Source organism: Molothrus ater, chromosome 15 (assembly GCF_012460135.2).
Source record: "Molothrus ater isolate BHLD 08-10-18 breed brown headed cowbird chromosome 15, BPBGC_Mater_1.1, whole genome shotgun sequence".
Lineage (NCBI taxonomy): Eukaryota > Metazoa > Chordata > Aves > Passeriformes > Icteridae > Molothrus > Molothrus ater.
In genome coordinates, this window is record NC_050492.2 from 9,506,155 (window position 1) to 9,577,848 (window position 71,694).

General features: G+C 45.4%; 1 protein-coding gene and 1 long non-coding RNA gene across 3 annotated transcripts; both read left to right on the forward strand.

Moving 5' to 3' along the window:
• Positions 1-9,676: 9,676 nt before the first annotated feature.
• On the forward strand, positions 9,677-36,893 carry LOC118691975 (uncharacterized). 2 transcript variants are annotated; one of them, XR_008508634.1, is made up of 3 exons: positions 9,677-9,881; positions 30,569-30,647; positions 31,143-36,893. It is a non-coding gene; the product is annotated as an uncharacterized LOC118691975 (long non-coding RNA). The 2 variants fall into 2 exon arrangements; XR_004981104.2 differs by having other exon boundaries at positions 30,569-30,639.
• An 18,829-nt stretch (positions 36,894-55,722) lies between these two features.
• On the forward strand, positions 55,723-68,449 carry SLC25A48 (solute carrier family 25 member 48). The gene is made up of 8 exons (XM_036391652.2): positions 55,723-55,838; positions 57,877-57,920; positions 61,670-61,741; positions 62,401-62,653; positions 63,841-64,089; positions 65,291-65,424; positions 67,712-67,841; positions 68,411-68,449. Exons 1-7 carry the CDS (start codon positions 55,793-55,795, stop codon positions 67,832-67,834), a joined length of 921 nt encoding a protein of 306 aa, XP_036247545.1. The 5' UTR covers positions 55,723-55,792; the 3' UTR covers positions 67,835-67,841; positions 68,411-68,449.
• The last annotated feature ends 3,245 nt before the right edge of the window (positions 68,450-71,694 follow it).

Genomic DNA, 71,694 nt, shown 5'->3' on the forward strand with positions numbered 1-71,694 from the left:
GGAGAAAATGAGTAACATCTGCTGAGACGTGTGAAAGAGCCATTTGTGCTCACTGCAACCCGAAGCCTTTCTGCAGCAGCCACGGCAGCGTGGGCCAGCTCGCTGTCCCCCACACTGCCTGCCTGGCCCAGGGGTCCTCAGGGATGATTTGTGTGCTCATTACAGCCACAGCTCTGGACACTGCCCTGTGCCTCACTGGTGTGTCCCCCAAAGCAGGGGCATCACCTCACCTCTGTGTGTTCATAGAGAAAAGCCTGTCCTGCAGAGGGGTGAGGTCCTGAGGATGCTGCTGCTGTACAGTTATTGGTTATATTAATGGCTCATAAATAACAGGTTACTGCCAATCTTTCACTCCTGACACCCTGGATCCACAGAGCTGCACATCCTCTGCATCTCCCTGCTCCCTCTCCATGCTGATGTAAGGGTAAATTTCCCCTTGACTCTGATGGGGCAAATAACTCTCCCTGATTCTCTAGCTGGTCCCTCTGCTATTTTAACAGATCAGCTTTTTGCCTCTAATTAGGCTATTTTCTGCAGTGCAGAACATGGCTGGAAGTGCTGGAGCTGGAGGTAGTGAGCAGTCCAGAAGGATTGCACCTGTGGTTGCTAATCAGCGGCCGCTTCAGCGAGCTGAAATTAGGAAAGCACACAAAAGAGAGAGCAATTTTGAAAATGAGGATGAACATCCCGAAATTTTTAAGAACAATTATGTTTTCACAGCTGTGCTGGTTGCCCCAAATGCATAGAAATCAAGTCAAAAACCAAACTCCTTTAACTCAAAGAAAATTAACCTTCATCGTTAAGCTCAATGAGAAGTAAACTTACTTTCCCTTCAAGTGAATAATATAGTCTTGAAAAAATCTAGCAGCAAGTTATGCTGTAATTATGTTCTTTGAATTAAAGTTTGTCAGTCCAAGCAAAATAAATAGAAATACAGGCAGGGCAACAGATATATTACACTTGGAGTAAAATTTGGCCCTGGTATGTTGTTTTTATACTAAAGCTATGCCAAAGTTAATCTACTGTAATTGTGTCTATTACCAGATTCTAGTATAAATAAAGGAGACAACCTGAAAGCTGTTGATATAATTCTTTCATTAACATCTTGGTGCCACCATGGAAGGACTTGGCCAGACCTCATTTGTCAGGAATCAGGCCAAGATTTACTGAATTACCCAGCAATTACCCAACAACCCAGTACGTTTTGCTTTGAAGGCACACACTGAATGTTTCCCTGTGGCTCCCACTCCACCACTGCTACTGAAGGTCTGTGGGGAGGGGAACACCAGAGCCCTTCCCTTTTTATCTGTGAGGAGCATTTGAGGTGGTCACTGGGTGCTGGTGGGCCACAGCCGGTGGGATGGGGATAAAGCTTGCACTGAGGGAATTACAGGGGCTGGGGTGGTCCCCAGGAGCTGGGCTGGGCAGTGGTATCCAGAGGATGCAGTCCCTCTGCACCAAGGTTTGGCTTAGGCTGGGAGCAGAGTTTAATTTGAGCTCTTCCCTTACTCTTTGGCTAGCAATATTGAGGATTAGGATGTATTTCTCATAAAAAAATCCACCCTACAATGCAAGGAGAGCAATGCAAGGAGGGAGAAGGAGCTGTCTCTTACACAGGTGGGAATTAATCCTATGGGTTTAACCTTCAAGTATGCTTTTAAGGGACCCCCTTTCCTTGCAGTCCTGCCCTGTCTGCCTCTGACAGAAAGGAGGCAGTCTGTGGCTTGCTCCCACCCTGTTCAGTGCCTCCTTGGGGCCTTTCTCTGGGATTCCCTCTGAAGACAGGCTTTTTGTTTGTCTTTAACAAGTGTCAGCTTCTTTTTCTCTTTTGATACCTTTCTGTGGGTTCCTGCTGTTCCTTTCCTTCCTGCATGCTGCTTTTGGATGCTCAAAGGTTTTCTCTGAAAAAGTCTGCCAAATCCCACACTGGCAGCAGGGATAGCAAAGGCAACTGTCTGGTGATGCCTCTGATTTGAGGTATTATTCTGAGGGTCTCAAGAGCTTTTCAAAGCATGACCTGACTCTGTGCCAGTCAGTACACAGCAGTATTTTGGGGGTGTCTCAAAATAAAGCTTGCTTTAAGTTCATGCAGTTGAAAAAGATGCTGGGCAACGGGGCAAATGGAGCTCTCTGCAATCTACGTGTGTCACTAATGTAACAGAAGTAGAAATAGTTTTACCCACATTCCTAAAGTTATTAAGCAGCAGAAGTGAAAAAAATCCTCTCCTATGTTTGATACAGTTTTCCCTAAGTGACTATTACTTCTTTCTTTGCATCCAAAAAAGGAAATGATCAAGATTATGAAATCCAAAGGAAATAGAGAAAGTAAGTAGGTAGGACAGGGTACTGAGGAAAGGTTAAATCCTTTAGCAAACCTTGTCTCCTTACATATAATATGAAATATTCCAGATTTGATCATCTGCAGCTTACTTTGTGTTCTTTACAGTTCATTGTTTTCTCCATTGGAAAAAAGTTTAATTTTTTTAGCCAGTCCCTATGTGAGATCAGATGTTCATCAGTGCTCTCCCCTCTCTTTCCAAGGACTGAGTTCACTGAGCTGTTTCCTGGGAACTGTGTTCAGGGGAGGCCCATTCATTAAAGGACACTGCGTGGTCATGAATGAAGGGTTAAAAAATATTCCCCTCTCCATTAATTTTGCATGAATGAAAGTTTAATTTCTTGATTGAGCTCATTCTCCAGGGCATTGTCCAGGTCCCCCAGCTGTGACAGGAGGCGCATCCCTGTCCCCCAAGGACAGGCTGCTTCATCCCCTTACTTTAGCATGCAGCCATGCCCTTTGCTTGGGGAGGTAGAGCTGGGATCTGCCAAAGCATCTTGCTGCACAAAAGATGAAAAATGTTGATGGTTCAAGGAACAATTGTCCATCTGTGGCTTGATCACTAATCCTCAGTCTCCTTCAGCTGGTTGATGGATGGCAGCCGATTATATCTGCTGCCCAGTCTCTTCTCCTTGGGGATCCTGGAAAAAAATCCCAACACAAATTTACAAAGCTCATCAACAGGCTGAGAATAAGGGAGAGAAACCAGCAGAGGCCACAGACACCAGGAAGGATTTGTTCTTGACTCTGTTGTTGGGGTGGTGCCCATTCCCTGCCATCCCCCTGGCTGATCTCCAGCTCTGTTACCAATCTGCAATCAGGAGCTGGCTCCTCAGGCTTTTTCCTCCTGCCCTGCAGCAAGGGAAGGGAGGCAGCTTCAGTCCAAAAGCCTTGGTCTGAGGGAGAACTCGTGGCACAAACCAGAGGGAACAGGATCCTGAGGAGCTGTGTTTACCCCAGGAGTTGGCTCCAGCAGCCAGGCCGTGCAATGCTCATGGAAAATATGCAAGCTGGGAAGTGTCTGCTGGCTCGGGCTCCTTTTATGCTCTGGACCATCATTTTCTGCATAAGCACCTCATGAAAATATCAGAAAGAGTAGAGTGCTGCCAATGAAGATCTTTTGGTCTGCTCTGAAGGACTGTGAACTGTGATGTGAATGTGGTGTAAACCAAAGAATGGGACTGGGTGAAGCTGGAGCTGTGCAGTCACTGTTGACTCAATGTATGTACTGGGAGCCTTTAGTGCTTTTACTTGGCCATCCCTGGGAATGGACCATGGGAACTTGATTTTGCTGCTAGCACTGATGTGGAGTCCTTGGGTTCACTTCAGGAGAATCAAACTGTCTGACTAAACCCAGGATCTGTCACTTCAGGAACAGATTTTCAGCTAACAAATGTTACGTATGCACTTTAAAATTCCTTAATTTTGAGTGCTTTGCTGTACGGTAAACAAAGTTTTTGTGCCTGTTTTCCTATATAAATATTTATTACAAAGTTGGTGGCTACTGGTTGAATGTGAATATTTGTTGTTCCCAGCATTTTTGGACATGACCTACCAAAGATATACATGTGGTTTTAATACACAGTAACTTTCTAATGCTGGAAGACCTTGGATTAAGATCAGATCCAGGAATTGCTTCTACAAGAGAGTTAGATGGACCTTTGTGTCAGAATGTTGTTAATCAGAGGCTGTTTCAATAAAGATGCTCATGAATAGGGTTATAGAATGGTTTGGGTTGGAAAGGACCATAAAGATCATCTTGTTCCAACCCCCTGACAGGTTGCACACGGGGACATGATTGTAATGATTTCAGACTGACTTCTGACTGTTCCCTTAGTGGGTGTAGCAGGGATTTATAATAATAGACCAAATTTTCTGTAGATTTTGAAAAGGTTTGTGTCTCCTAGTGCCCCTCTGTTCCCTGCCTGCCAAAGCTTTGCACATCAGTGTTTTTCCTTTATGCAAACTGGATGAGGAGAAGTTACATGTGAAATGAATCAGCAGTAGCCAGCAATGTGTGTGGGCTACATGGCAAAATGCTGGATGCCAGATGAGGTGAAATAGAGACTCCCTGTTCTCCTCAAGCAACAAGGAGAAGGGAAGATGCCATCATCCTTCACGAGTATGAGCAACCTCTCTCCATAAAACCACTCTACTTGAAATGCAAACAATCATAATTTAACAAACCATGTTCTGCCAGGAAACGAAATAAAGAACTTTCCTGGATTTGCTAGTGAGAAAATGAGTAGAATATATTTTAATCTTTACCAGATTTCCCAAATTCTGGAGGAAGAGAGTGGAGCCTGCTGTGCAGAGGCTGGTGAGGGGCCTGGGGAGATGATGGCACGTTGGCATCTCGCTGCCAGACTGCTGACACTGTGTATGGGTTGTGGTGCCACCAGTCCAGCCTGGCCCATCCCTCTGCCACTGTGTGCAGGGGAGGAGATAAGGTGGAGAGCATCTTAAGCCAGGCTTGAGTACTGGCAGCAAACATAATGTTCAACTCTTTTTTTTTCCTCCATTTAGTGGGAAAGTTACAGTCCCAACTTTCTCACAGCATTAACCCTCCCCGGGCATTTTGTGGGATGACAAAGTTTGGCAACGTTGGAGAATTTGTGTTCTAAGACTGTGTGGCCTCACTTGAGGCATTTGAAGTCCTGGGAGCCTGGCAAAGCTGTCTGGTTATGCCCTTAGCATTCGACTTCTGAGAAAGCCTGGAGAGGGGCAGAAGCCTGCAATGTATGGAAGTGCAGCATTTATATCACTATCCAAAAAGAGGGTGAAAAGGGACCATAACTCAAGGTAAAACATGGCCTTAATCTCACTGCTGTCACAGACAAAAATCCTTGTGATGTTCAAAGAAAACCAATTAATCTCTAGTGCATTTGTTCCTCCTTCCCCACACCTACACTCAGTTGCTTTTTACAGCTGCAGCTTTAGGACACTCTGTAAAACAGACATAATCCTGCCACCAGCCGAATGCAACAGGTAATAAATTACACTGTGTACAGAAGCAGATACTGCAGTTTCCATAACTTGTTTATGCTTGTTCTGATTGTCCACAGCCTCTCCACTGCATTGGCATGCATGGAAAATACCTGTTGTGTTTTAAAAGGAGTGTCTGGAGACAAGAAATGAGCAGTGTGGAGATGGAAATTAATACATCAGGTGTAAACAGGTCTCTTTTCTTTCTTTGTTTTGCTATGTGTTAATGGACCAAAAAAGTACCCTTGACAACAGATGGAAAATGAGTCCCAGTATTACCAGGGGCCTCCAGTGAAGATCATGGCCCATTGCACAGGAAGGATGCATCACTTCCAGAAGATCTTACAGTCTAATTTAAGTCAGAAAACAGAAGGAAGGTAGATGGGGAGGAGGAGTGTGGGGTGAGAAGAGATAATGCCTCCAGGAAAGTCATTAAGGAACACATGCCTTCCTGACTTTATGTCTTTTAAAAGTATATTTTCTCTCTCCTGTTGGGCTTTGAACCTTTCTGAGTTTATTTAGGCTATTGCAAACTTGCTGACTTAGGGAGCAAATAAGCCTTAGGGATAAAGCAGCTGGTATTGTCGGAGGTATTGAGGGTGAAATAACACATTAGCAGAAGGAGAGCTGAGAATAAAAAGAGAAAGAAAATCCAGCTGATTATTTTGTTCTCTTTTGCTTTTAGCCTCCATCCTAGCTTGATCCTTTTCATTTGAACTGCTATTAATTTTCTTTGTGTTTATTCCAACAGCATAAATATTTAACGGTCCTAGATTACAGAGCTGAAACATGACATTGGTTCCAACCTTAAAGATTTGTGCAGGGTCTCTTCCTCACAGATGACTTCCACATTCCAACATCTCCCATTTCTGCAGGAGGAGCATCTCAAGCTCTATTTTGAGCTAATTTTCTTTTTTTGGTGTTGTTTGAGGCTCAGAAGCCATAAGCACCTCGCCCACTCCCAGTCACTCCCTTGCTATTTTATGGTGACATGCTGTGACAGAGCAATAGCTCTGGGTTATCAGGGGGACTGGGGCATGCAGGTTCATGAGCCTGGATGCTCTTTGCTACCTGCAGCAAGCAGGCTCTGGGCCTGGGAGCTGTGCAGAGCATTAGGCATGGAAAAACCCATGCAAATGTGCTAAATGTGGGTTCTGTGTGCAAAATGAGAGGATCAGTGAAGTTGCTTGCACTAGTTTTTGTTATGCAAAAGTAGACAGATATTTCCCTTCTCAATTGCTTTCACTCTTAGAGAGAAATACAGAGTAAGGAGCTTTGGCCACTGATTTTCAGGGTGCTGAAATGAAAAGTAATGGAGATGGCAGTACTTGGATCTCTGAAAACCAGGTCATGCTTTTAAAAGCCCATAGATCAATTTAGGTGCCTAATTTCAAGCCCACAAGGCAGGGAAAAAAAATGAAGGAACTTAATTATGATGATGTCAAATGGTGTAACAGCTGGTAAAACTGGAGATTGAAGCCAAAGCCTGTGAGATATCAGATACAGTCTCTCCTCTGGGGACAATGCAGGTTTACCAAGGCAATCAGCAGTGCTGAAGGCCATCTCCAAGGTCTGCACAAGGCTCTCCTACCTCTCAGTGGATCAGAGGAATGATGAAAAACAGTCAAAACTCAGACACCCCAACAGCCTTGTCCACTGCTCATGGACAGAGCAACACAGCACAGCCACATCTCACAACAACACAGCTCCATCTGACATGAAGCTGACAGCACTTCAGTGGATTAATTAATTAAATACAGCTAAATGTAGAACAATGAAAAGCACTCCAGACAAAATGCAAAGTGTGAGATGGTCTAAAGGAGAGACTTGCATTAACTCCTAAGGCCAACCCACAGAAACAGCAGGTTTTGCAGGACTTTAGAACTCATGTAATTAGATGGTTTTGCTGAGCACAACAGCTCAAGTGATGTCAGAGCCCATCAGGATCCTCTGCTTCTCTTTTAAATCCATTTCTGCCCTGGGAATGAGAGCTGTAAAAGGAGCTTAAAATATTCATTACCAAAACTCATAATTCTAGCCCCAAATTGCTCATGGTGATTTTCTCTATTGGTTTCACTGGGGTTTGGGAAGTTGCCAGCTGTATTATGTGATAAGCCACAGCCAGTCACCACTGACAGAGGAGTCACAAATGAAAGTGCAAAGGCCTGTCCATTTCCCTTATCCTTCAGCCAAAAAAAGGCCTTCAAAACTTATGTGCTCTGCTCTAAAATCCTTTCAACCAAATAACATTTAAATCTGTGTTTCACAAGTGTGATTTCACAGCATTAATATGACACTGCCATTAGCATGTGGAAGTGTATGTGACATTCCAGTGCTGGTATTTATAGCAAAAATGGGACAGATTCACAGCCTGTGGAAACCACTGAGTGCCTTTTTATGGGTCTCCTCTCATTTATTCAACCTGAGATCTTGAGGCAAGCTCAGTAGCCTGTTCTTCAGCCACTTTTAAAAATTATGATATCAAAGCAATTTCTTTGGAGAGTCAGAGTGAAGATATAGCAACTTTTCCTTTTAGCTGAAAGATCTAAAACATTGCTGAAATAATCGTTTCCAGGCATTTCCAATTATTAGGCTTTTTTTTTTCCCTTTGCTGCTCTTCTCCACAACATATCTGCATAATGTAATGCCTGAGATTTCTAGAAAGGCTGATACAGTTTTCTGTAAGCCTCTGATAGTAGCCACATCAAAAAAAAAGAGAAATTTTTTGAAAGTTTTTTTTTGGTTTCCTCTTCTCTTGCACCCCTTAAGTGAAAACGAGCAGATAAAATCAAACAGATGATGTTTGCACAGCCTTGCTGAAGCTGGGAGTGGGTCTGGGCAGTGCAGATTATCTCCAGATCCCAAGTGCTCTCATGGCTTGCAGGGGTGTTGGCCATGGAAGCTGCTCCTGTGGCTGGACTGAGAGCGGCTGGCTTCAAAGCAGGGCTGGGAATTGTTTCCTGCTCCAGATCAATGAATTTCTCCCTCCACAGAGGGGCTCTGTGCATGTACAGAAGGGTTCATGACATGGTGAGGGTTCACTGAAATGGATGAAAGGAGGCTATGAACAAATTTCTGGATTCTAGTGGGGCATGTCTTCATGATTCCTCACCTCCTACTATTTTAAAAGGTTCCCAAACATTTACTCATCTATAGAGTGTTAATCTCCTGTTGCCAGCTTTTCAACTGTGTGTAACTGCAATGTGCTTGTAAACTGCCTCTCTTAAGCAATGATAGCCTTGACCAAAAAGTGATTTAAAAACAATTTTTTCATTAAAAATATTGTGTCAGACAGATGATAAAAAGGTGGTAAGTAGAGTTTACTAAGTCTTTGGTAAACTGAAGTCTGATTTACCAGTAGCAAATCAAATAGTTCCAGCAATCCAATGAAATCCTGTGACAATATTTGGGTTGACTAGGGCACGAAGATAAGGGTTAAGGTATTGGTTTATTTTTTAAAGAGTAAATGGGATTGTGCTTTCAGTTCCATGAGACAGTGGGATTTAAAAGGGTTAATTATTTCATTTAAATGAAAGGAGACAAGAAGTCCTGGCTGTTACATCAGGCTTCCCATATCTGCTTCTCCTTCTCTTGGTTGCTTTTGCTCCCCACAGCTCTCATTGTGAGGCTGAGACAAATTTGGGCAACATTATGCAGTTAAATATGGCACCACTGACACAAGCATTGTAGTCACAGGGGGCAAACCCATCCAGGTCCAAGACATTAATTCCACATATTATAACTTGTGTGTAGAGCAGCTGGAAGTTTCTGTCCCTGTAACCACGCCGGGTCCCCAGTGAGAGCACAGCCAGCTCCCTCTCCACAGCAGCTCCTCTGTGTGTCCTCCCTCCTGACTGAGCCCTGCTGGGTGGTGCTGGGCCCCTCTGTGTGCCCCCATGGTTACAGATGAGCCTCTTTGTTCACTCTTGGGTAATTTTCCACTTTCCAGACCCTCCTCCATGCAATAAATTAAGTCAGTGTGGTTTCCAAGCTCAGCCCCTTGTTGGAGCAGGGGCTGTGCTGCTGCATCCTGCTCCCAGCCCCTGCCCAGGGCTGAAAGTCTTCCCCAGGGTGGGGGAGCTGCATGCCCACAGCAGGAACGTGCCACTTTCCTTCTGCTAAAACACAGCCAGAAATCATGAGTTGTATGTCACCCCAGACCACTGATTTTCACACCAGTTTGTCTCTTCTTTTTAAGCAAGGAACATCAGACATCCCAAAAGTGGCAGCTCCAAACTGCCGAGAAATCGTAAAATCACTCTCTGTTATGTGCAGTGCCTTATAGCAAAGAAGTTGCTAATGATATCAACCATTTATCCCTTACTCCTTTGTTTTTCATGTTATTTTAGATCTAATCTCCAGTCTAAAATCCCTGCCTAAGTTGCCAACTCCAACCTGGCTGGAAATTTTAGGAACTGCAGAAACCACCAAGTTGTCTCATGCAATACAGGGCATGTTCCTGGAAGAGCAAAACATGGAAACACTGTGGACACATAAAGGAAGAGAAATCCTGGGAAAAATTGCATCAGTGAGCAAATCTTCTGGTATCCATTAAAAGGTAATAATCCTAACCAAAGGAAGGGGGATTTTCCTGATGTGAAATGAAATAAACATCCAGAAATGATTTGTGCGTGTGTTCAAATTTAAATTTAGAATTTTATTGAGTATGTTGTTCAAAGGCCCTTTTATTCTCAGGGTAGTTTGGCTACAATCTTCTCTTGAGAAAGAAAATCCCTGCACAGAACACGGCCTCACTTTGCTCAGCCCTCACCAAGCAAAAACCACCACTCTGGCATTGTAGGACAAAGACCTTTCCCTTTTGTAATTACTGCTGTGCTCCTGGTAGAGGCACAGCATCTCAGAGCTGAATTTGAGGATTTCTGTGCTAGGTTTGTCCTGAAAATAAATATGGGTACTCATGGGACAGGTAGGAGCTGAGGGAGATCCCTGCCATGCAGCTGGGGGATTTCCAGGTCGGAGGGTGCTCAGTATCCAACTTTCAGACCAGTTTTCCATTGGAAATGAAGCTTCAGCTCTCCTGACTGTCATTTTGAGGCTGGTGTAAGCCATCAGAACGTGTGTAATTCCCAGACTGCATCACACCAGCCTGCCCTGCCCTGGCTCTGGGTGCTCAGGCTGTTGCTGTTCTTTGATGAGGTTTTCCCTGTCTAAACCATATTGCTGCGAATTCAGTGCCCAAGGGCTTTTTATTTAAGTTGAAATCGAAAAACTCCTGTGACCTATTCCTCTTAGGAGGTCAGGTTTCGGACAAAGCTATATCTATGGCAGCACTTAGGTTGGATACAGGTTTTTGAAATTGCTGCAGCATTTTTTGTGCAATTATTTTCAAGAAACTATTACAAAGCAGTTATTTATGAAAGGCAAGCTGGCTCATTGTTGAGGCTTTTTATTTCACTCACTTGATTAAAAAAGGGACTTTTGTGCATCTTGAAATACTTTCCTGAGTAGAGAGGAGCTTATAGTGAAACATGTGTGCTCCAAAGTAGTAAGGCTGAGGTCCATGCAATTAAAAAAAAGACTGTTTTTTAAAATGTTTGTGTTTGCTGAGCACAATAAAGACTTTGTGCTCTTATTAAAGTCACAAAAATTACCATTAATTTTATCCTGGCCCCACTCCAAGAGTGAAAATCAACTCAGGTCTGTGTCATTAACTCAGTGTGGCTTCTGAGTAGCTGCTGGGATCTCAGGTGCCTTTTCCTATCCCACATGGGTTTGAATATTCACATACATTCAACTGCCCAATGTTCTTGTCTGCAGTCCCATACACTGAACCCATGGTATTTTAACCGTGCCTGAGCCTTCCTCTTACCATTTATCTCCATTAAAAATGCAGTTTCTGTCCTTAGTTCTTCCATTGATTCCCTGTGGTGGTCAGGAAGAGTCTAAATTGCCTTGGCCTACAAACCCCTTTGGCATGTGGGCATCAGGTTCACTCGTGTGGAATTCCCATGGAGATTCCAGCTGGGAGGACTGGCAGCATGACCCTGGTCCCAGGCCTCTGCAGGCAACCATCAGTGTTGTCTGAAATGCAACATAACCACAGAAATAAAAATCTGGCCCCACTGATCAGGATCCAGATGGATAAACTCAAGCTGAGAACCCAGTTTGGACCCATGTCTGGTTTAAATGTGAAGTATTGTAAATCATTTTAGTGAGTAAATGTGAAGGATTGTAAATCATTTCAACTGTCCCTGGGTGCATTTAGGCTCACCCATGCGAGCAGTGTCATTGGAGTTAATTACCAACAGTGCCATTTCTTTATTCACTGCTCATTTCTGATACAGAGTGTAAATGACTCTTTCATTACCTTTGACACCAAAATCCCTTAGCCACTACAGGGACATTTCACTAAGTGATAAATGCTGCTTGATTGGGGTGGCTTTTAATTTTATAATCCCATTAGGAATGATAGATATGTCAAATATTTGTGCCTGCTGGACAGAACATATTATTCTGCTCTAAGGCTTCCAGTTTAATTTTTTTTGATCAATTGGGCAGAACCACTGCTGTAAGACAAACAGATGCTCTTCAGCTGTACTTTTCCATAAACGATTTTGTTCTGTGGTTTTTTTTGTTCCCCTACCAGGCATATCAAGTTCAAAAGAAAATGTTGCCTCTCACTAATGAGAAGATTAATCTCATTCACAAATGCAGCAGACTTTGTCAACTCTGTTGAAAGTTTGATGACCTTTAAGAGACAAAGTTTTAGTGTGCCCAAAATAAATAATTCATCCTTCACAGATTTGCCCTGTGCATCCATCTGCTTAAATCTGAAGCATGCTGATTAAAGCTTCTGAGTGCAATTATCTTCCTATTTCATTCAGATAAAAATCTCTATTTTCTCACTGCACTTCAAAGCACAAGTGTTCATTTGAGGATATCACCAATCCAATGTACATGGGGTCCATTTTTGATCTGACTTATGCTCTCCCCAGCCTTGTTCAAAATCTCACAAAAAGGACTGGAGTTCTCTTTCCCATAGAATTTCCTTTACCAGTGCTGAAAGCTGAAATGTGTAATTAATCCTCCTGTAAAATCTTTGAAATCATCATCTTCAAACAAAACTGGAAAATTCATTTCTGTTCTCATGTACGGGGAGAAGAATGTCATGTGGGCAAGTGGCAAGACGTTATTTACTTTGATTACTGCAATTACTGTCACTGCTGGGCTCCTTCCACCTCTGAAGGCTGCAGGCAGCAAATTGCCAGGAGAACCCATTGCTCCTGTCTCTGCCCTGTGCAATGCCCACATGGCTGATTTCTTGCCCTTTTGGCTTTCAGCCACAATTTTGCACATAATGCTGTGTGTAAGTAACATCAGCTGGGAGCGCAGCCAAAGGGGGTGCTCACAGGACACACTCAGGAATCACAGAATCACAGAAACAGAATTGAGAGGGACCCATGAGCACCATCAAAGTCCAGCTCCTGACCCTGCACAGAACCCACCAGGTGCCTGCTCCCTGCCCCACAAACATGCATCCATTGTGGCTTCCCTCCAGCCATCGGCGTCAGGGGGCAGGTTTGGAGCCTCCTGCAGTGCCCACATGCAGATAAATAAGCTGATTATAAAATAGACAAGCAGATGGTCCCTTTTGTTGCTACCTGTGAGAATAAGCACAGTCCTCCCATTTCTCTGGGAGGAAGGAAGCAGCTCTGTGGACATCACGCAGCTCTCGGTTTCTTTGGGACACTCTCTGAAAGAAATGCTGAATGAATATTGCAGCCATTTAAATGAATCCTTCCTGGCCCCACCTGAAATTAGACAAAACTGGCACCATGTCACCTTGTTACTAGAGAGAACAAATATTTCCTCTGGCAAAAATCCTCCCTCAGCCTTGAAAAAATGTTAAATGTTGGGATTTTTTTCATGCAGAAATTGAAATTGGTCATAAATGCTCTCTGGATTGAATGTTGCTTGTCATGAATGAAACAGTGAAAATGAAAGGGGAAATAACAAGGGATTGCTGTGGTTTTAAAGGTGATTTACAGAAGAAAGGAAATCCTAGAGATTAGGAAGTTGTTTAAATACTACTGACAGTCAAATATGGAAACATTCCAAAGTCAGAGATTAGGGGAAAAAAAAAAAAGCAAAGATAGGAATTGCAAAGAAAAAAGTCACAAGGAGAGGAAAGTGTATCCAAAAAGAAAAGAGTATCCATGGAAAGAAAAACAAAAAGCCTCATAAAACCAGAAACAAGGCACCTGCTTTTCTGGCAGCTACCAGCAACAAGGAAGACTCCACCTGCCAACCCAAATTCTTAACATCAGTAAATCACCACGCGGGTAAAATAACAGGATGTTGGAAATGAAACAATCAACACTAATTAGCGGATCAGATACCGCTCCCACACACTCCCTGCTCTCGGCGCTCAGCAGGAGCTCAGGGTTTGCTCCCACTCAGTGGGATAACCCTCATGACATCCATGTGTGAGCATTCCTTTGCCTGGAGGTTGCAAGGTGAAGTTGGTGGATGCAGTTGCCCATGAGGCAGAGCGATCCTCTGGGACCCTCACCTCAGGTGCCAGCTAAGGAACCAGTGAAACAGGGAAATTTGGGTGAGACAAAGCATCTTGAGATGCTGAAGCCAATCTCTTCTTGGCAATGAAAAGGAAGTTTTAAATACTGGAGAAGGAGTAATCAAATCTGTTGAAAAAAGGAAGAGCAGCTTGGTTGTATGAAGATCACCCCCATTAGCATGTCACATATGTTCATACTCCAAAATATTCAACAGCTCAACCTAGAGTGTGTATGTAACAGAAAAACAGCAGCACATGAATGGAAATATGGGATAGGGAATATAAACCATAAAACACATCACTTTTAAAGTTGAATTTTAAACCTCTAGACCAACATAAAGCCTGTGATATATGTGGAAAATCAGTCTCATGTCTTTTGTTCAATTTAATGGGAGTGTTATAGCTGGAATCCCTCACATTGCACTGCATGTGTCAAGGTTGCCCTTGGTAGAAACTATTGATGGCCAGTGATTTTGATTTTATCTTATGCTATTGTGACTCCATACTCTCATGAGCACTTCTGATCCATGGTGTTTGCTTGGCAAAGCATGGACCAAGCTGTGGGTAATATTAACGTAGAGGAACTTCCCAGAGGCTGTGGCCATGTTAGGATTTCAGAAGGACGGCAGGAGACCACTTGGTTTTGCAATATTTGAGTATCTGAATTGTTCGACAGCATTGAGTTCATTTGTGAAAATCAAGGAATGATTTTCATTGAATCCAATTGGAATAAATTAGATTCAATTGATCCATGAATTAAAACTATTACCTAATGAGAATGAAACCATTACCTAATCACAGTTACATGCTAATGTTGATGCAAATTTGGTGGAGGTGCTAGTGAGAATCATAATTGAAAACCTCTGGTTAAATTGTCCTTCAAATAAATGTTTAAAAAATGAAGTAGATCTCAAAGGTAAGTTTAAGGGAATGGTATTTTTGTATATTTTCTCTGCCAGTCCATATTGGGTTGAACCAGGCAGACAGCCAAGATTTTTTACTTTTAGTGATCAGAAATGGTCCTGCTCTAGTGAACTTGTGGCTTGATGTTTTAATTGACTGGTCAGAAAGAAGCCTGGGAATGGTATCAAGGGCCCTCCATCTCTTTGATCAGCGATCAGAATACCCTCCATGTATCTCATTCATCCCTATCATCAAAGAGACCATATGAAAATTACAGCCCTGTTAATACATATTAAACAGTGTTTCTTTAACAGATGGGAAACCATAAACAGTTTCCTAAGATGCATAAACAAATTAAAGAGAACTTCCAGCTTTGACATCTTAATAAGCTGTGATGAATAATTTGGCATCACTACAACATCTCTGCCAAGATAAGGAGCCTTGGGATGAAATTGCTCTTTGAAAGCTCTATTCAGTAGCTTTCCTATCTGAGCACAGATTATCTGGTTTATGGAGGACAGGGGAAGGTCTTGCTAGGGAAGTTTATCTGACTTGGCTCTCGGGGCTTTATCCTGTCACCAAGATCTTCACCATGATACCTTTCATGTGAATCAGCTCTGCTACTCTATTTTTCATAAAAAAACAATGTCTGACTCATATCCTACAAAGAAGATTGCTACAACAGGGGAAGGGCTTAGTTGATGTTGAAAGAAAAACTATTAGCCTCTTATTATGGTTAGGTTATTTTCTGTAATAACAATTTACCAAAGTAAATGTTACTACCTGGGGAAAAAAAAAAGACAGTTGTAGTTGCCTACTGTTCACCAATAATTTATTAAAAACAGAGGTAAGAATAAATCCTTGAAAGTAAAGCTTCACATATGTACATGCTTCAGTTGTAGACTGCAGCTGAAATAAACAGTGATTCATGGCAAATGAAGTTGGAATTAATTAGAGAATCCCTGGTCTGGGACAGCCACCCTGTTTTCTCTGGACATGGAGTGGTTTTGGGAAGATGGTTTTTGGTTGTTGGCACACACAGAGGTGCAATAGACCCAAAACCAGGTTTTTCCACTTTCTCCAGGGATGAGCATTGTGTTGCAACAGTGCAGGGCATTGTAACATGGAGAAGCCCCAGGAATGTGGACGGGATGTTTTTCATAACGCAGTTTCCATCCTGCCACCTCGGTTATTAATTGCAATTTCCAGTGCAAACAGAGATATTTCTAGACCAAGGCTTGGCACAGCTTGGCTGCTCACATCTTGTATCTCAGCAAACTGAAAATGCTCCAGGCCCAGCCCGGGGGGCTGCAGCTGAGGGGGCTGCAGGGGAATCCCTCCAGAGGCCATGAGGGTGTCTGAGTGTGGAGGTGGTGCGTGGGGACTTGGCAGTGCTGGGGGAACAGTTGGACTTGATGATCTTTGATGATCTTTGAGGCCTTTTCCAGCCACAGTAAAGCACAGAAAGGTCACTGGTGAGCAGAGCTCTACCCACACCCTGCTCCTCCAGGTTACATTAAGCAAAGTCCCTTCTGGGAAAGGGGAAGCAGCAAACCTGAAATAGCTGTGCAGCTCAGCTTTCAGGTGCCATTTCCCTGTGCACCACTAATAATCCCTGAAGCTGCTGTCTTGGTAATAATCTAGCAATTAAAGGAAAATATTGGTATTTAATTAAACTTGTCAATCAACCAGGAATGAGTTTTCCTTATCAAGAGGAGCTGGATGTGATTTTGCCACTTAGAAGTGAATGTTAAAGACTCTTGTAGAATAAAACTTTAATTAGGAAAGGAGATTTGGATTAACATGTAAGGCAGAGAGAGAACGAAAGGTCCTCAAAAATCATCTGAGTATGATTCACAGGAAGAGAGGAACCTAAATATGGAAACAGATTTTTTTTTTTTAAAGAAAAGAGCAGCTATATGGTGCTAAAACTCATGGGTAGAAGAGGCATAGGAGGGATTTTGATGAAGCTAGGATGTCTCTATTCAATCCACTTTCCTGCTCTTAATATTTAGTCATTTCAGATATTCAAAGTGTGGCCAGAAAGTACACAGATACACCGTGGGCATTAGAAAATCCTCAGGATTTGAATGCCTGACTCATAAATTTAGATATCAGAGGAACAAATGTCTCTTCTGGGAGATTTGAAAAAGGTACAATGTTTTGTCACTTTCTGGTGGTGTTGGTGACATGGAGGACGCTGCCCACCTGCACCTCATTCCTAAACCCTCAGAGCCCCAGTCCTGCCTGGCATATCCACAGCAGGGTCTGCCCCAGGTGCCAGTGACTGCACCCTCATAAATCCCAATGTGCCAAACTCAGTGCTCAGCTCTATGGTTTCTCATCCTTGTTCCCAAGAAATATTGAATTTCATGGCATTGACTCCTGATCCCTGGATGGGTTCCTCATCCCTTCTCAGGTGTGTCTCCAAAGGTTGGTGCCTCAGGGATTCAATGTAAAATCACTTCCATTTTTATTTTCTTTTGGGTACTTTTATTTTATTTTGGGTTTCATGGGAAACAGGAAAAAATTAAAAATACATCAAAGAAATCAGAATTGATGAAAGTCTGCCCTGCTCTGCTCTGCACGTTGAGTCAGAGCAAGGCTGGATGCAGGGAGCTGTTGCCTGGAGGACAGCAGTGCTGCTTACTGTGTAAACTGGAAAACAGCTCTGCTGTCACTCCAAGATTCTTCCAACCAGGGGATGTTGAAATCCATGTTCTGAATTCCTGGGTATTGCTACAATGCGCCCAAAAACACAGTTTTCCACGGAACAAACTGGCAAATATCATAAGGCAAGATGAAATCTCATAAGAATGTACTGAATGGCCAATGTCAATGGAAATGTACTTCATACATTGCCAGAGATATTTTCAGGCAGAAAAAAACCTAAACCCCACATCCCAAACAAATGACTTCCTGCCACTTGTAGTTCTTTAGTGCTTCCCTCTGAAAAAAAATGCAGGAAACAGACCCAAAAGATATAATTAATCCCACATTAGCAATCAGGGAGGGTGCTGCTGGAGCAGACAGGGGTAGGTGTTCCACCAGCACACTGACCACTGTGAAACTGGGCTGGAAGGTTTCTGCCACGTTAAGGGCTTGCTTTTAAACTTTATCTTGAAGTATTCTGCTCAGTCATTGGTTTCTTCATTGAGTACATAGCCCCCCCAAAAATCATGTTTTTTTTCTAATCAGCCTGCCAAGGCATGTTTCTGGATATTTGTATTCTATCGTCTGTGCTTGGTATAAAATTTGACTGTCAAAAAACTGCGGGAAATATTCTCCTTTATAGCTGTGAAAAACATGTTTGTCACTTGTGTGATCTCACCTGAAAGAAAGGATTTTGCCCTGAAGAAATTTTGCTTAAAAGTGAAAATATTTTAATGATATTAGTGGAGACCTTATCCCAGGGCTGCCTCTGCCTTCACAGCAGGAGAAACAGGTTGCTCCTTGAATACCTCTGGACAGAGAGCTCTGGTTTGAGGAATGGAGGCTTTGTTTTTTTCTGATTTTAGCTGTGGTTCTCACAGTTCATCTCTCTGTTAGGAGTTGTTCCATGCACCAAGATGCAGGAGGGCTCTGGGGTTGGATTTTTGAAGGTTCAGGCAATTCACTGTGGTTCATCAGCCAACAAAACAGGGATGGGGAGAAGCCCAGGGAACAGCAGGGAACAGGGAACAGCAGCTCCTCTCTGATCTCAGCTGGAAAAGTGATACCCAACACTCCCTCCATGGCCACTCACACACTGAGCTTACAGAACCATAAAGGTTGGAAAAGGCCCCAAAGATCATCGAGTCCAACCATTAACCCAGCACTGCCAAGGCCACCAGTAAACCCTGTCCCCAGGTGCCACATTGACACAGTTTTTGAACACTTCCACGGACAGTGATTCCACCACTGCCCTGGTCAGTGCATTCCAATGCTTGACCACTCTTTCCATGAAGGAATTTTCCCTAATATTCAATCTAAATGCCCCCTGGTGCAGCTTGAGTCCATTTTACCTTGTCCTAACTCTCATTACATGGGAGAAGAGCCCAACCCCGGCTGGCTACACCCTCCTGTCAGGGAGCTGCAGAGAGCAGGAAGGTCCCCTCTGAGCCTCCTTTTCTGCAGGCTGAGCCCTCCCTGTTCCCCCAGCTGCTCCTCATCAGATTTGTGCTCCAGCCCCTTTCCCATTGCCCTTCTCTAGACACACTCCCATTCCTATTGCTACATTTTGCTTCTTCATACCCAAAGCCTGGAATTTAACCCCACAGCCTGGACAAAGCAGCCATTAATCTGCAGCACATATAGACTTTCCTTCTTGCCTCACATTTGTTTCCCTTTGATGGTTGTTTTAGGTGCATCTGTGTTTGCTTTAGGATTCAGACCAGAGCAGACACTGGGGCTTATCCTGAGATTTTTCATGTGTTGTTTTCATTAGAATCCTGGTTGCATCCTGGTTGCATCAAAAAAAATTCCATATTGGAAATACCATTTGGCCAACAGGATCACACATTCGTATTATACAACCCAGCAGTGGGGTTCCCTTTTTCTGGGAATTCTTTGTTATGGAGAGGTAGTGCCAAGGCAGTGAGATTGATTTATGTCACCAATAGAAACCAAATACTCATGGCAACATTTCACAAACAGCAAACAGCTCCAAAGGGCCTTGGTATGGAGGTGACTAATGCTGCTGTCCCTGAGCCCCACAGCTGCCTCCCTCTGCAGCCAGACACAGGGACAAAGTCTGGACAGACACAGGGAACAAGGCCTGGACACCCCATGCTGCCCTGCAGGGGGGTAGGTGCCAGCTGGGCAACTCATCCCACCTGCAAGTCTCCCCTTTGAGTGTGCTGGTGAATGAAATGGCCCAGGATATTTTTAGGAAGCAGAAGAACACAACAGTTTAAAGGATGTAGGGCTCCTAAATAAAACTGCTTTTAAAAACACTTCCTATAAGCTGGGAAAGTAAACTGGGGGCACACACTCACCTTGTCCCTGCAGTCAGGTCTGTGGTCCTCAGATGCTGGTTGGCTGCAGGTGGCCACAGGCTCCCAGGGTAGTTAAACACTCACTGCCCCACTGTAGCCTCTCTCACATTTTTCCATTAATCCATTTGTCTTACTGCCAGGATAAAATACATTTTCTCCATCCTGATTTTCCTTATCCTGGCTATTCCTCCCTCAGGCTGTTTTAATCCCCCTCTAGTCCCTGTGTTCTTTGTCTATATGGTGGGACTCATGCAAGGCTTTTAGTGCAATTGCCTCCTCCCATCCACCCCAGTCCCCGTGCCTGGGAACAGCCTCTGCCAGTGCAGTGTCTGGGCAGGAATTGCAGCGAGGGCTCTGCACACCAGGAGGATCAGACCCAGCTGCACATCCCGGTCCAGGGCCCCCTCCCATCGTGCTGCCTGTGAATTCATGCCCCACATACACACACTGAGCTCTCCTAACTCGCTCAAGATGTGCTGCCTGCATCCTGCACCTCTGAGAACACCACATGCGCTCCTTGTATTCAACACAATCACATCTTAACTTCAATACTAGGGGTCAAACCATTTCAGGCGATCACGAGCAGCCCGAGGAAGCTGTTTGCTCCCGGCTTCCCATTCCCTGTGTCTGTTCTGAGGCCAGGTCTGACATCCTCGCTCCCCAGAGCCCGGATCCGGGGCTGGAGGGGGCGGGCAGGGCTGGCGCATCCCGGGCGGATCAAAGCGCAGCTGCGGGAGGGGCGGGCAGAGCATCCCTGCCCCGCCAGGCACGGGGGCCGCTGCTGCCGCCCGAGGCACACACGAGGCAGCTGCACATCTCAGGAAGCTGTTCTTGGGATGGAAAACACAAGGATTTGAGCAACAGGTGTTGTCTGGGGAAGCATTAGACAAGCAAAGCTTCAGAACACTGAGAAGCACCTTTATTCTGTTGGTACTTATCTTCTGTTGGTACTTATGAGATCTGGAATTCCTGCAAGGTTTTCAACTCGAAACACAAAAAGGTAGAACAGCACCTAGATAATCATTTTGTGCTTGTGTTGATGCAGAGGTCAAGGAAGTGTCATAACATGATCTAATTCACTGGCTGGCCTGGCTTCCACAGCTATAATAAATATCATATAATGCCAGAAGTGGATGTAAGCTATTAACCACGCTGAGGTAGGAAATCCAGGGATCAGGAGTTAAGTGACTATATGAAACATTTTATTTGAGATTCAGATGTCTCATGGAAGAACCCAGAGCCTGGGAATGAGATCCAGACCAGCTGATGGCTGGGATGGGGCCAGGTTGGATGGAGCTCTGGGCAATCTGATCTAGGGGTGTCATCCCATGGCAGGGGGTTCTGTCTTTAGGGTGCCTTCCAACCCAAACTGTTCTGTGGTTCTGTGAAGACACCAGTTTGCACATCACTGGAACCACTCTGATTGCTCCAACAGGAAATGTGGCACTTGCAGGTGTGGTAGCAGGAAAGGAAAATAAGTGTTTCAAGAGATGATATTCAGCATTTCTGGTCAGATCAGAGTGAAAACAATGGATTTCCTCTCACACACCAGCCTGAAGAGAACTGAGTGTCTTTTGCACAATGCTCACCAAGAAGTCTGCAGAGAGAAATCCAGCTCAAGAGAAATTCCACAGAGGACAATCATGACCCAGTAAAGGCAAAGGGGCAGTAAGGGGAAGGTGTGTTTGAGCAGTGTTCACAAGTAATGGGACTGACAGTGTTGCACACTCATGTGCCAGAGGCTTTTCTTCTCTACTGAGGCAGCAAAAGAATAGTTTTATCATATTCTGACATTAATTGAAAATGCATTAGTGGCTGAGAGCAAACATTAGCTCTCGGTCTTGAGAAATTTCCTTTGTCACAAGCATAATTGTAATAAAAACTGAAACACCAAAATAAATGTTAGAACATTTAAAAATCATAAAGCCTTCCCTCTTTCCACTTTTCTTCTGCAATAAATTAAAAGCATGAGAAATTTCCCCTGCAGACACAAACATTAAGAAATCATTCAGCAAATGACTTTTTTCAAGCCCGGCATCTCTAGCCTGGGGAGAGCTTTGGAAAGGTCACAAGAATTTGTCCCATGAACGGCCTCTCTTCCAGCCTAGGGGGGTAAATCTGTGGATCTGGGGCAGGGTGATGTTGGAGGGCAGATTGTGGGAATGCTGCCTGTTCTTTGCCAGGTGAGCTGTGCCACCTCCTCACCTTTATCATGTGCACAGATATTTTGCTCCAGGAGACACCTGTGCCTGTGTTTAAGTCTCATTCCAAAGGAATGTAAGTCCTTTCCTAGAGATCCTTCCTGAAGAGCAGCCAGGAGCGATGATTTCAATTTTATTAAATTGTTGTGCTGCCCTGGGCAGAGCCAGGAGCAGCCTGTGAGTGCCAGGGTGCCTGACACTGCCAGCAAGTCTGGGCCCACAGGCTCCTGTGCCCTGAGCATGGACAGACTCTGCCCAGCAGGGCAGCAGGAGCAGCAGCTTTCACAGGCTGCCTTCTCAGCACACAGCCCACAGATCACAGCATCAGCCTTGGCACATTCCCCTGCACCAGGAAAAATGGGAAATGCAGGACAACCAGCAAGATATTCAAAGCTCACACTTGGCATGCTCCCTGCAGATCATCCTCAGGAGCCTGAGTTTAAAAAACCCAGTGTCTCTGTGTGTACAATAATTTCTTCTGCCAATGAAGTCCCCTCTGTTTCAGTCTGTGTGCTCTGCGTCAGAGGCACCTGTGCAGGTTCTGCGTCTTGGTGCCTCTAAATTGTTTCTCTCTCACAATAAACATGGGGATGTGCAGACAGATCTTTATCTTTACTTCTTATGGGTGCTAAGCTAAGGACCCAAGGGTGCTGTGTTTCATGAGAGATCAAGTGTTGCAGTGTGAGAAACAGAATACCCAGCCCTAAGACACTGCTCACTGCACCCTTCTTGTGGCTGGCTCTTTGTTATTGCTGCCAGACTTTAAAATGCTGCTGGTTTTCTACCCTATTCAGGATTGGTGTCCCTCAGAGTCCTAAAGGCATTTGGAGTTCCCTCTGTAAAATGAATTTTTACAGGGAAAGTATTAAGAAGAATTATTATGTGTATAGCCACCAGAAAGAATATTCTATGTCCAGAATGAAAATGAAAGGCCATTTTAAAGGATTAATTGCCACACTTAGTGCCATCCATAAACACACACATTCTCTATGGGATGTGGGTGGAACTGTAATCCCCCCGAGAGTGACAAGTGTGGCCTTCCCTTAGCCAGCAAACATGGCTCTAGATTTCCTAAAAGTAATCTGTTTTGCCATTTATGACTTAGTGTGAGCTAGAAAAACTGTTGCAACCAGCTGTTTTCATCCCTGGGGACAATGCTTTGCTCCTACCATGTGGTTAGGGAGGGTGACCCCTGTCAGGGGGGTGGCATCACAGAGATGCCACCAGGCAAAGCAGCAAGGTGGAATATCTTCCCAGAACCCTCAAGTTTGGGGATTCTTTGCCATTTACCTGCAGGCAGCAGCTGTAATTTCAGCATGTCACACTGGGGTAACATTTGGAAATCTCCTCCCCAGCAGATGAGGTCCAGGTGATTCAGTCCAGGTGTGATGTGGACTTTGAAGATTCCTTGCTTAGGAGCACCTCTTGTCTTGCCTAAACAGAAGAACAAAATGAAACAAAACCAAAAAAAATCACCAGTCCCCACTGCAGGAAGAAGGGACCCATGAGATATTGCAAAAAAATTTGGGTAAATAAATAAAAGGTGCAAAGATGCCTTTTATTTTATGGTGGAGCAAGGCAGAATCAAATGTCTGTAACCAGAGTGGAATTACATTTGAGCAAAAGCTAGTTTTATATCCACTCATGCTAAAGAGAGGATTGAAGTTCAGCCAAGGTCTTCTTCTGGCTCTCTAACAGTGCTGACTTCCACTCAGGGAGAACAAATACATCTTTGCTCATGTAACAATAAGAATATCTTGGTCTTTTCCTGAGCGACTTTGCCTCAAATTAGCCAGAGGGAGAGAGCTAAAGCTTGTGATAGAAATAACTCTCATCAGGAACAAGTGCTCAAGGGGCTTAGAAATGTGATTTTATTAACATTCTGTCAGTTTTCAGTACAGGATAAACGTCCACTTAAGAGCATTAGCAATGCATTCCTTCAGAAGAGACATTTGCAGGACCTTGTTCTTCCCAAGCTGCTCAACTTGCTTTGAAAGGGTGAAAGAACAAGCAAGGAAGGGCTGGAAGGATGGAAGTGGAGGCAACCTGCACCAAACCTGCCCAAGGCTGCATTTCAGCTCCTTTGGCACCAAGTGCTCAGCTGCTGATGCTCAGAGCATGAAGGGGAGCAGCAGCCAGGGCAAGGAGGGGCTGTGAGAAGCCCCAGTGACAAACAGGTGCTCACCTGGCAGCTCCAAGTGTTTGTTTGAGAGGGAAGCAGGAGCCTTGTTGGTACATGGGGATGCAGCACCTCACAAACAGCAGTGCAGGGACTGAGGCACTGACTTTGGCACTGCAAGGACAGAGGTGGCTCCCACCTGCAGGAACACGGGCCAGGTGTGGTGAAAAATGCTTGTAACAGGCTAAGGTTAACACTGCTGAGTTGGAGCATGTGTCACAGCTCACTGAGAGCCTGAACACTGATAAGAGTCTGTTCATTTATTATGCACTTAATTGATTTGTTTCCTGGCTGAAGGTTGAACAAAATGGGACCTGAACCTCACTTGGGGCTTCTGGGTGCTGGGACTGACATCAACACTCAGCTCATAAACTGTGACATCACTCTGTAAAATCTACATTTAATTAAGCTTAGCTCTCCCCACTTTGGCCTGCCAAAAAGACTGGTTGGTGCACCAGGAGCAAGGGTGAAATATTTGCTCACAGCATCTTTGGAAGCAGGATCTGGAAGGAAATGTCAATGCACCCGATGCCTCCTGTCCCACAGGCAGGAGATCTGCTCTTGGCACTGACTCCATCTACTCTCAGCAGCAGAGGTTTTGTATTCCTAGATTCCCATCTAGGAAATCCATCTTTGTTAAGTTTCCAGAGTATCCAGCAGACAACAGGGAATATCTCTGGTTCCTAATGCCAGAGCACAGAGAAATATGGGAGAGTGCTGTGCCAAGCCATGGAATCTGGTAAGATCCTCCCAGAGATTTCAAAATGCAGCAGAAGTGAATGTGCATGAGCTCACTGTGATGGGAGCACCAGGGCTCATCCATGACACAGGGATCACTGAGGGGAGGGAGAGCTGAAACCCCCCCAGTTCCCTTCTTCCCAGTAAAACACCCTGGTTTTGAAATACTCTTCTGACATTCAAACCCCTTCATCTGTTTGTTTTTAACAGCTAACATTTCCTTAACTTAAATGTCACTTCAGCTGTATTCCCAGAACTTAAATCATTCTGGTTCTATAACAATTCTTTTATGCTATAGCATATATTTTTAATTAGCTAAATTAGATTTCACTCTGTTGTCAGTGACTGTCAGTTGTGATGCTTTTAACTTTCAGTTGCAAAATGTGTGGAGGTTCAAGAGGCAGCAGAGTAAGCAGATATTCAAAGCATGAATTAGACTTTTAATAGACAAAAAAGCTAGGAAGATGGAACTCATAAATTACTTTAGATATGTGGCCATAATTATTACATGCATTTGATTTCTGTATACATATATAGGGAATTTTAGGAGGCTGGTTGCTATGGTAACTACTGCATGGTCCATATGTTGCCTCTGAAATTCTTTTTCCTCAGTGGAAAATTACACCCATGGACATGGATGGCATTTGTAAATCTCCTCAAAAAGTGGTAATTTTCCTTTTCTTCCTAAATGTCATTGACTGTGTAATGGAAGTCTTTGAAGTTCAATTCTCCTCGTTGTCAGTTCACCAAGAAAGAGACGTGAACTGCATCCAAATCTTCCCTCTCTGCCTCCAAACCTTGCCTTGCCTTGCTGGAAGACTGACTGACAGAAAATGCCCTGACTTTGTCATGGGTGAGTGTGAGCTCACTTCTGTGGACGTGAATGGTTTTGGGCTGGAGCCCCTCTGCTCTGGAGTCAGGCTGGGAGAGCTGGGGGTGCTCACCTGGAGAAGAGAAGGCTCCAGGGAGACCTGAGAGCCCCTTCCAGTGCCTAAAGGGGCTCCAAGAGTGCTGGAGAGGTACTTTGGACAAGGGCCTGGAGTGAGAGAACAAGGGAGAATGGCTTCAGACAGCAGGCAGTGCTAGGCTGCATATTAGGAATCATTCTTCCATGTGTGAGGCACCAGGATGGGGCTGTTCTGGCCCATCCCTGCAGGTGTTCCAGGCCAGGTTGGATGGGCCTCTGAGCAACCTGGGCCAGTGGGAGGTGTCCCAGGGCTAGTGGGAGGTGACCCTGCCCATGGTGGGGAGGTTGGAACACGATGATTTTTAAGGTCTCTTTCTACACAAACCATTCAGTGATTCTGTGCAAGGAAATCAGGATTTCTGGCTGCAGAATGACAACTGCTTTGAGAAATTGTTGTGGAGCAGAATGATTGTCTTCCACATGGCTCAGGATGTCACTGGAGCTGGAGACAGGATCAGCTCAGCTCCAGGTGTGCGCACAGCTGGGAACACCAAGTGCCTTTGGAGGCTGCACCGTGCTCTGCTCTCAGGGTGCACAGAGCAGCAAATTAGAGCCATCCATAGGCACACCAGCACTTTTTGGTGTGTTTTTTGCTGTCTCTGAACCTTCTAACAGTTTTTCTAAGGTTGTAGCATTTCTCTATTCATCTACTGGGGTTAGGAGAAAAAGCCCCAAACCCAAATACTTGCACTGTTGTAATCAATTGCTTTGCCTGGTCTATTTTTGAAGTTTAAATCAAGGGATTAGGAATCCACAACAGAGAAGTCCAGCACTAAGGCTGAAGGAGCAATTCCCTGAGCCAAGAGTCAGGATGGCTTGTCCGAAGTGTCCAGGCTCAGGCTGTGCCTCAGCATTTCATTGCTGCCATCAGCCATGAACACAAGCACATCTGTAAAATATGGATTTCAGTGAGATTGGATTAGGGGTCGATTTAACTTTGTGTACCTGAAGTTTACCCAAAACCCAGAGACACTCAAATACATTTTTAACCTTATTTTTTGCAGCAATTCTGAATAACGACTGTGGCTTGGAAGCCACCACCTTTATACAGCTAAAGAGTCTGTGAATGTTGGCTCTGCAGAAACCTTTCTTGGTGCCTTGCACAGCTGCACTTCTGTTTTACATTGGAGAGGTTTGACACCTCAGCAGTATAAAGTTAAAGGTTTTATCCCTAAAACTTCCCAAATGCAGTTTCCATTATTAACACAATTGTGACAGCTATAGTTTGTTTATATTGCTTCACCTGGGGCACATAAACTTAAAGGACTGAAAATACCTCCATGCAATAAAAGAATTTTATATAATTGCTACCTCTTGCTGTAAGGGACAGCTGGCCTTTGAAAGTTGGGAACACATTTACGTCATTGAAGTAAAATGTAAGCCTGGGGTTTAAATGACTGTAATTTATGTTTCTGAAGCTCAAAACAAAAATATGGCTGTCCAAAGGGCAAATACCTTTCCAAACAAACTAATACTCATAATTCATCTTGGAGAGTGCATATGTCTACAATCTCCTTCTAGAAGGCTTTCAATGGCAGTTGCTGTTTTCTTTTCATACTTATTCTCTGTTACCTCTGCTTTGCTATCGCCAGTGTTAAAATGTCCACTGACACTTTCCCAATTCAGCTGTTTTTAATGCTTCCTAATGTGCTGTGCAAGGCTGTGCCACATCCCTGCACAGTCCCAAAGTTGTCACAGGGAGCTCTGACCAGTGCAGCCCAAGGTAGGTGTGGAAGAGGCTGGGTCACCAAAACCTCCTGGAAGCACTGAAAATGACTTATTTCATGTGGCTGGACAAAACCAGTGCCCTGTGAGCAGAACAGCGATTAATGACCCTGCAGTTCTTGTGCTGAGCATTTTCTTGTCACTGTCTCTCAGAATGTGTCTGAACATCATTTATATATTTTGGGTTTAGGGCCCCATTCCAAACAGCTGTTGCGTGTTTAGCCTTTTAATTTTTTCCCCTTGTTTTTAATTTATAATACTGAATCTCCCTAGCATGGGTTGACACCAAAAATGTTTGTTCTAGTCCTTGGATGAAAGCACCCACCCGTGGTCCCTGCTTTTATGATTTACAAATTCACCAACATTTATTATGGCATTGCAAAACAACAGTGACAATAAGAAATTCAACAACAGTGACAATAAGAAATTCAACCACAGCTCCCTCACAGCAAATTCCAGGCCCAGAGCTCCTCTGCAGTCTTGCAAGCCAATCATCAAGGGGCAGCCTGCATCCATTTAGATGGTTTATTTCCAAATCTTATTTGGGGTGTGATCATGCTCTGCCTTGGCTCCATCCCACATTTCTCATTTGCTTTTAATATATGTTCAGATATACCCATGACTTACAAATGAGTAATCTCATTTTCATCCTTTTAAAGAGTTTGGTTGCCCAGTATAGTTCAGTATAGTTCAGCAGAGAAGAGCAAATGGCAGATTTTGTCAGTCTTGGGTTGTAGAAGTGTGAACACTGAAATCAGGACTCTGATTTCAGTGCAAGAAGACCATGACAGGTGAATCCAAATTTCACCTGAGCATTGTGTGGCTGATCTTGATTCCTTCCTTAAAAATACCTTTTTGGGCAAAACTGAGCACGACTGCAGGCAAAGTAGATCCAGTTGAAATGAGGCTGAATATTCAGGCCCTGCTCTACCTGCCCTCACCACATGGGGAATGTGACCATGAAACTGCTGAGAAGGAGAGGACACAGCCAGTGGTGTCCAGCTGCTCCACATCAGCTCATTTACACCTCCTGGGAGCATCCTTCTTGTCCTGGCACTTTATTGAATGTGCCAGCCTGGTGTTTGGGAATGCTGTGCCTCACTGGGGACCCCCTGTGAGCTGCTGTGGGACAAAATTCCCCTTTTCCATAGGGGTTTCCCCCTGGCATGGGGAGATGTGGGTGCACACACCCAAGTGAGGCAGGTGGGGTCCTGGCCAGGACACAGGCACTCAGCAGTTTGCAGGCTGACCTTTGATGATGGATTATTTTCCCTTCAGAATCACAGTAGAAGTATTGAGGCAGGAGATTGGGAAAAACACAGAAGCAGCTTTAGAAAACGTGCTCAAACCCTGCTCCCAAGTGAGAAGGGAAGCCTGAATGCAAGCCCAATCCTTCCCTCTCAGCACAAGTGCAGCCCCTGGGCCCCTGGGATGTGCTGTCAGGTCCCAGGAATGTGTTTCCTGGACATGCTGCATCCATCTCCCTCAGCTGGCTGTCCTGGCTCTGCCAGGACCATCCTCCCTTGCTCTGCTGGCTCAGCCTGCTCCAAAGGGACACCTGAGGCTGGGCATGGGGGAATTGCAGAAGGACCAGGACCCGTGTTTTGGAGGAGCGCAGCTGCCTGCAGCTGCTGCTGTGGTAAATAGTGAGTATGGATGGGCCACCCCATAAAAAACAACCCCAGCCTGACTGGTGTGAGACTGCCCTGGGGGCAGGAGTGGAGCCAGCTCCCAGCTGCACCATCCAAACCTTGCCAGAGGCAAAGGAGGGAAGCTTGAGTGAAACTGGGTTGGTGCTGTTGCCTGAGAGGAAACAGTCCCAGATGGCAAATCACAGAATCACAGAGGGCTTTGGGTGGAAGGAAGTTTAAAGCTCCCCTTGTTCTAAGTCCCTGCCATGGGCAGGGACACCTTCACCTGGCCAGCTTGCTTGGTGAAGAATATATTCCTAAAATAAATTGAACAGTGAACAGAACCATCAATATCACCAATGGTCACTGCCATGGAGGTGCTGCTGGAGCTGGCAACCCAAAGAGCAATTTCCTTTCTTATTCCCTTTCAAGGGCTGGATGTCACAGGATGCAGTGGAAGTTTAATGTTTCTAAGAGGACACCATAATGAGCAGAAACTTGTCCCTTCCTAGGAACTCACTGATGGAGGTGATTGCCATGATCAGGGACTGCTATTCAGGTCTGGACAACTTTTTCCAGTCCTCCCCCTGTGTCACTGGTACCTTTTCTTCTCTACCTGCTCGGAAACAGCTGCAGATGCTGAGAATTTAAAGCACAGCCCTTAAGATCTAACGTAGTTCAAATGTCTATAAACACCTTGAGTCTCTTTAGAGAGCTCTGTGCCTGCCAACCTGTGCAGCTCAGTAAGATGTCTCATTATTCGTGGTGCTTCCCCCTCCTGCAGTCCATGATTATGTGAGAACTGAGGGAAAAGCACCTTTAAAGGCTTCAGTACATCCTCAATGTCTGAACTGAAAAAGTAGTCAAGGAAACTAACTTAATTAAAAAGTTGAAAACTTTTAATATTATTTAAAATTACCTCAAGACTTGGAGCATGTCTATGGCTTTTTTTTCCAGCATTGGCAGGTAACAATATTGAAATAGTATCAGAATATTTTTTCCTTGTTTCTTTGTATTAATAACCCAAGAGAACAGAAATCTGTTGAACATTAATCACCAGATTCTGTTTTATGGCTGAAATAAATCTGATTAGAAAACAGAAAGAAACATAGTAAAACCAGTGGCATGATTCACCATGATGGAAATTCACTGATGGAGATAGGATGCTTATAGAATTCAAATTTTGGTTTTGAGTAGAGATACATATTGCACACTGACCAGGGGTCAACCAAAAAGGCTGCAGGCTATTAATCAGCAGTTATCTTCCCTGCACGTGTGTTAGGAGCATGACAAGATAATTGATCTAGAAGAGCTCCAAGGATATACAAGAGGTAATATTTCAGGTGTACACTTGATATTCATTAAAACAAATTTAATTTTCCTTTACAGGGCTGGCTCTCCCACAGTGTGGTTTGGGGCCTGCAGAGCAATATCCACCACAGGAATATTCCTCCTAACAGGTACCCAGGTGTATCTGTGTAAGGTTTGTCATTAGGATCAGAATTTGGAAGCAAATCTCCCAGCCACATCCACCCTGGGCAGTTTGGTTTGTGCCATGGTGTGGAGCTGCAGCACATGAACGGGATGGGTCATGAAACCCCTGAGTGCTGCACATGAACGGGATGGGTCATGAAACCCCTGAGTGCTGCACATGAACGGGATGCGGGATGGGTCATGAAACCCCTGAGTGCTGCACATGAACGGGATGGGTCACTGAAACCCCTGAGTGTTGCACATGAACGGGATGGGTCATGAAACCCCTGAGTGCTGGCACAATCCCCTGAAGCACCCAGCAGGGCCCTGGGGAGAGCAGCACTGCTGTTATCACCAGCCCCCTGCCCACAAAGGTGTCAGGCAGCACAACCACCCCCAGCTCATGGGTGGGGTTATTGCTGTCAATCCCAAATGAGATTTTAGGGACTTTCCACCATTTATCTTCTCACTGCCTCTCTCCTCCCCACAGGTGTACACTTGATACAGCCACTTTTCTGCAGGGGAAGAACCTGTTTTCCTGGTGGACAGGAATGATGACCCACTTGCCTTCTGCTTCAAGCATCCATCAAACCCAGTGTCCCCTGCAGTCTTAATTTTCCTCTTGACAGCAAAGACAAATGACTCCCCCGGGGCTGTTTGCTCATGTCTGCTCAAGGTTTCTGTGACATTTCTTGAAGATGACCTGTTTTTTAAACACACAATGGGTTTTCTTTCCACTTCCACCTACCACTGTGAAGATAGAGATAGATTTGCTTTAAGAAAACCTAATGGTGTTGATCTCTGACACATTCTCCCTCTCTGCTTTCTGCTTTAGGCTTCTTCTGGTTTCCAGGTGTTGCCAGCTGTAATTTTTTCCCACATTTGGGGTTGTCCTGCACAGATAAAGCAATATTTCATCAGGGTGCACCAACTATAAGAAAATATATTTTAATTTTTATTTTTTTTCAATCCAAGTTTCCCCAAACTCACCCTCAAATCTGCCTTTTGAGTCCCCCAGCTCCCAAATGGTGGGGAGTATTCCTGGGGGAAATATGCTCCTGTCTCTAGGATTATCCCACTGTCTCTGCCCTCTTCTGAGTACACAACACAAAAAGCTGGGAGCTGTTGTTTGAGTCATCAAACCAAAGAAAAAGGGGTATTTTGTGTTGTTTAGGACAATGGTTCAACTGGGGTGTTCCAGGTGATGCAAGCAAACACTACACCAGGAACATTTGCCTTTAAGACAGCACATAGGAATCACCAACTTTGTCAAAAGACAATTGGATGGTTAATCTCCCTCATATGTATTACTGTAAGGATTTTAATCGATTTTAGCACTCTTTTTTTTTTTTTTTTTGGTTCTTTATTTATCAGGTATTTCTGGAAATAACAGCCATATTTGTAAGTGTCTCAAGGACAATTTCTTTCCCAGTAACGTCCCCTGGGACCAGAGCAAAGCAATGGCCACCTCACCTGCTCACAGGTAGTTTGTTCTCTGCAAAGTTGTCCCTTGAGCACAGCTTTCTCTCTTTGCACCCGTGTGGAAGGAGCCTGACCTCTGTGTGCCACCCAGGGGAGGCAGGCAGGCAGCACAAGGAATCAGGAGCTGGCTTTGTTATTGATGTTTCATGATGAGGCATGAAGAGAAATAGGGGAAAAGCACCTTCAATTCCCCCATTTTCTCATTTTGGAGAGCTTGCCTTTGCAATATAGCTCTTTAATGTCATCCTCAGTAAAAATGTCCTTCCCTTGATCTCCCTCTTCCCAGAGCAATTGCCCTGCAGTGTCACACATGGGACAGCCAGGTCTGGCACTGGAAATTGCAAGGAACACTGCCAGCCCTGGCTATGATTAAACCCCATATAAAATGAAGGGTCTCTCTGGCCAGATCATCTGGATGTTGAAAGAGAGAGGAATGTGATTGCCACTTTCCAGTTTCCCTTGGCACAAGGATTTTCCAGCCATCCAGCACATCCTGAGGATGGGAAATGGTGCTGGACCACCTGCATGCTGGCTGTACTCAGTGGCCAGCACATCCCTCCAGGCATCAGCGTTTCCAAACACAGCCCTGAGGTTACACAAAGTCTTTTTGATCCCACCTCAGTGACCCCAAGGCTACAAATGCTGCCATGGGACCTTCCTGGCATTGGAAGGAGCTCCTTGTTCCCATAAATCATAGAATCATAGAATAGTTTGGATTGGAAGGGACCTTTAGAGGTCATCTAAGCCAACCCCCAAATGGAAACATTGCAATTTGGGCACTCTACCATGCAAACTCTCCTTGGCTGCTGAATGCAATAATCACACCCTGGATAGCTGTGAGTTACTGTGCAAAGGGAAAAGGCCTCTCTCAAACCCCCTGCTTTGTCCTTTTACCATTGTGTATGTGGCTGCTTAATATATATTGAATAATTTAAACAATCCACATGCTATAACATGCCCCCAAATGTTTAGTTGTGTGTCCCCAGATCTGTTTTGCATGTTTATCCTCCCATTCGTTAGGAACGTAAATGTTCTTTGACTTCACCCTGTGCCTTTCAGCATTATTTTATGGAAATTCTGGTTTCCTGCACTGAAAGAAACCCTGATGATAATGAGAGGCTTGAAGCGTTTCAAACAGAGAAAAAGCAGATTGAGTCAATTCTTCATTTTGTTCTTAATCAAAACTGGTTGTGTGCATTTGCATCGACAATGAGCTCGGCACACAATGCTCCATATGGGCTTGGCTGCTGGCATTCAGTGGATGGCAGGAGCCACTGAAAAAGCTCTCTGCTTTTCAAAGATTTAGGGATGACCTTGCAAAAGTGTCATTTGTCACTGCCTTCCTTGTCCAGAATTGCTAGGAAAATCCCTGGAAACAGGCTATGGAATTGCAGAGCCCAGTTCTCACAGGCCAAAGCAGCACAACAGGGAAACAGTGGGAAATGAGAAACTGGAAGCTTCCAATGGAGCCCCAAAATATTCCTTTTCATGATTCTTTATCTGGATATTGTTCTTCTCAGATATTACTCATTTTTCAGGTACACTATTACACCAAGTCCACCATAAATATGAATGCACACAAGCTATGGTCCATGAATCCAGACACCTCTTTGCAATTCCAAAGTGTCTAAAACACTTGGAAACACCCCACAAACTTTCACTGTTCCTCATTTCAGACCTGATCTTGTAGAACCCCCTTAATTCCAGTCCAGTTACACTCAGGAGGTGTAACGTAGGTGCCATTTTAGGACCAGGTCCTCATTTTTGGGCACATTAACAGCCCCCAGCAGGGCTGTGGTGCACAGAATTTGCAGGTCTGTTCTGTAGAGCTTGAGCAATTAGAAGAAAGAGGGATGGCAAGTCACACAGGCATCTCTGTGTGTGCTGTTGTGAGTGGCTGGACAAGTTCTGCTCAGGAAGGATTTATTTCAACTCATTTTGGTCTGTGGCTGTGAGAGGCCTGCAAAACCTTTCACCTTCTTTCCCTGGAGTCATGTATATTTTATGAGAAATTTAAGAATTACCTCTTATTAAAATGGGGATAGTGTAATTACCAATAAAAAGCAGATGTTATGGCATGACTAATGCTTGAAAATGTGTATGTAGCAAGTACAACATACGAGCACATCCAGACTTTTCACCGAGATAATAAAAACTGTCTTTGTTGAAACAAACTGGCCAAGTCACAGAGGTCTGAAGTCACAGGGCAATCATTGCAGAAAACACTGAAAGGCTCCACAAAAGGGCAGCTTTGCTCCCACTGATCCCAGCAGCAAAATGCAACAGCAGGAGGTTGAGGCAGAGAACTCCCATGTCTGCTCACCCATGTCAGGAGGTGTTTGGGAAGGTGTCCTGTAAAAGCACCAAACTCACTGAGCTGAGAACATCCTTCCCCTGCATGCTGTAATGAGCTGTAATTAGTGAGCTCCCTGACACCTCCAGCACCTCTCAAGGGTCCACAACCCACCTGCAACAGTCAAGATCATTCCCTTGGATCCCTCCCAAGTATTCTGGCAAGGCGTATCAGGAGCAATCCGTGCAGGCTGACTTTTGAAACTGGAATGTGCAAATAGCATGTAAATGGAGTTGTTCAACAAATCTGTTCAGGCAGTCCCAGGGTTCAGACATTTCTGCTGAGCTCAAAACTTCCTCTCCCTTCCTTGCCTGAAAATTGCATTTATTGCTCCCTACAGATACCTGAAGGGAGGTTGCGGCAAGGTGAGGGTTGCCTCTTCTCCCAGGGAACTAGAGAAAAGACAAGGGGAAATGGCCTCAAGTTGCACCAGGGAAGGTTCACACTGGATATTATGAAAAATTTGCTCACTGAAAGAGTGGTTCAACATTGCAAGAGGCTGCCCAGGGAAATGGAGGAGTCATCATCCCTAGAAGTGTTAAAAAATGAGTAAATGTGGCACTCACAATATGGTTTTGTGGTCATTCAAAGGTTGACTTCATGATCTTTTCTGATCTTAATGATTCAATAATTCTATTGGTTTTTTTCCATAAAAGAATCTTTTAAAATGCACTAATTTTGCAAAAGAGTCTTTGCAGCTCAGGACATGTGTGGATGTGGTCATTCAGTCAAAGGTTGGACTTCATGGTCTTGAAGGTCTTTTCCAGTCTTAATGATTCAATAATTCTATTGTTTTTTGCCATAAAAGAATCTTTAAAGATGGACTAATTTTGCTAAAGAGCCTTTGCAGCTCAGGATATGTGTGGATGTCAGCCTGTGGGCATAAATTTGGGGGCACAGGCAGATCTGTGCCTTGGCCAGAGGAGGACCAAGGGCAGTGGGAGCTGGAGGTGGGAGATCAGCACCCAGGGGTGCAGGAGAGCCTGGAGCACCTCAGCAGCCATGGGCTGGTGCTCACCCTGACCACTCATCTCCAAACCCCAAGCCTGAGTCTTTGAGCTGCCCTCTGTCCCAAAGCCCATGCCCTGCCCAAAGCCCAGTGATTCAGGGTGCACTGGAGGCAGCAGAGACCTCCCCACTTTTTCCCTAAGTCCCTCCCATATTCAGTCATTGTTTCCTCTGCCCACAAATTCCACATTTCGATTTCAAGGGGAAAACAGCACATCCAAATCCTCAGAGTGTTCTTGGCCCTTCCAGAGTGTTAACTGACTGGAGGAAGCTCCAGCAGGGTGCTGGGCTGTGCTGCAGGCTGGAGGGGTTTGCTCCTGTTGGTTTGTACCAGCACTAGCTCTGTCATTCTGTGAAATGAAACTAAGATGTGCATAAGCAGCCTTGACAGCAATTAGTTCTGGCAGAACCTTTGTGGTAATGAATTTCAATGATGGTGGGGTTTTGGGTGCCTGAATACTTCATCAGCTGCTGGTATGTCAGACTGTTGCAGCTGAGAAATCACATTATAATAAACCACTTTTTACTGCAGGCACCAACCAGGATAATATATGGGATGAATAATAATAGTCCATTCAAAATCATTCCTGTGCTTTAGAGCTTTGGATTTTCAGTAAATAGATCAAATACTGTGCAGAAATGAATCTTATTCAGAATTACTCCATTACCCAGCTATTTATGAGCATTTTTAATGTATTGTCAGAGAAGTTGCTCCACTCCATTACACTTGCCAGCTAAGCTCTGAAATACATACATGTTGATGCAGTAATAAGAAAAATAATCTCTAATGTAGCAAAATGTATTTTAAGTTTAAATGGAAGACACAACATGATAACTATTGCAGTGTGAAATATCATTAAGTCTGTCTCTTTCTTTTTATTTACAGCAAAAATTCTTCTTTTAAAGTATGAAAATACATGACTTAGAAATACTTTAAAAGCCACAATTGAGGCATTCTCATGCTTTCTTCTATGTTTATAAACCAGAAATGCATTATTATAAAGGCAGATACTCGGAGAGCAGCTTTGTGCACAGGCACAAAGTGATAGGACAAGGGGAAAAGGTTTTAACTAAAAAAATGAGAGATTTAGGTTAGAAGTTAGGAAGAAGTTCTTTACTCAGAGAGTGGGGAGGCCCTGGCACAGGCTGCCCAGAGAAGCTGTGGTTGCTCCATCCCTGGGAGTGTCCAAGGCCAGGCTGGATGGGGCTTGGAGTGACCTGGGATAGTGGAAGGGGTCCCTGCCCATGGCAGGGGGTTGGAACAAGATGAGAGTGAAGGTTCCTTCCAACCAAAACCACTCTGTGATTCTGTGCTAATGTTGCAATAGAATGGAATGTTACTTACCACTGTCTTTACAATAATTAGCATGAAAATAAAAAACCCTGCATTAATCTGAAGCTATTTCTATTAAAATCTATCCTTTTGAATGTGTCACTTTGGCTGCTGGTCACATGGTTGGAAGTCCATCAAACATTCTCTCCCACACCAGAGAAGAAGGAGGTGAAGGACGGGGATGTCTGGTTGACCAGGGCCTGTCTCAGGAGCTCATTACCTCACTGGCAGAGATAAAAGCAACTGATGCCTCTCTAGAAAGCAGCCAGCCATCTGCAAGCAGCCCAGCAAAGCCAGGATGCCCACAGCACTGCATGGGGAGGAGGAGGAGGAAAGGGACCCCTCTGCCAGCAGGGAGCTGGCGTGGGTGGGGTGCTCTCCCTCTGTGATGCTCCCCTGGAACCCCATCACCATGGCAGCCAGAGATGCAGGATGAAGATTCTCTCCCTGCTGGCTTTCCCCTTCCTGGACTCTTCTTGAGCATGTGGTAACCACAAAAACATCCTTTGTGTCACCCTGGTGAACAGGTGCTTGGCAGTTACATTAGCCAATGGGTAGGTTCAGGCTCATTTGAATGAAATATTTTTAAAGTATCCCTAAAGTTCAAAAAACCTTGGAGACAGGGTTTAGGTAAGAAAAAAACAGGAGAAAGTCAGTGTGGATGGGCAAATAACAGCACCACAGTGGCAAATAGCCAAGAAGCAGACAAATTTTCTAGTGCAAAAATATTTGTGTGTGTTTACCTGTTGTTACAGGCAAGATGACCATTTTTTCCCCCCAGTAAAATACTGCCTTATATAGCAATGATATGTTAAATTAGCTTTCCAAATAAAGACAGAGATAGAATAAGAATGATTTGAAACTTTAAACTCTTTTGAAGACCTGAATTGCATATGCCCATTTTGGTTGTACAGAAAACTCAAAAAAATTATATCTGGAGGAAGGAGGGTTCTACAATATTTTTTTCCAGACTCTACCCAAATTTCAATGTTCTTCCATTTCCAGAATGCTCATAATCACTGCTGATCTACAAAGATTTTCAGGAGACCATAAATCACCCTAAATAGCCTAAGGCTGTGGGAGTTCTTTTCTTTGGCTTGGAATCTTCCAAAAGAGCTCATGAAATCTGATGTAAGTTTAACCTCAAACGAGGTAAAAGAACTCTCTCTGCTATGATTTCATACAGTGCTGAACAGTAGCGTGTGAAAAATCAGGTAGTGAGACTGGGGGGTTGTTTTTTGAGTTTTGTTATTGCTGCTCTTAATCAATAAGGAGAAAACACCAAATCATATTTTTTTTCCTATGTGAACTACTAAGGACTGATTGAGAGTATAGGAGCTAACTTGGTATTTTGATTTCATTGAAAACCCTACATGAGAAAACATTTCAAGAGTCAAGAAGAAAGAGCTGAAAGGCAATGTGAAATCCTTACAATCCTTGGTCTTTCACTGGTCTGATTCTCTCTCAGCAATGGCCGAGGTGCCATGGCCTGGGATCAGCATCAGGGACTTTGCTTGTGGCCCTTGCCCACTGATGGCACAAATTTATCATGTTCAATCAAATATAACTTTATTTCAGGATGTGGAGACAGAACAACACCACAGCCCTGTCATCCTGCTCAGGAGGCTTGGAAAACATCCTGCTGGCCAGGGACAGGCCTGAAGGCTTCAATCCCAACCTCCTGCTTTGCAATGAGCAGCCTGGCCCAGAGTCCCAGGTGCTGGACATTGAGTACCTGCCCTACTACAGAACATCCCACATCTGTGTCTGCCCAGCACCTCACATCTGCACAGAAAGAGAAAGAAGCTCCAATGAAGGCAAGGCTTACACTAAGCAGGATAAGAAAGTGAGTTATTCAGCCACTCCACAGGATATCTTCCATGCTGTGGGACATCTGAAGAGCTTCTTGGCCAACCACTCATAGAGATTACATATATGGTTAAATTGGGTTAAATACCTGCAAGGTGAACTCAGGGTGAATGTTTCTGAAAGGACTAGGAAGGGAATAAGAGAGGTAGGCCCATCTGACATCAAAATGTTACTCAAAATTAGCCCCTTAGGAACAAAATGATGACTTGTGCTCTGAAAACACAAAGCAGGAGCAGAGCTATCTGCAAGGATGAGAAACAGCAGCCCTTGCAAGGTCCCTCTCCCTTGGAACAGCCTGTGGACCCAGACTGCTGCTCTGTGGGACATTGCTGGCTCTGGGGGGCACCTGTGCCCCTGCTGTGCTCCCAAAGGCAGCATTGCTCCCAACACCCCATCATCTGACACCTCAGCTCTTGGTCCTGTGCGTGTTTTTTTCAGAGCACCCTGCCAAGTTTGGAGCTGAGCAAGAGGACCATTTCTCCTCCAAGCAAGGAAGAGCCCCAGGAGCTCCTGGGAGCCAGCAGCTCTGCTCTCTGCCTGCCCATGCCCTCCTTCCCCACTGGGCTCCCAGCCCTGAACCAGCCCCCTCCCTGCAGTGGGTACTTCCCTTACTACAGGACTGAGGCAGGGATTTGCACTGGCCCACTTGAAACAACAGAGTCCTTCACCAGGATAGAAGTTCTGGAGATCAAAGAGGGAGGACAAAGGGCAGGATCAAGTGTTTGGAATCTCCGTGGAAGCTGCTTGGTGTCCTGAGAAGAGAGAAGGGGTTTTGTGGAGGCAGATGTGAAGGAGAAACTCTTGAAACCTATGACAATATGGAAATCTGCATGAATTTGAATAAAATGAAAATATTCCTTCTCTCAAAAAAAAAAAACCCCAACAAGTGATATCCCAGATTGTGTAATGGAAGCAGAAAGAAGCAGAGCAGGAGCTTGGGAAATCCAATAAAGATGTGAGGAAGAGAACTGTGTGTCTCTGTAGCTAATCCCAAAGGCAAGATGCTCACTCAAGGGATGTACAGCTATGGGAAATGGCCAATGGGAAAAAATTAAGAATTATTCAAATCTAAGTTGCTTGGAGGAATTAAAAAGAGACATAATTTCCAGTTGGGATTGGGAAATACATTTCCTTTCCCCCTCACTACAATCCTTCCATTGTATTACTGGCATCTGTTAGACCTGTGCACAACAGCCATACACAGGAGAAAAAAAACCACATTTTTATTTAAATTCTTTGTCAATATGATTTTTTGAACACATTTCCATTATGTCTGTCTTCATTTCACTTGCACAGTCAGTAATGAAAATACTCTTGATTACTTTAATATGTGCAACTAGGAGCTTCTATAAACATCAGTTTTGATGCTGGAAAACTGGGAAACAGCATCCAGAAACATTTTGGCATTGGTGAATCTTGACTGATTTACACCAGATGAGAATCTAACCAAAAAAGGTCAGCTCAGTATTTTCTTTGCAGTTGTGAAATCTTGCAACATCCTCTCCTTACTGCCAACTATGTCACCTCTCCGAGACACCGCACGAGCTGATGAAACAAGGCTCTTTCCCATCCCTGCACTGTGCACAGACAATTTCTGCTCAAAATAGGTGAGTTCACTCCAACCAGTTAGTGAATCTGAAAGTGTCTCTGTAATGGTTACACACTGGTATGACAGTGTATTGACAGCTGTGTCTAAATGTACCAATGTTATCTATTTTAAGGATCGAAGAAGTAAAACACATCACATTTCACTATTCAATATTCATATCTCTATAGGTAAACCAGTTTTCCCTGTGGTAAGTGTGACACTGAGACCAGGAGTGCTACAGCCATGCAAAGCACACGATAATTTTAATAATAATTTCTGCTTACACTGCACTTCAGTGGTTTTTGACCAGTTGGGAAGGGGTTTTGGTTAGATGCTAGAAATCAGCAGAGCTCCCAGGCAGGAGCTTTGATCCCAGTCTTTCTTCTGGGCACTGCTCAGGATGAAGTGCTGCCTCACACCCAGGTTTTTAAAAATTGTTAAAAAAATGGGGTCGTCCAGATTGGTGAAAATTCATCTCAATGTCCTCACACAGCTGGAATCAGGAATGCAGCTAGAGCACCAAGCATGCCCTCTGCATCCCTGCATTCCCAGGGGCACCCAGTGCCACCTTCCCACTGAAAAACAAGATAAATCAGATTCCAGATGAACTAAGTCAGACTGAAACAGCTTCTGGTTTTAAGCACAAAGAAGGCTGATGTCTTGGGAACGTTGAAAGAAAGCCATACAAAATAGAGTGAGATTATCCAACTCAAGGGATCAGGCAGAGGAGGGAAGGAATTCTGTCTGAAAAGCAGGTGTGGATTGTTCTGTGAATATTAAACTCAGCATTTCCATAAATTTGGCATGTTAAAATACTTTGAACGATGTAGTATCAAATCCACAAATCTGCCTGATTTTTACAAGATAGAAGTTAGCTGCTTTCTATTGGCTGTACTTGATAATTTATGGGAGCAGTGAACATCAGAAATCAAGGATTTGGGAGATGAAAATATCACAAGCTTTATGCTCATGGATCAGAGAAGCCTAATTTTAATCAAAAGCTGGCAAATATCATGTCATATGTTGCCATCTTGAAATCGGAGCTGAGCAAAACTCATGATTTTAATGTTATTTCCATACAGTCTTGCTCAGAGGTAAAAAGGAAAGGATGGAGGGCAGTTCTGGAAGTGTCTGTGTTTCTCTCTAAGGTTTATGCTACTTTATTACTTTTCCACATATTTAACATCCTGTTCACAGGCAGCAAACCATTTTTCTCAAACTGCTCCATGGATCAGATTCCTGTCTTGGTGAGGACATCGTGTGCCTTCACCCCAAGAGTGGTCCTGGTCACACAGTGTGCTTCATCCTTGTGTACTGATAATGCATTTCCTTTCATCTCTCTGTTTGAAAAATTCATAATTACTGCCCTAAACCTTCAGTTCTTCAACACTAGCAATCCTCTGAAGTTTGAAAAACAATCTGCAATTACTTTGATGCATGCTGTGCAGTCTTCATTGATCCTGTTTAAGCTTTTAATCTCATGAATTCACAAAGTTAATTCATAAAACAAACCAAACAAACCACGGCAAAGTATGCCCTTTAATAGCAAAAGTGGTGATGATTATAGATGTCTTTGGGGATTTCTGATAATGCAGGTTCTTCTTTCTCAACAGTTGATGTCAGATTTCATTTGGAAAGAGGGGAGAAGACTTTAGCCGCAATATTTGTTAGTCTGCGTACCTCTTGGGAAAAACCTAATTCAAAGTCAATAAAAAGACTCACAGAGACGTGTCAGGTCATGGAATTTGTCTCTGAAGTCAGGTACAAGAGACTTGTTTTAGTAAAACACTGCAGGCCTTAAGATCTAGACCCAAAGATTCCTAAAATCAATGAGAGAACTGCATCAGCCTCAGCAAGGTGGAGCTTGGGCCCCCAGTCTCCCCATGTGGAACAGAACAGCACATTCCTTATACAAACCTGAACCCCACTAAATTTTGTTTTAGGGAGAAAATTAGCTCCCCAACATTTAAATGTATCGGTGTGCCCCCTGTCCCAAGGACTGGCGTTAGCAGGGCTCTCCTTTCTCTCCCAAATCTGGATTGTGTCAATGGATATGATTTAATAACTTTATTTTTGAAGTCTGCCTGAAAGGAAGCTTTTGGCAAGTAGCATTTATCACAGAAGAGCAGAACTCAGCATGAAACAAAGAAGCTTAAACAGGTCCTTGCCCAGCAACGTGATGGGAAGGAGTGGAAGTGAGTCATTAATAGGAAACAACTTGGCTTCCTTTCAGAACTGTATTTATGGTGAGTGACTGGAGAATACCTTGAATATACACCTCCATGCAAATACCAGACATGCACATCACTGGGCAAGCCCAGGGCTGGGGGAACAGCACAGCTCTGCTGCTGGGACAGCCTAATCCAGGATTCGGTGCTTTGCCAATGCAATTCAGGAACCACATCAGAGATGAGGAGGAACTGTGCGCTGCAGAGCAGGGGGAGGCTGAAGGCAGTGCCTGAGGGCTGTGCTGAGTGCTGATCAGCAGCAGGAACACGTGGAAACACGAAGGAATGAAGAAGCAAGGGTTGCGAGGTCTGGTTATCCACAGGGAAGCTGATGCAACAGGAGGGGAAGCAGCTGTGCTTCTGTCACACCTGGACCCTGGAATGGATTCCATCAGTCTGTCCTGACACACTGACATCTTCCTGTACACACCTAGAGCTACATCCTAAATCTCAACAGGATGAATGTGTTTGGACCCAAGTGAGGTACCTGCCCAAAATAAAACTGTTCCTTAAAATATGAAAAGGTGGGCTGGGGTGAAGGCACAGGCTGGCCCAGTCTGCAGCCCTTTCTCAGTTAATGATGCAGGTGGGAAGGGATGGTGAAAAAGCAAACAGCCTGCTGACCTACGTAATCCCCCATAAATCTATCTGTCCCTACCCCCGTGCTACCAGCTCCCATTCACTCCTCCCAGGCTCCTGGGGGCACTTTTGCCTTTCCCAGGAACACAAGCTGATGGGATTTGCAGGCATTGGGCAAGGCAGAAATGCCAGCACCTGATCCAAATTAAGTAGTCCTTGACTTCTGCAGCAATCATTAGAGTTTCACATGTGGAAAAATGCATGTGCTCTGTATTTTAGTTTGCAGCCTTTTGTCAAGGCTGGTGTCCTTGGGCTACTTTCTGCTACTGGCAAATATAAATGGAGAAATGTATCCCCAAGGACAGCTGAACATCAGGATCACCTGAGCTGTGGACTCCTCCAAACTCATGTTTGAAATGTATCCACTGTGCAGGGGAATGTGCTCTGCTTTTCTGAGCACCCACCTCTGTGCATGAGGAAGAGCTTCTGTACTGGGAGGGTGACTGAGCACTGGACAGAGAGGCTCTGGAGCCTCCTTCCCTGGAGATATCCAAAGCCACTTGGACAATCCTGAGTAATGTGGTCGAGGAGATCCTGCTTGAGCAGGGAGGTTGGACTGGGTGAGTTCCAGTGGTCCCTTCCACTGTGAACCATTCCCTGACTCCTGTGCATCAGTAACTGGGTGGGGCACAGCCACCTGCCTGTCTGAGGGGAGACTGGGCCACCTTCTCATGGTTTTAGATGAGAAAAAAATAATGCCAAAGCCTAGAGGTAGCACAGAGCTCCTTCTGCTGAAATTACACCAAAGAGTAAGCACGCTCCATGGTGGCTTGTACTGAGCAAAATCATCAAAGGCAAACAGATAACTTGGAAATTCTTTCAGCAGCAAGACCCAAAAGAAACTGGCAACACAGGCAATGCAAAGGGAGCGTGGTGGGGAGTGAGTGGTTAAGCTTGCCTGGCTGACCAGAGCTGTGAAAATAGACACCAACCTGCCTGGGAGGAGGCAGTGAACTCTTTCCCACTCCAAAGCTCTGCAATGGGTGAGACATCAAAACCCCAACACAATATAAAGCTAACAATAGGGTCTGACAGCTGCACAGTGTTTGAACAACGCCTCGGGAAGCTTGTGAAATCCTCTGTATCCCACCAGAGCATGGGAGCTGCAGCTTTTCCTGGCTTCTCTGGCTGTATTTTCCCTTAAACCAGAGACTGAGCCCCTGGTCTCACCACATCCTTTCAGGGACCCAACTCACACCCACAGCTACCAGGCTTCGGATTTACTCCCTAAATGCATTTCCTCTGGCAGCAGAGTGCTGATCCCTTCCTTTGAAGGGCTCACTCTCTTATGGCATCCTCATGAATGGGTGCTCTGGGTAAACTTGAGGGGGTCTCATTCCAAGCAGCTGCCCCGTTAGCGCCTGATGATGGCTAATAATAATGATTAATGAATCTTAATCTTCCTGCCACAATTCTCTTTCATTAATATTTATATTTGGCAGATGTACCCCCAAGGGATAACTTGAGCTTCTAAGTATTAGTCTGCTATGTACAGCTGGTATTTTCTCCAGAAACTTTGAGGACATTCTTTGAAAGAGCATATTATGTGCAATTTTATTTTCAATTGTTAATGCTGTCACGTGTCAGCATAGAGAAGAATGTTTATTTTAGGTCTCTTCATCTGATGAAGTAAAAGAACTCCCTTAGATACCAACATTTTCATGAAAAAAAGGATCTGATGTAAAGGAATGATTACACACTTAAACAACTGGCATTATCACAGAGGTCAAGCTCAGCTATGGATACACCACTAAGCCTCCTAATTACAACAGGGTGTAATTTAAGGCATCTTTAGCTGTCAGTGATTAAATGTGTGCCATTTTCCAGTTAGATGTATGTGTTCAGCTTCTAAATAAAGTCTTCTGAAGCCTTTTTGGAAGCATAAACATTCAATTAAATGATCTAGTTGAGTCCTCATAATTGGGCTGAAGTCTGTTTATAACTAATTCATGACACAACATAATTAGCCAAATGATTAATTGGTAATTACTCTATGAAAACAAATTAATCATAGTGTTCCCCAAATCAAGATCCTCTCTCTACACCACTGCAAACCATTTGGCTCTGGTCTGTGACTGTCTTGATTTATTTCTAGTTATCCATCTATGTCCTGGCTAGGAAATTTGGAGGACTCTCCTCCCGGCTCTCAGCAATGCACTCACAGCTGTAGCAACAGGCAGCATCAAAAACATTTTCCATTTTTTTAGCATTTTATTACCCTCCCCAGACATGCCTGAACCTGCTGGCTGGATTTTGTTTTTCTTTGATGGTGCTCTCACTTGAAAGTAGGAAGGATAATCTTGCAATTATGTTCATATAAAGACTAAGAAAATGAGCAGATGAGGATGTGAAATACAGTCAGCCTTTGTGTCTGAAACACTCTCAGCCCACAGGGCCCTCAACCTTACAGTTTCCAAAATGAATTGTTAAACCATGTTGGCACAGGGGCAGCACCAACAGGTTGTATATAAAACAAAAAAGCTGCTGGCACAGTTGTGATTTTTCTCCAGGAACTGATGGGAATGCTCTAGCCTTTGGGAAATGTGGCTCACCATGTCCAACACAGGGAGGGACAGCTGAGCTCATCCACCAGAGGGCTCTGGGGACAGCAATGGGCATGAAGGAGCTTCACAGTCAGAACAGCCTCAAAACAGAGTGACAGAGCAATTTAGGTTGGAAAAGCCCTCTGAGATCATCCAACCATTAACCCAGCACTGCCAAGTCCACCACTAACACACGTCTCCAAGTGCCACACCCACACGTCTTCTAAATCCCTGCAGGGATGCTGACTCCATCACTTCCCTAGGAATCCTATTCCAATGCTTGACAACTCTGCTGGTGAAGAAATCTTCTTAGCAGCCAACCTAAACTTCCCCTGTGCAACATGAGGCTGTTTCCTCTCATCCTAGAAGACTACAAAAATGGAAAAATAAATCTTTAAGTGGCTGATAAACACTTTTATCTTTGCTTGTTCTCAGAAAGAAAAGGAAAATCAAATGCTTTAAGAGGAAGGACAGTGGCAGAAAGGGGAGGTGAGCTCTCAGGGAGTGTGCTGGTCATCTGGAGAGAGAAGAGACCATCCTTTAGCAGGGAGCACAAAAATTCTAAAACAGACCAAAATTGGAGGTTGTTCAGAATTTCCTGAGGAAAGATTTCAAAGGATATGCTTAAACAAGCAGGGCAGGCAGATGGGGTGTAAAACCACCCATGGGAGGTGGTTGGATTCATGACTCAAGTGCGATGGAGATGAATCCTGCTGGTCCCACACCGAGCTGGCAGCCCCTGCAAAGCTCTGTGCTGACTTCAGATGTACAGCCAAGATTAACCACAAACCCCCTGCTGCCTGATGGGCCACTTGCCAAATAGTCCCTGAGTAACCAAAATCAGATCTACCTGAAGCCCCTTGACAAGTCAGATTCCCAGTCTCAGTTTGTTCCAGCTTTTGAGGAACTATGGAGTGAAGCTGATTTCTGTAGCAGCCAGAAATTGGGTATGGTGGTGGCTGGGTGGTGACTCCAGGACAGCACTCCACCAAGTAATTTTTATTTAAAAGGAAGCTGGCATTGCTAGGTGACACAGAAGCCATCAGCCTCTTCATGCTCCAGGTATGATTGATAGCAGTTTTAGTATTTTAGCAGGGTAAGTAGCTTCAGTGATGTGCTAGGAGTGAGGGTTGAGCTGTTTTTCAGCTCGGGCGCCCTGGGGACCCTGTGCCGATTGCCAGATTGCTTCCTAGATGAGAGTGTAACTCAGCCATCAAACATTTTTTACCCTTTGCATTCAGCTTTATGTACCCAAAGCTGTTCCTAATGGGGTGCAGATGTTTCTCAGACTGAGTTGTTACACAGAATGGGCAGGGGAAGGAACTACTGAAAACTTCAGCAGAAACGAAGGGAAATCACGGCACTCGTGAATCACCAGCAATGAAAGAGTTGGGGAGAATAAACACAAACAGCTTTTTTGTTTTTTCACCAATCATTGCTGCTGTCTCATGAGGGAAAGATGGGAGAGACAAGGACAATAGGAACTCTGAAAGTTTATAAACATAAAAACTCACAGAAGGAAAAGAAAAAGAGAACACAGAGGCTGTGAGTCTGTGCTGGGGTGAGCTGCAGTGAGAGCAGCAGCTTGGGTGGCTCAATCCTGGCCCCAGCACTGCTAATTGCATTAATTGCACTAACTGTGTGACTCTGGGGATAGCAGCACACAGCCTCAGCACTACCTGCTGCAGTTATTTCCCTGTTTCCCTGGGATCTGCTGCTGAAGAACAGCAGATACCTGAGAAGGGACAGGGATGAAGTCACTGCACATTCAGGCATGGTGCCTACAGCTTTGAGATTTGGTTCACACCAAGTAAAGCAAACTCCATGCAGCAGCAAGCAGCTGTGGGGTAATAAAACAAGCTGGAAGTTTCTGCTTGCCTTCATGTACAGCAGGTCTGGACTAGTTTTATTTATGTGATTTTTTCACTGAGCAGCAGCAGCGATGGATGGAATGGAATGATCTTGGGATAATTTGAGAACAAGTCTTCTGATGCTTCTTTTAAGTCCCTCACTGAGAACATTTTTCTCCCTTCTGTCTTTTTTTTTTTTTTTTCTATCTTTTTGCAAGCAAAATCCTGTGGTTTGAGAGGCAGGGCTGACAGGCTGGATACCACATGCCCTGTTGAGGGGGATGCTGAGGCTGGAAACAGGAGCTTTCTGCCTCCTCCCTGCACAGTCCCAGCCTGCCCTTGGGAGGACCCTCACTCTCCAGTACCTATTTCTCACCACATGATCACACAGCAGTAATAACAGAAATACAACCAGCTTTGGACTGACTCTGACATTACTCCTCCTGATAGGAATAGGCAGAAAGCTGGAAAAATGATGTTGAAACTATATTTTTTTTAAAATCACAAATAAAAACAAACCCAGAAAACCTGAGCAGATAAAAATATTCCATCAGTAAAAATGTCACAGCCACAACTTGAAAAGTCACCATTACCTCTGGCCCATTCAGACCACTCTGTTGGCTGCACCTGTTAGCTGGCACCAGTGTGTACCCTCTAAATGGAAAATAATTGCATAGGTGATGAGCCAAATGCTGAAAATCATGGTCCTCAAGGTGGTCTGGAGGAGTGGAGGAGCTGCAGCTGCCTTTGCTAGAGAGGGAGGATTAGAGGAAACCCAAGGGCAACCAGGAGCAAAACCATGGCAGGAATTTTAAGGGAAGAAAACAGCCTCCTAAACCATTGGGTAGTTGATGATGAGAAAGGCAAATGCATTTAATGCTGAAATGAAATGGGTTTAAAAGCCGTCATGAAAAAATTGTCCCAGCTGCTGAGTCCTGTAAAAGCTCCTCAGGATGTCCATGGTTGGAGAGGCCTCGTGGTCCCCACCATCACCTGCCCCCTGCACCCCTGCCCTCATCCCTGCCCCATCCTGGTGTCCCCTGCAAGCACCACACTGAAACCTGTGCCATGCTCCTCTGAAACAGAGAAAATCAAACTAAAGGGCAGAAAGCAGCACTTGGTAGTAGGAGCACAGCCTGGTTTTATCATTATTGAGGGCAAGAAGCTGCCTTTGAAAAGAAGAGATGAAGTCTTGAATGATACCAAAGGGGTGAATTACTGACTCCTGACATGTGATGCTGCAGGACAGCTCCAGCTCTGAGCCCCGAGGGTAGGACTGAGCCTGGCTGTGCCTGGACCATTCCTCAGGAACAAATAGAACATTTTCAGGTTGGTAAAACAAATAACAGCTCGTGCCAAATGCTGGGAAGAGACAAAGATCCTTAAGACTGTGACAGAAGATTATTTTTACACTTCATCAGTGCAGGGAGGCCAAGCTGTGCTTTCCTCATCGTCAGATTAAAAAGAAACAGGGATATAGATCCTTCCCCCACAGCAAGGGAAGCACAGCTTGTGCAAAGCTCATGGATCCTTCCTGCTCTGCTCCAGGTGATGAGCCTGCCCTCACTGCACCCCCTTCTCTGGCTTTCCCCCCTCAACCACACCAGTCTGGGGACACCTGGGGTGTGCTGAGACCCAGCAGGAGCTACAAGATCCTGCTATGTTAATATCCCAACAGGGTTTTGTCCAAGGTACCAAAGCAAGGCAGGGTGGGATGTGCTTTTCTCTGTCATATTCAATCAGAGTGCTCGGATGCAGCGGCAGCAGCCAGGTCTGTGCAGAGCCTGAAGTGACACCCGAGCAGGAAAGTCCTGAACATCCCCTGGGTGCCAGGGCTGTGTCCTGCGTGCAGAGCCCATCTCGGCACCGGTGTGCGAACAGCACCCTCTGCAGCCACCCCGGCTCCGGAGCAGGGAAAAGCAGCCTCCGAGAAGCATTTGAATCCGTATTCCTCTGCAAATGGAGACCGGGAATCCTCGCCAAATTAAGATAAACTTGCAGTCGTGATACCAGCTGTATGTAAAGCCCGTCAGAAAGGCTTACTTCAGCAAAGTCAGCTACAGCAATGGGTGCTTTAAAGATCTGGGCCAACTCTAATATATTTCATTTCTTGTCATAGTGCCTGCTTGGAAACAAAATAATAAAATTATTCCAGTTAACCACAAGCAAAGAAAATGCTATTTTGCAGCATATGCGGAATACGTTTTCCAAAACAAAGAAAAAAATTTCCATGTGCTGTAATTTAGTAGTCAAGCAATTTTATATGATTTTATAGAGCTGGAAATATCTTCAGCTGCTAAAAAGACACTCTCCCGGCTAAACCAATAATTTTCCTTCCCCGGTGCCTCAGGAGGGCTGTGAGTGTTTCTTACAGAGACAGATGTACGGAGGAAGGGATAAAGCAGAGATCTGGAGGGAGGGCAGCCGGGGGAACAACTCCAAAATCACCGTCAGGAGGCATTTCTAGGACGAGTAGTTTATCCCGTTTCCTTTTGGTGGCACTGTCGGCCCGAATATTATCAAACATCAAACGTCAAGATCAGGTTCCTTGAGGCTCTGGCGTTCTCAAGGTACCAAAATGTGGCTCTTGGTGCTGTGGGAAGTACACTGGAGCAATTTGTTTCTGTTGCTTTCATAGGTTTTGGAGGAAAATTTTGATAAATGCAACAAGGTAATTACTTAGCATTGCATCTGTGACAAACACCTGAAGTTTTTCTGCATAAGTTCCTTTTGGTAGTGCTGTAGACACTGATGTCTCTGGAATGACAGCAAGGATGCACAGGAATGAGCCACTGTCAAAATAATACATTTTGAAGAAGAAACATTTCCTTGAGCTTTGGACCGACACCACAAGAACACAGCTCAGACCAGATCTGGGCTCTGATCCACAGACTTGCAGAATGAAAAGCTCTAGAATTTGCACACCAGGACCCAGCTCCTGCTGTAAAGCCCAGCAGCCTGAGCTGTGTGGAGCCCAGCGTGGGGATGTGGGCGCTGAGACATCCCCATGTCCCATGGCAACACCAAAACCAGTGGGAGATGCTGTCCTGCAGGGACCTGACCCCTCACTGTGAGACCCAGCTGCCTGGGAATGGGACCATGGGTGATGAGCAACTGCTTTTGCCAGAATTTCACTGGCTGGGTTTTTTCCTTTGCAATGTTTGTCACAGCCTCCCTCTGCTAAAGCCCAGCAGAAGGTCTGGCTCTTTGATCCAGAGCATTTGCTTTCCCTGTGAGTCCAGGAGATGGGCAACTCTTCACCATACAAGCCCCCAGGGAGCTCCAGGGCAGGTCACACACCTCCTGTCCCAGGGAAAGGAGCCATGAGCAGGTGCTTGTTCTTGAGGCTTTCCTCGTCTTCAGCAGCTCCTGGAGCCAAAATGCACAAGGACACATCCAGCCCCAGCTGAAGGGTGCAGCACTCTTCCCTGCTTTACTGGACTTCAAGGAGCCTCCAGAGGGACCTGCCTGGAGTCCTGTTTATAATGTCAGATAATTGACATGGAGAGATTTGCAAAGGGTGAACAGGATTTCTCCAGCAGACCCAAGGCTCTGCTCCCCACTTTCCCATCTTCACTCTGCTGAGTTTTCCTACCCAAGCCCTTCTCAGCTTGATGCTGTCTTGATTTTTCCTTTCACTACAGTGATGCTGCAAGGCCTTCCAGAAAGGATGAACACAAATTCTTCCTATGGACTCCACAGTGAATTAATGGGGCTTAAATAGGACTTTGTGAGCAGGGAATCAGCAAGACTGAACACAAACAAAGGATGCTTCTCCATTAACACAAATGAGAAACTGTCTCACTGTGCCCATTCAATCAAAGCATTGCCCACAAAGCAGTGGTGTTTGCTTCTCTCATCTAAATTTTCCTTTAGCTTTCAAGCACCAGGATTGGTATTTGCTACTTTGAATCTCTGATTAACTGTGTTTGCAATTCCTCTCCCTGGTGGCATTGATTGCAGAGATGAAGAAAAGGTGTTGGATGGTGTTTAGAGCTGCTCATGAAATATCTGCCCTGACTGCTGGCTGGACCTCAGCAAGGCTGGGATCTGGGGGGATATGTTAGATATGTTAGACCTGTTAGACCTGTTAGATATGTTGGATCTGTTAGATCCTGGTGCTGGAGGCTGGGAGCAGTTGGTCCCAGCTCTGTGCAGCACCATGGAACTGCATCAGCTGGGCTTGCCTGTAGGTCTGGAGAGAGATCTTCTCATGGCATTCATCAGAAGAGTTCCCTAAATAAAATAAATAGAGAGATAATATGATGATGATACGATGATGATATGATATGATATGATATGATATGATATGATGATGATATGGTATGATATAGTATGATATATTATATGATATATGATATGATATGATATTATATATGATGATATAGATACAGCTAATGAAAAGACCAGAGGATTCCCTTCACTGCCTACCTCTTCCTGGAATGCTTCTCCTCCAGTAAACCCTACCCAGGTCCTAGGCAAGGAAAGGCAGAGAAGGGCTTTCCAGCTGTTCACAGTGGGGCCCTCCATGCCTGTTTCTGGTGTGTTTGTAGCCTCTAATTCATCTGCCATGCACATTCTGCAGAGCAAGCACTCATGTTTTGCTGCTTACAGAAACAGGCTTGTTTGGTAGCTCCTGGAGGGAAAAACTATTTCTGTTATGTGCCCCCTGACATGTCTTCCCACAGCCTGGATCTGTCTGCTTGCTCTAGCCATGAAGTTGTCCTCCTATCACCACTTACACATTGCTTCAGATTGTTTGTACATTGCTTTTTTAATTTACTGAGCTCTGTTCATGTGACTCAGCCCCTCAAAGAGACACCAAGCATTAGAATGTGGTGCCAGTGACTCTGGCTGCAGCAGTGAGGTTGAATGTCCTTTTACTTGTATCTTGTCCAGCAGATTAAGCCATTATTTGTTACTAACAGGTTAATATTTAAAAGGAATTTAAAAGAAATATTTAAAGGGAATTTGAAAGTGAATTTACAGTGAAATGCATCCTAGCCCAGAAATAGTTTACAGATGGATATGAAATTAATCACTCCCTTCTATCTCTAGCATTCTCTGTCTCTCCTGAGTTGATTCTTTAATTCCAAGAGCAGTTAAGTGTGAATCTATCACAAGTTCCTGAGTCTGTTTCAGTTCCTTCACTGCAGTGCTTTCCCAGAGAAAATACACAGCCCCAGGTAAGACAGTGGGGAATTCCTTCCTTTTCATTGGCAGCATTATAAACCTGCTGTGGAAATTATGTAAACTGGTCTAAAGAGAGTGGTACTCTAAAAAAAAAGGGGGGTTGTGGTTGAGAAGGAGGCAGAATCCAGAGTGTTCAGGATGACACAATCTCCCTGCTTTCCTCTTGGCAGGGGAAGAGAATTCCTCATCCCTAATGGAAACCACACTTATCTGCCTCTGACCAGCACTTGTGAGTGGCTACAAGCCCAGGCTGGGACTCAGAGCAGCAGAAAGGATGGATCCCTTCCCAGCTCTCCATATGTCACTGCTGCCTGTTACCAGTAAAAGGAGATGTCCTGCCAGCTGGGAGATGGAGGTGTGTGCACAGCTCTGCACAAACAGAGCTGCATTTGACAGCAGCAGCTGGAGAGAAGAGCCCCAAGCCTTCGGATGTGGCAGTGTGCTGGAAAGGACTCCTGAGAGCAAAGATGCCCCTGCTCAAAAGCAGCTTTGCTTTAGTGATCCCAGTTCAGTTCAGTTTGGTAAAAATCACAGAACCACAGAATCCTAGAACAGTTTGGGTTGGATGGGACATTAAAACTCATCCAGTTCCAACGTGAGGGACACCTTCCAAAGGCCAGGCTGCTCCAAGCAGCAGAAGGAGCTGCAGCACAGCATCACCAGAGAGGTGCCTCAGCCTGGCTGGGACAGACTCACCTGCTCCCAGCCCATTGCTGGCACTAAGGATAAACCCTCTGAGTGGCAGCCACTGTGCTTCAGGGACAAACACCCCCTGCCAACCACAGAGGAGCAGGGCACTGAGGGGCTGAGCAAACACTGGCTGTCCTGGCTTGCACACAGGTCCCTGCCCACACTGGGATCATCCACAGGTTTGTGGGCACTGCTGTCAGCAGGAGCCTCGAGCATCCTGCACCCCTGGGCGTGTCCTGAGCTGCAAGGGCATCTCCGTCCAGCCTGCCCCAGCCTCCCTGCTGCCTCCTCTAGGCAGGGGTTTTTAGAGTAAACTCTCCATAACATGTGCTTTCAGCTCCAGGTTCAGTGTTGCACAAAGACCATGTCCAGTATTTTCCCTGAGTTAGCAGATGTTCTGAATTTGTCACGGAAATGTGTTCCTCCCAGTTAAAGGGAATTCATATGATTAATGATTAATGTGCTATCTGAATAATTACCTCATTCAGCCAGCTTTTCTTCTGGTTTTGCAAGAAAAAGTGGTGAAAAATGAGGACAAAATCCTTTTTCTGTGTTAGTGTATATGTGGAATAATATTTCTTCTAAAAAAGAAGAAAGCAAGTTTAAGAAAACAAATAACTGACAAGTTTCCACAGTGCTTGTGCACACATGTTCTCTCCAACATCTATCCAGGACCCCAGTCCCCCTCAAAATTCATTAAAGATGTAGTGCTTCAGGAAAACCTTCCTCAGGAAGAATGAGCATTGTTATATGCATTGAAAATTCTAAAGTTTCAGGTGTAGATTATCTGAGCTGATAACCATGCACACAATATTAAATTTCTATAAGCAATTTCTAGACAAAAGCCCCCTTCAGCCAACTTGGTGATAAGGTTTCCTGTGTATATGTGCATGCACATAAGGGAACATTGTTTTAAGGCCTTTTGGAGGAATATATAATTTAGCAATGGAAATACCAATTTTTTAAGGAAAAAAATTAAATATTTATATTTTCAGACAGTATTTTGGCATTCAGGATTTCTTGCTCATGAGCTACCAACATTTTCTATAGTTACCAGAACATGTAGACAAAATACATTTCAAGAAAATCCAACCTTGCATTTAAGGAAGGCAATGTAGCAAACCTGATGCTAATCTTGTCAGAAAGCCTCCAAAACTGACCCAAAGAACTGCCACCTACAGAAATCTAGCCTAGACAGAATAAAGTTTGCTTTGGGCTGTGGTATAAACCTCAGCCAGATGTATGTGTACAGTGGCCAAGGGCCAAGTCATCTTTTTGGGAGCAGCCATGCCTCTGAAGTCCAAGAGAACATTTCTGATGGAGCTGGTGAGCACAAGGAGAGCTGGTTGAGGATGGCGAGGAGGGCCTGTGCTGAGTGGCCAAGTGCTGTTCAGGTGTAAAACATTGGATTTACTATTTGAAAGTGCCACAGAGGAGGCACAACAGCCAGGCTGGGCTCAAGATCAGGGTATTTGTGATTCAAGAGAGGGAGCCCAGCCTTCAGCCCCAGTCAGAAAGGCATGTTAGGAATCCCCAGAAAAGGGGCTGACGTCAAAACAGAAAATATCTTCATTCTGCTGAGTGGTTCTTTCTTATCACTTGTGGCTCTGGCACCTTAAACAAAAATGATTGAGGAGGGTGAAAAGGAGTGTCTTGTATGAAAGCAGAATATACCAGATCTGGAATCTTGAGTCTGGGAAAGACAGGACAAAGGGAGAAGCATGTAACAGATGTATAAGAAAATTGTGAGTACTGCAGAGAAGGACTCATTCAGGGAGGCAATTGTTCATTGCTTCCCAAAATACAGAAATCGAAGTTATCTCCTGGAAAGATTATAACGAAATTGGAGTTATCTCCTGGGAAAATCATACAAAAATTGGAGGTATCTCCTCAAACGATGACCCAGTCATTTCAATGAAGGGAACGGAGATATTTTTCAACTGATTACGGGTGCAATACTCTTTATCTCTGTACTTCCATCTTCAATTCGCAAGTGTACATGACCTTCCCGCATCCCTACCTTTCCCCCGTCCCCGCTGCCCGCCCAAGGAGCGATGCTGCTCCTCCCGCCCCGGGCTGATGCTGAGCCCTGTCTGCCCCGGTCCCGCCCGCCCGGACCGCGACCCTCCCCGCCCCGGCCGGGCGGTGTCCCCGGCCCCTTTAAGCCGCGGTGTGTGATGTCACAGCGCTTGGAAGCCGCGGGCGCGGAACGCGGAGCGCTCGGAGCCCGCTCGGAGCCCGCACGGAGCCCGCTCGGAGCCCGCACGGAGCCCGCACGGAGCCCGCTCGGAGCTCGCACGGAGCCGCGGGAGCGCTGCCCGCGGGGATCCCCTGCCCGCCGGGACCCGGCCCCGCCGGACGGGCATGGGGAGCCTCCAGCTGCAGGACTTCGTGGCGGGCTTGGTGGGCGGTGAGTGATGCCGAGAGCGCGGCTGGGGAGGCGGCGAAGGGCGCACGGCGAGGGTACCCGGGGTAAAACCCTCCGGGGATAAAACCCCCCGGGGATAAAACCCTCCGGGACTAAAACCCTCTGCTCCGGGGGTAAAACCCTCCGGGGATAAAACCCTCCAGGGGTAAAACCCCTCCAGGGGTAAAACCCCTCCCGGGGATAAAACTCCCCGGGGATAAAACCCTCCGGGGATAAAATCCTCCGGGGATAAAACCCCCCCGGTGATAAAATCCTCCGGCTATAAAGCCCTCCGGTGATAAAACCCTCCGCTCCGGGGATAAAACCCTCCGGGTCACCCACGGTCTGTGCCTCTGCCCGGCGTCTCCCCCGGTTTGCTTTGCTTTGCTACACAAGTGCGGTTTAATCGCACTTCCATGGGCGGGATGGTTAAAATTCGCGTTTAGAACTTGTGATGCTGCTGTGCGGGGCCGGCTTGCAGAGGCCCCCGCACGCCCCCAGCCCCCGCCGGCTCTGCCGCCCTTGCCCCCGTGGCTGGAAGGGGCTGGCAGCGCTCAGCCCGGGGCTCCCCGCGTCCCCATCCTCGGGGGAGGCACTGCCGGCTCCTCACCCCGCCACAGGGCTGATGGACACGGCAGGGACTGATCCTGTCTGCCGGGAATTCCAATGGCAAGCACCGGGAAACAGAAAGAAAAGTAAGGTAAACGACACGCAGAGGCGTCAGTAATGGGACAAGGTTCACAGAACTGAGAGACGCCAGCTGAGAGGGCGACCAGCTCTGCTGCCCCTGGGGCTGCAGCAGGACAGGGTCACCAGCCACGGCAGAACAAACCTCTGCTCAAGTGACCCTTCAGACCCAGCACAGGAGCAGGGTGAGAGGTGGCTCACAGGTGTCCTGCCAGATGAGGTCAATAAATTAGCAGACTGAAAAACCCAAAACCTCTGCCAAATGTTTGTGTGAGCAGCTGATTTTTGGATCTCTGTAGGCTGTGGTTGCTCTCTCTGCCCCACTGCCCTGTGCTGTTGCTGCACGCCTCTGGCAATGGGACAGGATGTCCTGGAGGTGAGCCAGTGCTCTGCAGCAGTGACAGATGAGAGTTTTCATTCATAGCACTTGACCATGGGTGGTCCCAGGTCTGGGAGGAGAGGGCACATTTTTTTAACACGTTTTTAGAAAAGTCATAATGTGTTGACCAAGAACATGATGCTCTTTTCAGTACCAATCCACTATGAGTGAGAAATTACATGTAGTGCCCAAAGCACCTGCGGGCACTGGTTTGCACAGAGATTTGCTGGTGAGGAAGCGTCACAATTTACCCACTCTCCACAAACCCTAAAACCTGCCAGTGTTGCTTGCAACAAAGACACAAAACCATATCCTGGCCATGGCACAGAGGTGTTCCGTTCTGGAGAAGAGGAAACCAAAGTGTGCTCTGTGCTGCCACGAGAGCTCCTGATAGTGAGTGGTGTGAGTAGGTGGGTGAAAGGTAAGAGAATATGGGCCAATTTCTCCCCAGAGAACCATGGGGAGGAAGGCAGGATGGCACTGGACAGTTCTGTGCAGAGCAGGATCCTCTGTATCTGAATCCTCTCTGATTGGTATCTCTTGAAACTGCTCCCAAAACAGCAAAGGAGGAGGAATTTGCAGGACCCTGTTAGCAGTCAGCCAATGGGACCAGGACATCACCGAGCCAGGAGAAAGCACTGCCTTGTGTTGAACAGGAATCTCACCATTCTGAGGCTAAACATTTGTGTGAGCTTTCAGGAGTGCAAAAGGGGTTGGTCCTGGGCAAGAGATACAAACATGAGTTCTCCTTCTCTGGTGCCTTTGAGATGCAAAGCTGTAGGAGTCCAGGAGAGTGTACACAGAAAAGTGTGTAAGCTCAGATTTAGCTTAGTCAGGGAAGGGGCATCTGCTGGTCTTTGCTCTGGCTAGGCCCCTTACAACTGTTCCTATGGAAATCTCTTCTCTAAACCCATTGCATCCTCTCCTGCTACAAAAGCTTCAGTGTTGTGCATAATACTTTGCTTTCATCCCCAGGAATCGCCAGTGTGGTTGCGGGCCATCCCCTGGACACGGTCAAGGTAAAACACTTTGAGCTGTGCTCACATGTCACCACCCAGACCCCCACCAATTCACACCTTCTCTCTAGCTGATGCCTCAAAGGGTCTTCACTCATCCCAAAAGGGAATTTAGAATGTTTTCACAGACTTTCTTCCTGTCCAAGGCTCATTTTGAATGAGAAACTGAAAGAACTGACTGATATATGCAAGTTTCTCTGTGAAGAATTAATGCTGAAAATTAACCTGGCCTTCCTTAATGTGTGGTTCACTGAACAGTTCTGGCAATGTTTTATTGAACTTTGCCACAGACTAGTATTCAAAGGGCAATGAGGGCACTGTATTTGTTTTGCTGCAGGCACATTTTTATGTTTTCCTTGTGCTGGTAATGCTGGAAGGGCAGAGTTCTGAAATCGTTATCCCAGGGCTGTGACACACAGTGTTTATGATTCCCTCATGATAATTATTCCTCCAATGGAAGGATTTAGAGAAGTAAGAAGGTATTTGTCAGCATGATGCAGACAAGCCCATGCACATACCAGTGCATCCTGACTCAACCAAGCTGACCATCCCTACTGCTGCAGAGACAGGGAGGAGGATCCTGCCCCTTTCTTTTTTTGCCCAGGCATTTCTGGGCATCTTTCATCACTTTAGCTTCTCTTGTTGGGGTTGTTCAGCCTGAAGAATAGAAGGCTTCAAAGAAATTTTATTGTGGCCTTCTTGTACTTGAAGGGGGTCTGAAATAAAACCAGAATTTTAGCAGCATTGCAATAGGACAAGGGGTACTGGTTTTAAACAGAAAGAGAGTTTAGATTAGATATATAAGGAATTCGTATACAAAAAAAAGGTGGTAAAACACAGGCACAGGCTGGCAGAGAGGTGGGGACATGCCCATCCCTGGAAACATTCAAGGACAGGATGGATGAGGCTCTGAGCAACCTGGTCTAGTTGGAGATATCCCTGCTCACTGCTGGGAGGTTGAACGAGATGGCCTTAAAAGATCCCTTTTAACTCAAAATTACCAGCAATTCTGTGACTCTGTGTTCCCTGCTCTGGTTGAAGCCTGGCTCTGGCACCAGGCAGGGCTGCCAGCTGTGGCAAACCCAGCTGTGGTCATGTTTGCAGCCTCCATCCTTTGGAGGGTGATGCCAAGGAGGCAGGGCCCAGCATGGCCCACACCACATCCCTTCCCCAGGCATCACAGCCACCCCCTTGCACACACCAGGCTCTCCTGGGATCAGGAGATGCCCAGCCAACCCCATTCTTTATTCTGAGCTGCTAAAGTGATACCAGCCCCAAGGGTGTCCCCGTGCAAAGGTGATGCAGACCCCAGGCAGGAGGAGCCACAGGGCTGCCCACACCACCCAGCCTTGGGCAGGGCACAGGCAGGCTCTGCCCAGCATTGCCAAGGCAATTGCCATCTCAGGCTGGTGGCCATGGCATCACTGCCTGGCTTGGGGGAGTTTGGCCATGGGAATCCTGCTTGGAAACATCGAGTTTGGGTGCCAAGAAAGAGCAAGCCCATCCTTCAGTGGTTATAAAGACAACTGTCAGGCTGCCCCCTCTGTTGCTCTTGGCTTTGGGCAAGGCTTTGCCTCGGGAATACCAAGTAGGCAGACCTTGTTATGTTCCAAATTCAGGAGCAGGAAAGGGGAAAAGAGAGTTTTTACAAAGGGGCTGCTCAGCAGAATCTGCAGCCTCCAGGGGATCAGGTGTCTCCCCATTTGGGGGAGGAGGCAGGACTGAGTATCAGGCTCTGGGGGATAAGTGGCATCTACACCACACTTCCCATCAAATCATCTCTTCCCCCTTCAGCCACCTCTTCCCATCACTGCAGCTTCCATCAAACCCCAGCAGCTGTTTTTTCCTACTTCCTTTTCCTTTACAAAACTCTAAAACTTGTGCCTTTGCTCTCTTTTCATCCTACCCACTGTATTCATTTTCCCAGAACTTTCTTCAGCTTCTGGGTGCCACCCAAGAGCCCTATCTAATCAAAACACAACAAAAAGGAGAATTTTGCAGAGGTATATCCATACTGGTAGTAGCTGACTTTGTCACAGATGCCAGCAGGGATTTCAGTGCTGGGTGTTAACAGATTAGCTAAGGGACGTGTGTGAGAACCAGATTGTGAGAACACTCAGTTCCCCCCAGTTACTCAAAAAATATATTAACTTGAACCTCTAAATACCTGGTTACTGAGTAAAAGAATAGAAAAAACAAAAAACAAGCCCAGGGAGGCGAAGTGGAAATGTCTGGGTTAAGATGAACCCAGGGCTGGGCACTGGGGTCACCTTGTCCTGGGTCACTCTGGGTGTAACCACCTTCCCCTGGTCCCCCCAGCCCTGCTATCCCCAGTGTGAGTCACAGTGTGCCCAGTGTGCACCCGTGGCCTGAGCCTGCCCACATTGTACAGCGTGTGCTGCTGAGCCCGGGCAGCAGCCTCATGTGCCAGCTCGTTCTGAGTGCTCAGGAAATATTGCTGCTGCTTCCCTGTGGCCTCTGGCCAGGCCTGGAGCGGAGCAGGGATGCTCCATGTGTGCAAAGAGCTGCATGGAGCCACCCCAGGGTGAGGGGTGAGCCTGGGCTGGGGGGTGAACACAGACTTTGGTCCCTCCTGCTCCTGCCAGGGTCCCACGGCAGCACTGGCAGCCTCTTGCAGGGCTCTGGGCCAAGTGATTGTGCCATCCAACCTGCTGTTTGCCATCCAAAAGCTCCCACTAGCTGTGAACCCTGGAAGACACACATTACTTTGGGCTTTAAATTCCCAAATAATTTCCTGCTTCACCCTGGTGTAAATCAGGGCTGAGCCAGTGGATGGGATTGGACACCATCCCCCCAGCACAGTGTCCCTTCAGCCTTCAGTGCTAGCAGCAGTGCTGATAAACGCAGTCAGAAATGTCCCCATTTCCTAAAAATATTCCTGATGGAGCATGTGTGTCTTTCTCTAACAAATGAGCTCTGGCCTCAAGATGAAGCCTGAGGTGCTGTGAAATGAGCAGTGTTTCCATTTCCTTGCACACCTCTAAGCTCAAAAAAGGCATCCGTTGTTAGGATGTTTCTAGTGCAACCTTGTGAGCAGCTTGAATGAAAGATGATCTAAATATATACATATGAGAAGGGGAAATGCCTAATCCTGTAGGCTTTGTTGTGACCTATGTGCCATTTCTTACATCTCTTGGAAGGTGTATAACCAATTTGCTTTCCAGAAATAAAATGTCTTTTTTTGAAATTATATAAAACTGTTTTTTGAGTGAAGCATGGAGAATTTCTGAGATGGTGCTGAATTATTTTAGCTCCAATTAGAATCTCTGTGTCTTAAAATCCACCTTGGAGCAGAAGGGCCCCAGAAGTCTCCCAGGGGAGCTCACCTCTCCTCTGTTTGCAACACATCCCAGCCTTCCCTGAGAGTCTCCAAATGGAGAAGACCACACCACTCCAATTTCCACATAAATCAGGCCCTTGCCAATGACAGCACTGCACACCAGCAGCCTGCTGTGCTGGGTCAGGGTTGCTGGTCCAGGCTGGAGAGCAATTTTTGACAGTCATTGATTCCAGATGTTGCAGAGAGCTTCAGGCTGTGAGATCCTGTTAGCCTTGCTTCTGGCAAAGTTCAAGAGGGTGGATGCACATATATCTTATTTTATTGCTCAGTTCTCTTTACGACTAAGGAAGGACTTGCTCTCAAAGCAAAGTACACATTGTTTACATAGCATGAGCCTCCATTGGGCTGGAAACATAGGATTTTAATCACATTTTACAAATGTCTTTTGCAGACTCGTTTGCAAGCTGGACAAGGATATGGAAATACACTCAAGTGTGTTCTGACTGTGTACAGAAATGAGTCTGTAAGTACTTCATCATACATTAAACGTGCTGGTAGAAAGTGCAAGTCAATAAATAGATAAATATATAAAGCAATTGTACAAAATGCTGTTGACACCAGCAATTATATAAAGACCAATAAAGTTGATGCAATTGAGCCTGCAAATCCCTACAGCCTTGTCTTGCTTAACTCTAAGGTTAAGTCACCACTTGGTGACTCCTATAGGGAAAAGGGAGATCCCTGGCATGGAATGATCAGTGTCTCCATATGGGTTGCATCCACAGTGACTCTTTTGCCTGATCCCGCTGGCAGAGATCTCCCAGAAGGATTTTGCTGACTCTGGTGAAGCCAGAACAAACACTGTCTATATGAGGCACTTCTACAGGGGTTTCTGTGCTTTCAGCCATATCCCATATTCTGCACAATCTCTATAGGCCTTTAGCAGCATGAACCAATTTCCTTTGCTCAGCATGTGCGAACACTTGGTTCCAGGAGACATCTGCTACTTGGATTTGCATTTCATCCCTGACTGTGGCAGGGGATTGGAAGGAGACAACCTCCCAAGTCCTTTCCGACCCAAACCATTACGTGCCTCCGTGATTTCTAACCCGATAGACAAGCTGGGGTTTACACTGCTCAGTCCTGCTCAGTCTCCTAAGCCCTGCTCCCTTTCCTGGGTAGCTGACCGGCTTCTTCAAGGGCATGTCCTTCCCACTGGCCAGCATTGGCATCTACAGCTCGGTGGTGTTCGGGGTCTTCAGCAACACGCAGCGGTTCCTGAGCCAGCTCCGCCACGGGGACCCGGCCGCCGCGCCCTCGCTCGCCGACATGACCCTGGCCAGCCTCGTGGCTGGGGTCATCTCTGTGGGCATTGGCACGCCCGTGGAACTGGTCAAGATCAGGCTACAGATGCAAACACAGCCCTACACCAAAGGTAGGAAGCAAGAGTTTCATCTTCCTGTCTCTGGCGGTCTTTGGTACGTACGCAGAGCTTTACAATTTTGGGCAAGGTTGGGCTTTCTGCTGCTTTGTGCTGCTGCAGTTGGGCTAAAAATTCTCCCTTTTGCCTGAGGATAGGCCCCATCCTGCTCAGCTCAAGGGAAGGGTTTTTATGAATGGTGTTTCCCAACAGTTGGGATCTCTAAGGAACATGAGGTAGGTCTGCTCAAGACCAGAAGCTGCAGAAATTGTGAGTCCCTGGGCTGTGGGGTCTCCTGGAGATCCCAGCAGCAGCACCATGGCTGCCAGTGGCAATGCCAGCTCCCCATCTCCCTCTGCACACTCAGTCCCACATATATTTTCCCATAAACCTCTGTTATTCCACTCTTCTCTGCTCAAAAGCAGAAGTTTCCCATTTACATTTAAAAACCGACTTATTTCACACAGGGTGCCAGGTAGCCCAGGTGTGAGCAGGATGGGTCAGGAGGGGACACTAGCAGGATGGCAGTGGGTGGCTGTTCCCTGTCCACAGGCAGAAGGGGCTGCTTCAGCTTTAGACACCAGCTGAATTCCATTGCAGGCTGCCAGCATGGAGCAAACCCCACCAGAGCACATGAACAGCTAAATGAAGACATGGAGCAGCTTCAGAGCTGAACAGCTTGGATTTCAGCATTTCACCTTTCTCACAATTACAGTTATGGCATTTAACTGTGAAATGCTGGCATTTTTCTGTTGCTTTGATAAAACAATGTTATGTCCATTTTTAAAGCCTCCATGCAGCTTAGAAACCTAATGCCTTTTACAAAAACAACTTTGTCTGCATGGGAAGGGCCAGACTCTGAAGATGTTAAGGCTTTCAGAGATGTGACCTGGCATAAATTGAAGTTAAAATCCATGAAAATTGGGCACATTGCCTTAAATTTATTAGGAAGTCTCACTGGGCATGTACCTATTGGGAGGTATGCCATGCATCTAAGAAAATCTGTCTGAAGTGTCTACGTGTTTTCTGAAAATGGACCTAAATACTCTCTCCTAAAACATTTTCCCCATGTTATCTGCTGACCCCAGCAGAAGAAACTGGATGGCAGTGACTTCTAATGAATGGCAGTGGGCTTTGGAGAGCAGTTCTGTGGCAATATATCTATTACAACAGTTGTATCTTTTTTCTTCTTTTTTTTGTAGCAAATGCTAAACTAAATTCCACAGCTCCTGGATCTCCTGTGTACCGAGGCCCAATCCACTGCTTAAGGACAATCCTGCAGAAAGAGGGGATTCCAGGAATATACCGAGGCAATGTAGCAATGCTCCTGAGGGATGTTCCCGGGTACTGCGCCTATTTCGTCCCGTACGCGATGTTCTGTGACTGGATAACCCCTCATGGAAGCATTGCTCCTAATCCCTTCTCCATCTGGGTGGCAGGGGGTGTAGCAGGTAAGCACCTTCACTTCCTCACAGCATTGGCAGAACAAGAGCAGGAAGGTTCTCAGGGCAGATTACAAGGGTGACTCAAGGGCCACTGCATCCTTCTGAGCAGAGGACATGGTACTGAGCCTTCCTTCCCCAGGGCTGGGCTCCCTGGCACCACAGCTGCACTTTATGACTTGACAAACTTTATGGAAGTCACGTTATCAGACCTTCCTTGGGCTCATTGTCAGCGAAGAGGAGAACAGACAGCGCCTTCATCTCCCTGGGTGCCTCAGGGCAGCCTGCCAAGCCCATTGCAGGGGTATGTGGTAGCCAAGATGCCTCCAGAAGAGGACTTCAACCTGTTGGCTGCCCACCAGGAGGGTGTGCGCCTACCCACACCTAGCAGAAGCCCAGTTGACTGTTACTGATCTTCTTCTTTTTTCCACATGTACCCTTGCCAGTAAAACTGACATGTGTGCCCCCACCATGTGAAAGGTCACCCCTACTCCCACTACCCTGCTTCTTGCCATTTATAAATTGCAGATCCATAAAGGCAAGTCAACCCTTAGCTCAGGTAATGATAACAAAATGCCTTCTCCTCAAATAAAGAGGCCCCTGGTGCCTCTGGATGGTTTTTCTAGTGTGCCCCAACACTCACGTAGGTCCAGACCAACTCTTGTCTGTCCAGCTGGGCCATGGATTGCAGTCATGTACTGATCTTTGCAGAGGCAAACCATCCCACTCAGCTGCAGGCTGATCAATGGAAACAGGTATTTCTTTAAAGCAATGACAGGGTATCTCACTGTGTGGAGCCTAATCCTGGCAGCCTGAGATGCACCAACCCATTATTTGTATCCTCAGCTCATACTCTTTGCAATGGAATTATCAGAAGACTCAGTTTTTTCTGAAATCACCCCAAGCAGCAGCTCAGGCTCTTCCCATGGCATGTCCATGTTCCACCAGGAGCACAGCAGGAGATGTATTTGCACCTGGAGAAGCCCCTCTTGAGTCACCTGCATCTGATCAGCAGCATAACCTCCAAAATATGAACACCTTCCAGAAACAGGGAACTTTCAGAAATTCTGTTTCTGTGCCTGAGCAGGGTGAATGCCCTGAATGAAAATCACATTAATATGATGTGATAGACGTCAATTTCTGAGTGCACTGACCTGTAGGCAAGGAAGTATAGAGAAGGAATTATTCAAATACTTCTGCATTTTTCCAGGAGCTGTTTCCTGGGCAGTATGTACTCCAATGGATGTTGTGAAAAGTCGACTTCAGGCAGATGGAGTTTATTCAAACCAGTACAAAGGGACCATTGACTGCATGTTGCAGAGCTACCAGAATGAGGGCTTAAAAGTAAGTGACATTTGGAGTTAAATCTGGTTATTAGGTATGTAATTGTCAATTGGAAAACACAGTGACTGTTAAGAACCTGCCTGCAGTGCTGAGAGACAGTTAAAGCCAGTTAGTGGTAAATTATTATTATGGCAGTAGGTAATTATCATGTAGATTCCTTCAAAATCAAAATAGTGAGAGTTATAATACATGTTACATAATGAAGAAATGAATGACTGGGGGGTCACACACTGCTGGTGTAATTAACTTCAAACAACATTTCATGTTAGTGCACTTAATCATGGACATAATTTGAGTTATCATAAATCAGAAGTAGAAAGTCTTACCTCTGCGATTCTTCTGCAAAATGCAGAGGTCAAATGTTTCCCATTGACTTTGGTGTCAATAAACTGATTCCAGTGGGACTGTCCTGGCATTCTGGATGTGCCTGGTCACCTTGGGCAATGCTTTGGTGGAACTAATGCTGCTTTTGCACTGTTGAATGTCAGCGTTCTTATATCAGAATTGCTTTCGTTTCAAACATGAAGAAGGGCTGCGTGCCAAACAACTTATCTCCCTTTTCTGACTTTGTCTGTTAGTGTAATAAAAGATATTTGTTCTACCTGCAAACTTTGCCTCAATTAAATGTGAATGGCAGCTTTATTGTGTTGCCAAGGGTTTGCAGCTTTATTGTGTTGCCAAGGCATGGTTGTGGAAGTAACGTCTGATATTGAAATAAATCTGTATTTATCATCAGAACAGCATGTAGTCTCTTAGCTCGAAAGTGTTAATTTTCACATTCTAAGAGAAATGTAACAAGTTACAAACAGGAAAATATCCTGCAAAATCACAAGTCAGTGTGATTTCAATATTTGCCAACGTGCCACTATGTTATGCCAGCTGTCTCAGGAGCCTGTGGTCTGGTTCAGCTTTTGCCACTGAGTGAAGAAAGTCACATTCATGTGAAGCACAAGCACATGGAGAGATGCTGAGGACTGTGCTTGGACAGTCAGATGGGGGACAGGGTGCCCAGGCTCTACAGTACCTGCCTTGTGCACTTCCACAGCAGGGTGGCTGAAATGGGAATTTCCATGGGTTTTCCTTTCTCTCTCCATCCTCATCCTCTGCCCTCCTTGTCCTGCCTGAACTAACAACTAAAAGAGTTTTCTGGTAGAGCTCTGTACTTCTTGTAGTTTTTCTGCTGTCCCATCTGGCACCTGCCCCAAAGCCATCAGTAGGATTGAGTGATTAGTTGATAGCAAGACTGGAATCTGCTCTCACGAGGAAAATCTTTTTAAAAGTTGGGAGACTCACAACTGACAAATGGCAAACCCAGGGCTGGATGTTTTCATTCTGGGACAAAGGAACAGCATTCTCAGTGCTGGCAATACTGCCTGATGTACACAAAGAAACACAACTACACCCTTGTCTTTCTCCACAGCCAGGTGTGTTCACTCAGATAAGAAAAATTTATGCCTCTGGGCTTTTCATCCTAAACCTTCATTATTATTTAACTTGGGTCTCTCGTGTTACTTTATGCATAATGCAAAAACATTGAATTTCTTCCCAGAAACTTCTCTTTCCTAACAAAACAAAATATCTCAAGAAATCAAATAATATCCTAAATGTCCCAATACTGCAATTTCACATTGCAAGCTTTATATAAACTATGTGAACACATTTTGATTCTGTCTCAAACAAGTCAGCACTATGCTTAGGATTTTCTTGACACAAGATATGATGGTGTTTAGTAGAGTTCAGTAATTTCAGCGCAAAAATGGGTTATATGCTTAAATCAAAGGTCTTCTGATCTTCGGGCCAAGATTTTTCATGGTTTTTTACAGTAGCTGTGGGAATTTTGCTGTTATAAAGCCTGGAAAGGAGTTTGATTGCTGAAGTTCTTTTTCACATCTATTCTGAACTTGTGGTATTTATAGATTAGTGACTTGTGGTGATGAGCCTTGGTGGTTAATGGGAGTGATTTTGTGAGAAGCAGGCCAGCAGAGATCCCTCCTGGAACCACCACATTGTGAGCAGACTCACCCCACAGTAAAGGCTTTGTGCACACTCTCACAGGGTGTGGTGTTTGCAGTGGGGAGCACCAGGATGCCAAACCAGTGACTTCTGCCACTGTGCTCCCCTTCCCCAGTGCAGACCTCAGCCAAGACCAGCAGTGGGAGCACATCTTCCAAGCAAACCCGAAAGATTTGGTCCTTCAGAATCCCACCATGACTTCATTCAATGTTTTCTTTCTCTTCTTAAAATAGTCCATATATTCCTATGCTCTAACCTTGCTCATTCCCTACAGGTCTTTTTTAGGGGCCTCCTGGTCAATACAATAAGAGGATTCCCATCGAGTGCAGCCATGTTTCTTGGCTATGAGCTTTCTCTCAAAGCAATGAAAAGATGCCAAAGTGAGACCAGTCCCTAACTTCCAGGTCAGCACATAAAGACCCTCTAGCTTTATTAAAATTACAGAATTAATCTTTGAATCAAATAGAGTTGCAATTGTATAGATCCTCTGAAAGTTGCACAAATTACATGTGTATCTACACCTGAATAGCCAAACACAATTTGGGTCTGTGGGATTCAGAGCAGACTGCAAATGTGCCAATGGATTTAAGTTTCAGTCCTCATCTCCTGCAGCTTCACTGTAATCTGTTCTGATTGTTGTGATTATTTTAATTCATATCATTCAGAAGTAAAAATTTTAAAGGAGATTATTCTCTAATATTTTATAAGTTTTGAAATATCATTTTTACCATAGTCCCTGCACAGTATTCTGTTCCAGCCCCAGAGATATGAAATTAAGCTCTTTCAAAGTGCCTTGACTATCAAGTCACTGTTTCACTCTTTCCCTCATTAACTTGGAGTTGCATAAAGGAGCAGCATTAAAAATATCTGAATGAAGAAACTTTTTTAGCAGCTAGATACTCAAGATTTTTCTTGGCCATCTTTGCTGTTTTCTGCAGTACTTCATAAATCTCCTTCCTTCTTATTTCAAAAGTGTTGCCAAGAAGACCAGAAAGTCTCCTGCCTTCCTGAGCCAGATCAGCAGTGTGGTGTTGGTGAGGGCTCAGCTGCTCTGAAGACTCCCATCCTGCACCTACAGCACCTGCTGTGGGCACGTGGTCCATGGAGCACACCAAAAATCACACCAGCTCAACCAAACCCAAAGACTATTTTATTATCAAATCTTTCACTGTTGACTAAGAGCACCCTAGTAATTCTGGTGGTGGTGGTGGGCTTCTTCATCAATGGCACTTTTGTCTTGAACCAGGAAGAGAACTTCCCTTTCCCAAGGGATGTACCCAAACCCAGCCCACCTCAAATCACCAAGGGAGCATCTTTTGTACAACACGGTGTTATAACACTCATCTTCTTTGGTGAACAAGGAAAGGAGAAAATGGTGGGTACACAGGTGCTTTTTCTGGTTGCCACCAAATCCTAGCTTGCTTTCAGGTTCAAAGAAGAGGGTGACTCCTCCCATACAAACACGTGTGCTCTACAACACAGTTTGGCACAATTTAGCACATTATCATGCAAAATGTAAAGGCTTTAACAACTTCAGTCTGTTTTCCAAGGTGTAAATTAAATTGGGAAACAGAAGGATGTTAAATTCAGAGACTAAGGTGCTTTTTTTTAATACAGAAAACAATAAAACAATAAAGAGTTTGCATTTCATATAGAAGGCTGCCTATTAATTGACACAGCTTGCCTGGTGCAGCCCTCCAGGGGCTGTCTTGAGATATCTCTTTAGACCCTCTGAGCTCTCTGACATGACTTGCCAGCTGCCAAAACCTGCAGACAAAACTTTGCAGCCATGAGCAGACCATCACCAAAGAAAGTCTCTTTAGGACACAGTGTACTTCAGACCTCCAGCTCTCTGCTGGAATCCCACTGAGACCACTGGGGCAGGCCCAGTCTCTCTTTGGTCTACCTCAGCATCTCAGTTATTCCAAGATCATTTACATCATGATTTTTTCTCTTTATGCTGTTAAATATGATTTAGTTTCTAAGCATGGAGCTTTTGATGCCAAAGCCCAAGAAGAACCAGCTTTGCTGTGACAAGAGGACTCTGGTGGCACTGGCAGGACAGGCCAAGGGGGCTCACATGCGGAGGGACGCATGACATGGGGGAATAATCTAGGACAACACTTCATCTGGAAATGTTCTAGAGAAACAGCTCTTCCTCTGGAGAAGAGCCCAGGGGGAAAAGCCCAGTGATTGCAGTTTCAGCAGATGCCTTCCAAACAAGGTTTCTGAAGACAATGTGGAGCAGCTGTCCAGCTTTCCTCCATAAAATGAGGAGAAAGAAAGAGAAACTCCTTCATCCTCTTCCCTGGATGAATGGGGGAATTGGTCACAACACGTGAAGATCACAGCAGAAAGTGCCTAAAACTTTGGGTCTGCAGCAGAACTTGGAAATGGGGTCACCTTCTTTGGGCTCCTCATCACTGGAGATTAAAAACAAAACTGTGGGTGCTTCCAGAACTGGCCTTAAAATGGGGAAGAAACAGCTGGTGTTGCTTCATCTCAAAAGGCTCAAAGTGCCTTTGATCTTCTTTAGGATACCTGGAACAGTTTTTAATAAACAATATGGAAAAAATTGATGATCCTTCACACAAGTATTTGTTGCTGGCTGCATTTAAAGATTCATCCTTTTCATGTTGCCTATTTAACTGCATGCATGTAAAACATGTTTTTTGGATGGATAATATCATGTGTCTCCAGGGATAATACTTGAGCAGACTATGTTTTAATGCAAATAAATTGTGCGTTCATCTGCCTGCATAATGTAAAATGGATCATGAATGGCTTAAACTGATGAGTTCACAACAAGCTGTGTATCTGCATGATCCTGCCCTCATGGTGCCCAGGTTTGATCTGTTCAGTGCTCTCTGGGTGTAAAGCCCTGACACCCACACAGGAGTTGCACAGTGATCATTCATGGTATTATTCATCCAATTAAACCAATTTTGAGATCAGAGCCCAGGATCTGCCTGGACAAAACTCTCATGTAGCACACACCTGCCAGAAGGAGCTGTCAGGGAGAGCCATGGGCAACTTGGTGTGGAAAGGGAGCAGAGGGCAGAAAGTTATTCTAAATAATAGAAATATATATCATATAAATATATATAACGTAAATATAAAATCATGAAGATCAAGTGGGAAGTGAATACAAAGCTTTGGCCACTTGATGGCATCCTCATCCCTGGCAGGGCATGTGTGGCTCACGGGAGCTGCCAAGAAACCCCTCTGTGCCTTGTCCATTCTGCTGCCCGACCAGCACACATTCCCTCCCCCATGGGCAGCCCCACACTGCACAGCCTCGGGATGATTTTGGGGTGGCCCTGCCCTGCCAAAGGCTGCCCTGGTCTGGCAGCAGAGGCAAGCCCTGGACAACTGGTTAATCAGTGCATCACGCCATTAGTGTTCACAGACAAACCACAAAAGAGGCAAAGCACCTCCAGGCTGGAGCACGAGGGTTTCAAGGGTGACAGCAACACAGGCCACTGTGAAGGAGACTCAGCTGCCTCTGGGCCACTGCTGGTGACCAAGGACACCTTGGGGCTGGGCCAAGCAGGTTTTGAGGCACAGCACTGTGTGATACCCCTCGCTGTGACCGATCACACCCCTGGGAAGTGCTCAAGGCCAGGTTGGACAGGGCCCTGGTTTAGGGGAGGTGTCCCTGCCCATGGTGAGTGGGCTGCAAGGAGATGAGCTTTAAGGTCCTTTCCAACCAAAACCCTTCTATGGGTCTATGATGCTTGACCCTGATAGGTGTTTAGTCTTGCTCTTGCAGTAGTGAGAGCGTGTGGCTGTGTCACCAGTGAAAGAGGTCCAGTGGTGCTGGGGTTGTGTGACACCACAGGGGGCCAGCCCTATGTCCCAAAGATGAGGGATGGCAATTAAAATTTATACACACAGAGACTTGAAAAGTCTGTGTCTTGTGAATAATCTTCTGTATGGTATATTAAATGCATTAATTTTTGGAAATAAAATCACTATCATTATCCATGGATAGAAATTAGGATCTCCAAAGAATTTTTCAGGGACCTGGTGATGGGAGTTTAAAACAGCCTTTCCTGGGAGGCAGACAGACAGACATACAGCTGATTCAGTGGGGAACTGATTACATATGTTGGCAGTTTTGTCTCTGAAGAGACAAGAAAGAAAACCCTTGTGTCAACAGAATTCAGAATTCAGAATATGGACCCAGCTCCTTTGTCAGTGCTGTGTCTGCCATCAGTGGCATGTTCCCCACACATGCTGGAGTGGTAGGAGCCA

Bases quoted from the DNA above. Each gene is read 5' to 3' on its own strand.
- SLC25A48 (XM_036391652.2), top strand. From the start codon at position 55,793: ATGGGGAGCCTCCAGCTGCAGGACTTCGTGGCGGGCTTGGTGGGCG. The intron at 55,839-57,876 runs GTGAGTGATGCC...TTTCATCCCCAG, and splicing joins CGTGGCGGGCTTGGTGGGCG to GAATCGCCAGTGTGGTTGCG. The intron at 61,742-62,400 runs GTAAGTACTTCA...TTTCCTGGGTAG, and splicing joins CTGTGTACAGAAATGAGTCT to CTGACCGGCTTCTTCAAGGG.